General features: G+C 35.2%; 4 protein-coding genes across 6 annotated transcripts; 1 reads left to right on the forward strand and 3 right to left on the reverse strand.

Moving 5' to 3' along the window:
• Window positions 1-12,629: 12,629 nt before the first annotated feature.
• On the forward strand, window positions 12,630-15,035 carry LOC113706640 (subtilisin-like protease). Its single transcript, XM_027228572.2, has one exon. It carries the CDS (start codon window positions 12,695-12,697, stop codon window positions 14,969-14,971), a length of 2,277 nt encoding a protein of 758 aa, XP_027084373.1. The 5' UTR covers window positions 12,630-12,694; the 3' UTR covers window positions 14,972-15,035.
• A 4,900-nt stretch (window positions 15,036-19,935) lies between these two features.
• LOC113705230 (probable protein phosphatase 2C 59) lies at window positions 19,936-27,480 on the reverse strand. Its single transcript, XM_027227014.2, has 9 exons — window positions 27,302-27,480; window positions 26,829-27,128; window positions 24,628-24,755; window positions 23,886-23,984; window positions 23,645-23,803; window positions 21,343-21,429; window positions 21,168-21,259; window positions 20,610-20,684; window positions 19,936-20,383 (listed from the first exon to the last, which is right to left on the reverse strand). The coding sequence occupies exons 2-9, from the start codon at window positions 26,909-26,911 to the stop codon at window positions 20,210-20,212; spliced, it is 897 nt and encodes a 298-aa protein (XP_027082815.1). The 5' UTR covers window positions 26,912-27,128; window positions 27,302-27,480; the 3' UTR covers window positions 19,936-20,209.
• An 11,811-nt stretch (window positions 27,481-39,291) lies between these two features.
• On the reverse strand, window positions 39,292-53,085 carry LOC113706838 (uncharacterized). 3 transcript variants are annotated; one of them, XM_072064054.1, is made up of 15 exons: window positions 52,762-53,085; window positions 52,538-52,649; window positions 52,178-52,421; window positions 50,824-50,865; window positions 48,224-48,295; window positions 47,929-48,064; window positions 47,072-47,229; window positions 46,226-46,310; window positions 45,301-45,497; window positions 44,956-45,117; window positions 42,732-42,881; window positions 41,590-41,850; window positions 40,599-40,664; window positions 40,188-40,463; window positions 39,292-39,560 (listed from the first exon to the last, which is right to left on the reverse strand). In XM_072064054.1, the coding sequence occupies exons 1-15, from the start codon at window positions 52,814-52,816 to the stop codon at window positions 39,312-39,314; spliced, it is 2,265 nt and encodes a 754-aa protein (XP_071920155.1). In that variant the 5' UTR covers window positions 52,817-53,085; the 3' UTR covers window positions 39,292-39,311. The 3 variants fall into 3 exon arrangements, with proteins under 3 accessions (XP_071920155.1, XP_027084664.2, XP_071920156.1); XM_027228863.2 differs by lacking the exon at window positions 40,599-40,664 and having other exon boundaries at window positions 52,762-53,082; XM_072064055.1 differs by lacking the exons at window positions 40,599-40,664; window positions 41,590-41,850.
• Window positions 53,086-70,414: 17,329 nt separating this feature from the next.
• LOC113705960 (tabersonine 16-hydroxylase 1-like) lies at window positions 70,415-71,503 on the reverse strand. The gene is made up of 2 exons (XM_027227861.2): window positions 71,009-71,503; window positions 70,415-70,822 (listed from the first exon to the last, which is right to left on the reverse strand). The coding sequence occupies exons 1-2, from the start codon at window positions 71,501-71,503 to the stop codon at window positions 70,415-70,417; spliced, it is 903 nt and encodes a 300-aa protein (XP_027083662.1).
• Between the last annotated feature and the right edge of the window lie 586 nt (window positions 71,504-72,089).

Here is a 72,089-nt window from a genome sequence, read left to right on the forward strand (position 1 = left end):
GTTTTTGAGCTTTTTAGATAATATTGGTACACGTAATGTCATTACATAAAATCATAATATTACGGTTTGTTACAAACAAAACAATATAATTAAGCAAGGACCATACTTCTAGACATTAAAAGCTGGAGCAGCCAACAGAGCTTATAAATATCTGTAAAATAAATATTTCAACAATAGTTTCAATTTCAAAAAAGGCATTAGAGTAAATAAATTGGCTTATTTTTTTTCTACCATTCTAGGATACTTTTTATGGTGTGCATTCATCTCTTAACTTCAATCTCCTGATAAAATCATTTTCCAGTCAAAGTTTAGATATGTCTTTGTTGAATTAACGTCAATGAAGGAAATTCCAATGAAATCATTTAATTTTAACAATTGAAAAGATGAGATTTGACCAAAATACTCAATTTTTTGACATAATTTCAATAAATTATGATTACGTCTCGTACTTTTTTCTTAAAAAACTTTAGCAGTATAATTATAATAGGTTTATTATTTATAACTCTAATGTAGGACCAGTTTTTTTTTTTTTTCAAAAATTTGAGTGACCTAAATTTTCATACCAAATAAAACTTAAGTTTTTGTATTGATTTTGTTCTCATACTTTACTATGCCAATTTTACATGTTATATGAGTTGAATTTGCTAGTCATAATTGTTCAAAATGAAATGAGACGCCCTATTATTTAAGAGTAAATTTTATATACACTGTCAGTTTTTACACTATCACGATTAAATGAATAACACATGAGAAAATTTTGGATTTCAAATTCAAATTTTGCACATGTAACATACATCTAATGGTGATAGTGTATACACTAATAATGTATATAAGATTAATCCATTATTTAATTAAGTGGATATGGATTCTTTGAACATGAACTTTTTCTATTCTTTTAAGTGCTATGTTTGTTAATTTTGGGATGTAAATATTGCACCATAATTATTCCTAGTTTGTTGTTGATTTTATAGACTAATTAGAATTTTGTTAGCAAAGGCGACGAGTTTATCCTTTTTTATTCTTTTCTTTTATTCTTGTTTGTAGTTTTTATTTTTTTCCTTTTCTTTTAATATGATTAGTAATTTTTATTCTTTTATTTTGATGTGTATTTTCCTGACATTAGTAAATATAAACCTGTTTCAATAATTTTAATATTATTGACTAACCATGAGTAGGTGAAGAGTTTTGGTTAGGAAGTTTTTCATATGTATTACCGTTGTAATATAAATATGATGGAATGTGGTCTTATATTGATAATTGCCACTATAAATGAAAGCATAATAAATTACATAATATTTGTTGGAAGGTGACAGGCGTCAAACATGTGCAATAATAAATACCTACTCGAGAAAAATACAGATTTTGTATATAGCGGTGAGTAGGGTCGAATCCACAGGGACTGGGGATAATTCGTTTCTTCTAGAGTCCAAAGTATGGGGGGTTTTGGATTAAATGCTAACTAAATAAATTAACTGCAGAAAATAATTGATTAAGAGAAATAATTAAGGGAAAACTCTAGCCAAGGGTATACTTCAGAAATGGTTCATGCACCGATCATTGATGCAAAAATAATCCCAACATTTATTAATAAATTGGTTATAGTTGTCATGCACGCGATAAACAACCAACCCTTCCTTAATTTATCGATAGCTAAGGTACGACCGTTAGCTATTTCTGTAACCCAAAAACAACCCTAGGTACGACCGTAAGATTTAATTTCTAGATTGCATTAATAATTAGAAAGGCCCAATCCTAACCAACAAACACGCTACGAGGGTTTGTTTAAACTAGATCATATGCTCCCCTGACATAAACCCAATTACGCCAGTTGCTACTGAGGTAGAGATAATGAACAATTACGGATTCAATTACCCCTATTTAGCAAAAATAGCCTATATGAACAATTAATTATTGCGCACTAATCAATCATACACAAAGCCATAGCAATTAAAATCAAGGAACATATAAATACCAATAAATGAAGAATATAATTAAAACAGATTCGATCTCACAGTAGTTGTCGAACCAAATCGTCAGTTGTCCCCTTGACTAGAAAAGCTTAACCACGCCTCATGAGAAAATCTCCCCGTTGGGGAATATTGTCGAACACCTGGCGTGTTTCAGAGGCCAGTCCAAAGAAAGGAAACTAGAACTAAACTAAAAAACTAAAACTAAAGCCCTAGATGTCCTTTGCTTCTGTACGTTGTCCCCTTTTAAAGCAACAAAAGAAAGATGACTAAAAACTATCTAGGTGGTCCCCACACATGTGGACAAAGCCTCCAAAGTACTTCTTTCTCCAAGTCTCTCTACGTAACTTCTTTTGAAGAGCCCAAATGACTAAATGCCTTTCACTAGCTTGTGGTCCCTACCAATTCAAGGGCCCAAGAATTGAAGCCCTTAGAAGTTTCCATATTTTCCATAAAATCCCTCCTTTTTGGTAGTTTTCTACTTCATTCCTGAAATTAAGTCCAGATACCAAATATGAGTAAATATTAACAATTAAGCAATATTTGGCAAGGATAAAAAGGGAGATTAATAATAAAATAACCAATAATTAACACCCTATCAATTCCCCCCACACCTAAATCATGCTTGCCCTCAAGCATGGGAACAACAATTGAACACCAAAAGTTGACCATGGCTGTTACTCCAACTACCGTATTGCCAAGACACCAAGAAAATCATATATCAAGCGACACAGGTCAAGGTCCAAGAAAAATCACCCCGGTTAGCATCTAAACTACCAACTCCTCCAATTTAAAGCAAACTAATCTAAGAAAAAGGAATGGTTGCTCACATTTATCAGTAAATGGTCCAGCTATTAACCAAAATCTCGACATTCAGAGTACAAACCGGCAAGCTGACTTATTCACATACTAACACAATCTTTACTTCACTTCTTTTTCCTTTTTCCTTTCACTAAATGCCCCTTTTTTTTTTGTTTTTTGTTTTTTGTTTTTTGAATAGCAAAAGACTTAGTCTATAGCCCTTAGAACCTTTTGACGCGAACTCCAACATTTGACAGATGGAGGAGCCCGGTTACTCAACTCTAATCGCTACAGGACCACGCACTCATAGCAATTACTACCTTTTGACGCGAGAATCGACACTTTAGGTGAAGATCCCCGGTTACTCAGTAGTGATAACTAGAGGAGTACAGTCACCTCTTATTTACAATCATATAGCACAATAACTAAAAATAACAGCAGCCAGCCTCAAATTTCAAACATGGAGAACTAAAATTAATAATTGGACCAATTTACATGAAGAATGCCAACAATTATTCCCTATGCCTAGAAAAGTTAACCAAAAATTGGAAAAGTTAAGCAAGTATTGATATTCACCAAAGAGATGTTCCTGAGTTCAACCACATTAACTTAATACCCTTTTATTAATAAAACTTGGCAATAGCAGAATTAGAGACAACAATCCGGCATCAAAACTTGGTATTCAGATAAGGACTGACCACTAGAAAGAAAAAGAAAAGAAAATAAATGAAAGATAGGCAAAAACTAACTAAAAATAAAGGAAAAGCCCCAAGAAACTAAAAACAAAAATACTAGCACCACAACGATCCCCCCCCACACCTAGTTCACACATTGCCCTCAATGTGATAATATAAAAGCAAAAGGAAGGAGAGGGGCGACGGTACTTCCCTGAAGTTGTCAAAACAAAGGTGGGTCAGGCGGAGTGCTGCCAAATTCTGCGCCATGTTATGCAACTCAACGTCAATGTGGGTCACTCGAGTCTCCAGTCTCTCAACTTGCATTCGGAGTTGGACCCAGTCGTTAGCCCCTGGGTGATCCCCTGCTTAGCCAAATGCAATAACAATGCATCCCAAAACCGCAACAAGTGCTCCAATGAATTTAGCAATTGAAATGAAAAGGACAAAATACTCCCACACAAGGCAAATAGAGGCAACCTACTTCAATAAGCAACGGAAATGGCACAGGAGCCGTCCAATGCACCAATTAAATGCAATATACCCCAACCAAAGGCAGCTCAATAGACTCCAGACAGAAAGTGCCAAATGATACTCGATTGACACAAAAAACGATCCCAACAAAACAGCAAGATCGAAGGATACTCAGTCACAGATGCTCAATCATATTGAAATAAGAAATTATAAACAAATTAGCACAACCAGTACCACTGGTACATGCACAGGAAAGAAGGGAACCACATGGCCAATTCAGTTAAAATAAGATCAAGGGGCACGATACCGAAACTAACAAAGCAGAACTCGAAGTGATACCAACAGGGACCCCAACAGAGCAATGAATTCAACCAATTGGATCAAGCGAAACTCAACAAATGTCACCAATTGGACAGTCAAATACCCAAGTCAAACGCTCAAAATAGCACTTGGGCCAAGGAACCAGCAATTCCAGCAATAACCAAATAGAAATTGAGAAAGCTTAAGAATTTTAAGCAACACTGCAACCAGTACCACTGGTGCACAGACAAGAAAGTATTAAATTCAACGGTAGCAACTCAACCACAAGAACTTAAACTTTAAAATAAGCAAGTATCCTCAAATAGCCGCAACAACGATAGGCACAAGATCTCAACCAGTACCACTGGTGAGTCACAGGTAAAAATTAATTAACCGGCCAACAATGCAATAAATATCAGAAAATAACCCCACTATGGCAGCAATTCACCGTAATATCACCCTTAAAATGAAACCCAGAAAAATGCCTAAAGCACCCACTGCTTTATCCAAACACTCAATCACAGGATGGACTCAATCACAAATGCCCAGTAGTCACAACTCGTTTAATTAGGCAATCCAGAACACAGATTATCAGATGTTAAACAACTACCATCACCAGTACCACTGGTGAGTGTATAGGGAGAAATTAAAGCAAATAACCAACCTAGTGAACGAAATAGATTCGAACACCCAAGTAGTGCCAAAAATGAGCGGAAATTAAAGCCAGAAGCAATTGGCAACTTACTCCCAAAGTACCCCCAAATATCGCAGCAGTTTAACTCAACTCTACCTAAAATTAGCCCCAGAAAATGTCTAAAATCACTGCCTGCTGTTTTCCAACAAGAAGCCTAAGAAACAAAAACGCAAATTCCAGCAATTTAAGGACTAGAGAAATACTAATCAAGGTGGAAATTCGAATACCTCCACCTGCCAATTTTGGGCAGGTGGTGACGCGCGGCAATGGAGGAGATGTGCGCGGTTGCAGGAGAGGCCGGCAAAGGCAGGAGTCCTGTGCGGCTCAGGTGGTGGTGCTGATGGAGGTCGACAGCAGCGGGGGCGGACGATTGACGTGGGCCGAGCTGCAAGCTGGCGCGGCGCTCCTGGCCGCGAGGTGAAGCTGCTCGTGGTGGAGGGTAGCGGTGCAGCGTGCGCAGGAAAGCTGGTAGTGGTCCGTCAGGTGGAGCTTGCGCAAGGAGAAGGTCGCGCGATGGAACTCCTGGCGGCATGTGACCTTGGGAGAGCTGGAGCTGGAGGGAAGCTCGGCAAGGTGGTGGTGGCTCTGGCCGATGCTGGAGGAGCGTGGCGGCGGCGTGCGAAAGGAAAGAAGGAAAAGGGAAATAGGGGCAGCGGGGAAGAAGGATGAAAGAAAGAAAGAAAAAGAAGAAAGAAAGAAAAAAAAAGAAAAAAAAATTTTTTTTTTGGGAATTTTTTTTTTTTTTTGAATTGAATTGAGATTGGAAAATTCGATTTTTGAATACCAAAACTGAAAATTAAAGAGGAAAGGAAAACAAAAAAATTTTTTCTGAAAGTGAAAAATTATTTCCTTTGTTTTTGGGTCGTCAAATACCGCGTGGGCACGCCAAGATTGGTCTTCGTCCTCTGACCTCAGGAAACGCGAACACCGCGTGGGCACGCCAAGATTTCACTTCCTGATAACAGTGGAGGAAATATGAAGACCGATTACTACTCAACCAAGAAACGAAAATCGAAAGAAATCAATAACGAAAATTTATAAAATCAATATTTGGGTTGCCTCCCAAAAAGCGCCTTTCTTTAATGTCTTTGGCTAGACATTGTTATGTCTTGTTCATGGAAGATAAAATCTTGTGGCTTGCTTCAATGCTTCATCTTCAATATGATCCTGGTAGCCCTCATAGATGGAGTAATCTTTTAGCACACGAGCTACAGTCTTCCATGGACTAGTTGATGGCGCCAAACCGGTCAACATTAATCTGGATTCTTCACTCACTCCTCCACCATGCGCATTTATTGGTTCAAGATATTTCACCATCTCCACTCTTAACCCATTCCTGCCATGAGACTCAAGAACTTCCGGTATAACAAAATCAATCTCATTAACAGAAATCATAGAGTAAGAGTTAAGAAAATGCGGGTTAGGGGGTGGAGGTGGTGTCACCACATTTGATGATTCTTCACTGGATTCTTTCACTTGAATGGGTTGCGGTTGGGGTTCCATTTCTTCCTTTTCGGCTTCTTTTTCAACTGCATCTGTAGATTTCTCATTTTGACACTCTTGCATCTCCTCATCACTAGTCAAGCAAATTGCACTATCATTTTCTTCAAAATCAACAATGGTTTTCGAGGGCAATTCTTCAATTTGAGAAGCCACCAATCGATTTATTCTGGATGTCAATAGACATATTTGATCTTCCAGATTACTCATTGCATCCTTCATCATCTCATTTCTCATTCGTGTCTCCTGTTGGAATTGATATGTATTAGTAGCTAATGATTCAACTATTTCTTCAAGAGACATACCTGACATAGATGATGATTCATGAGACTCATACTGCTGAAAATTCATTGGCCCTGTTGTATAATTATAACTGGAGTTATCCCACCATCCTTGATCATACCCGTTTGGGTTAGGATTATACCACGTTTGAGACCATGGTGAAAAATCTCCATAATTATTGAGTGGGACACTCAGATTATCTTGATATTTGGGGTACATACCGGTTGAATGATCCCTGGCATAACAAATTTTACAGGTTGCAGCAGCCATTCTTTCTCTAATAGAGTTTACTGCCTCTGAATATGCAAACTTAGAAAAAAAATCAGTCTCATTGCCTTCCCAGGAAACAAAATCCAGTCTATCACCAAAATACGGAGTGTTAGAAGCCATAAACTATAATAAAAAAAATAAGAGAAAAATAAATAAAAAAAAATAAAAACAAGATGAACTCAAAAAGAAACAAATTAATCTGGCACCACTCCCCGGCAACGGCGCCAAAAATTGACAAGCGTCAAACCTGTGTAATAATAAATACCTACTCGAGAAAAATACAGATTTTGTATATAGCGGTAAGTAGGGTCGAATCCACAGGGATTGGGGATAATTCGTTTCTTCTAGAGTCCAAAGTATGAGGGGTTTTGGATTAAATGCTAACTAAATAAATTAACTGCAGAAAATAATTGATTAAGAGAAATAATTAAGGGAAAACTCTAGCCAAGGGTATACTTCAGAAATGGTTCATGCACCGATCATTGATGCAAAAATAATCCCAACATTTATTAATAGATTGGTTATAGTTGTCATGCACGCAATAAACAACCAACCCTTCCTTAATTTATCGATAGCTAAGGTACGACCGTTAGCTATTTCTCTAACCCAAAAATAACCCTAGGTACGACCGTAAGATTTAATTTCTAGATTGCATTAATAATTAGAAAGGCCCAATCCTAACCAACAAACAAGCTACGAGGGTTTGTTTAAGCTAGATCATATGCTCCCCTGACATAAACCCAATTACGCCAGTTGCTACTGAGGTAGAGATAATGAACAATTACGGATTCAATTACCCCTATTTAGCAAAAATAGCCTATATGAATAATTAATTATTGCGCACTAATCAATCATACACAAAGCCATAGCAATTAAAATCAAGGAACATATAAATACCAGTAAATGAAGAATATAATTAAAACAGATTCGATCTCACAGTAGTTGTCGAACCAAATCGTCAGTTGTCCCCTTGACTAGAAAAGCTTAACCACGCCTCATGAGAAAATCTCCCCGTTGGGGAATATTGTCGAACACCTGGCGTGTGTCAGAGGCCAGTCCAAAGAAAGGAAACTAGAACTAAACTAAAAAACTAAAACTAAAGCCCTAGATGTCCTTTGCTTCTGTACGTTGTCCCCTTTTAAAGCAACAAAAGAAAGATGACTAAAAACTATCTAGGTGGTCCCCACACATGTGGACAAAGCCTCCAAAGTACTTCTTTCTCCAAGTCTCTCTACGTAACTTCTTTTGAAGAGCCCAAATGACTAAATGTCTTTCACTAGCTTGTGGTCCCCACCAATTCAAGGGCCCAAGAATTGAAGCCCTTAGAAGTTTCCATATTTTCCATAAAATCCCTCCTTTTTGGTAGTTTTCTACTTCATTCCTGAAATTAAGTCCAGATACCAAATATGAGTAAATATTAACAATTAAGCAATATTTGGCAAGGATAAAAAGGGAGATTAATAATAAAATAACCAATAATTAACACCCTATCAGAAGGTTTGCTGATTTGTCAAGAAAGGAAGTTTAAGAACTGTGTGGCGGAGGTGGATTCCAGTGTGCTGGTTAGTATGGTGTCCTCTAATGCTCCCTCGCATTGGCCATTATGTAACTCTATTCGGCATATAAAAGCAGTGGTAGCGGACTTGGGACCGTCTGTGGCCCATATTTTTCGAGAGGCAAACTCAGTGGCAGATGCTCTGGCTTCGTTGAACCTCCTATCAGATGCTGTTTTCTCTTCTGAAGTGTCCCTGCCGTCTAGGGTCCAGTCCGCCCTTCATTTGGACAGACTCCAAACCCCTTATGTCCAGTTTCGCCATATACGACAGTAGTATGTTTGTAGGGTGTTCTCTTGCTTTTGTCCCAAACTCATTTGGATAAGAGTTTATTTGGATGATTTATTTGAGATATTTACTGTAGCACTTTTTGTGATGTGATGTATGTGAGATAAAAAGGTGATTGGGATTTGTGAGAATAAATTTTGCAATCCAAATTATCTTTGTCCAAACAAACTCAATATCTCTTTCTTAAAAATAATAATAATAATAATAATAAATTACATAATAAAATAAGGAGGGCAAAGTGGGAAGTACAAAAATTAAGACAATATTGTGCTTACACTCCAAAACACCAAGACTCACCATACACCATAATCATTGTTCTAGTATATATATTTGTTGTACTAATACATACATTGCAGTGTACAATCGCCATTGATAGTTATAGAGCCCCTTAATCCTTAGAGAAAGAAGGATGTGAGATAGGAGAGACCAAACACAATGATGGCAGTGCATTTTTGTCCAAAAAAAAGGGAAAAAAGAGTCAGTGAAGCTCAATAGGATAATCTTCGAGTGCATTTCCCATCATAAATCAATTATTTCAAGTACACACAACCAATTTCATAGAATCCTTCACGTAGTCTACGAAATGATTCAGGAACTGCAAGTTAACTTCTTTGAAGTAACGCCGCAAAAAAAAAAAAATTTTCTTTGAAGTAACCATTTTCCCATCAAATGACAGCCCTGTTTGGTAAATAAGTTTTTGCCAAAATTTGTTTTCCTAAAATTTTTTTAACAATTTTAATTATAATAATTTCAAAACACACCTCTCCTTTATTTTCTCCCTCCACCTCAACTAACCACCACCCCCGCCATTGGTCGGTGCCTCCTTTTTTCTTTTTTTTTCTCAAACTCTCTCACTCCTCCTCCCCTCTCCCCCCCTCTACTGCCCCGCCACCCTCCCTTCCGCCTTGCATGATCTGGTCGCTCAATTAAATCACACGAGGGAAAGGATGAGAGAGAGAGAGGAAAAAAATAGCATTGTTAGCGGCGACAATGGGGAGGGAGGGATGCGGAAGAGCAATCGGGTGGGAGAAGAAGAGGAGAGGGAAGAAAAGGAGAAAAAAAGAAAAGAAAAAAAAAAGAGAAAAACAAAGGAGAATTTTTATATACATCTCAAAAGTTTTTTCATAATTTTTATAATAAATTATAGTAAAATTTTACATAAGGACCCGAAAAATTCATTTGCCATTGACTTTTCCAACATCTACAGGTTGGCCGTTTGACAGGGTCAAGAAATCAATGCTTTTGTAGACGGCATTTCAGTAATTGATGGTAGATTAGACAAGTCTCGCGGGTACTGAATAAGCACAAGAAACGCTAGTCTCCAAGCTCAAGGACAAAGGGCGTCGGCAATCCCTTTCCTTTTCTGCGTAATGAACGCACCGTAATAGTTGTGAGTGCTACAAAATTGTGACAGATGATCGATCATTACCCGGCTATTGCTCACGATTAGCAAAAGGAAAACGAATGGTAGCGTGAGGGCAATAGAGCAGTTAGTGATCTGTTTTTCGAGGCTATCCTTTTCAGCCACGACGGAGCGTTTAATTCAGATATCCTTTTCAGTAGCGTGAGTTAGGTATCCTTTTCAGCCCCACTTATTTGTGACGAATTTGATATTACCTCACTCACGGAGCGTTTAATGATCTGTTTTGCGAGGAGCAGTTAGTTAATTATCCAAGGACCAATGACGAATGTGATATTTCTTAAAAATTGCGTCATTGCAGCACTATAAAGTCCTACTCACGTAATACGGAAATTCAGTATGCAGCTCCACTTATAGCGTGTGTTAGCTTTCCCTAATATTTCTTGATTCACCCGAAAACCATTTAATAAAAAAAAAAAAAAGAGAAAAAACTTGCCAATAAGTTTCTCTAATATTTCTGGGATAATTTTTTTTATACGTTGTTAGTGTATAATTTTTTTTTTACACTAATAGATTTAAATTATGTCAAATAATATGAATTCAAATTTAAATTATATCACATACATAAATTCAAATTTGAATTTCAAATCATAGACACGTAGCATATATTAAAAATTGCTAGTATAAAAAAATCACTACAGTTTTAGTAGATAAAAAGTTGATCCATATTTCTGTACAGTCTAGGATCCTTCACAGTATACCTCATCTCAAATTCCCTCAATGCACTCCTAAACCCAGATTACTTTATCATTTTCCTAAACCCAGTAACAATTATCAATTATTCCATTCAAACTTCTCTCTCTCTCTCTCTCTCTCTCTCTCTCTCTCTCTCTCTCTCTCTCTCTCTCTCTCTCTCTCTCTCTCTCTCTCTCTCTCTCTCTCTAACAAACTAAACAGAGAAATTAAGATTTAGTGAGCTTTCTTTCATTATAACGTAACTGCATAACAACTTCAACTCAATTTGTTTATTTTTTTTAAATATTATATGTCTATGTTACTATAAGAATAATTCTAACCATTTCTTTGATAAAATAATCTACCATCACGAAGTTACTTTGTGTTGCTAAATCACAAAATAGTTCTGTAATTTAATATGAAAGGACAACAATTGGAAAAAAAACATCTTTTTCTACTCCAGATTGACAGCTTTAATTATTTGAACCTATAAATTGAAGGAATTTTTGCCACTATGAAGGCTCTTCAGAAACCAACGTTTACTATTACAATTATTTTGAATTTCTGAGTTGCCACTGATAAATCTTTTTTTTCAATGTCAACATTCCATATTAAATGATTACTATCGATATTATCACTATCATCAATAGAAAAATCATTAGACTTGTGTCTAAGAACTCTATTTTCCCGTTCAAAAGTTCTTTTTTTTTTTTAATGGTACATTTTACTTTACTAAAAAAATTTAGTATGAAATATTATAGTTCTCTTTTTAAGACGGATGGTTAGTGAAAAACTTTTGAAACAATGAAACACTCCCTTATTTTACAATTATAATTAAAATTACTAGGTTGGTTAGTGCAAAAATATTTCTTCAATGTAATACCTTTATTTTAAATATTTTTTTTAGCAAGGGAAGGGTAAGATCTAATAAAACGGGGAGGAGGAAGGGGGATTTAAATATAGAATCTCTAAGTTTTGAACCCTTAATTTTAGCCATGAGACTAAGGCCTCCTCGGCCAATGTAGTATGTTTTCACTATTTAATTTTGTTATTTAGTTGTATAAACCAATTTCTCGACGCTGCATTTTTTTTTAGGAAAAATGTGAGTAATAATTAAGTTTATATTATTTCTTTTAACGTTTTTGGCTTGTGAAAAGTGAAACTAGAATCATTGAGAGATTTCCTAATTTTAGAGGTACATTTTCTCTAAGTTGTTCAATGAGAATTAATTTCCTAGTATTGTACCTTTTATATTAAACGATGGCATTGAATTTTGTTGTTTCTTATGACGGTACAGTTTCTTTTTCCAAGATCAATTGATACAAAGTACTTTAATATATCCTCTATAAAAGGTTTGTTAGCCAAAAAATTTTACAGCTAAAGAACAATTTTATAAGAACAATTAAGTATATCTATTAAGCCAGCAAAATAGACAAGAAAGTCTTCCGTGACTACGTACTTCTCCTTATTACTGGCAATGGCCGAAAAGGATAGCATGCATGCCCCTTAAAAGTCTGGCAATCAACTACTTCGCTCATGGAGCATTTAATGATCTGTTTTTTTTCTCAGGGAAGGCAGCTTATCATCCAACGACCAACGACGAATATGATATTTCTTAAAAATTGCATAATTGCAGCACTATAAATCCTACTTACTCAAGACCGAAATTTAGTATCAGTTGCAGCTCCACTTTAGCGTATCTTAGCTTTCTACAATAGCTGAAATACAAAACCAAGCTGCACAGTTATTTGCTCCATTTTGGGGGCTCAGACAGATTACTTACAGTTAACTAAAAAATGAAATTAGAAAGCAGAAGCTTCAATCAGTCCTTTTTCAAGATAGCTTTGATGGCTATTTCCACTCTCATTTGGACGTTCAGCTTCCATTTTTTAGCAACGATTGCCAGTGATTTGCCTCCAATGAGCAGCTTAGAAACGTATATTGTTCATGTTGAGGCACCTGATGCTGAAATGGTTAGAGAGTCATCAGAAGACTTAGAAAGCTGGTATTCTTCTTTTCTATCAACAACCACAGCAAGCTCAAATGATGAGGGCTTGCCGTCTCGGCTTGTTTATTCCTACTACAATGTGTTCACAGGATTTGCTGCGAGATTATCTGAGGGAGAAGTGAAACAAATGGAGAAGAAGAAAGGCTTCATATCTGCGCAGCCCCAACAAAAATTGTCTCTACACACGACTCATTCTCCTGCTTTTCTTGGGTTACAACAGAATATGGGATTCTGGGAAGAATCCAATTACGGCAAAGGTGTGATCATTGGAGTCATAGACACTGGAATCACTCCGGACCATCCATCATTCAGCGATGAAGGAATGCCTCCACCACCTGCTAAATGGAAGGGAAAGTGTGAATTCAGCTTTGCATCCCAATGTAACAATAAACTTATTGGAGCAAGATACTTCGGCGTCGGAAACGGCACACCACTGGATGAGAACGGCCATGGTACTCATACTGCAAGCACTGCTGCGGGAAACTATGTCAAAGGTGCCAATGTCTATGGAAATGCTAATGGGACTGCTGTTGGCGTAGCTCCTCTTGCTCACTTGGCAATTTATAAAGTATGTCGTACTGATGGAAAATGCAATGAGTGCGACATTTTGGCCGCAATGGATGCTGCTATTACAGACGGAGTAGATGTGATGTCCCTTTCCATTGGTAACAAATCTAAACCTTTCTACGTTGATAATATTGCTATTGGTGCATACGGTGCAATGGAGAAAGGCATCTTCGTTAGTTGCTCTGCTGGAAATAATGGTCCTTCGACTGAGTCTCTGACTAACGAGGCCCCGTGGGTTCTCACTGTTGGTGCAAGCACCATAGACAGAAAGATAAGGGCCAGTGCTTTGCTTGGAAATCATGAGGTTTTAGAGGGAGAATCAGCTTTCCAGCCTGTGGACTTCCCTTCAACCTTGTTACCTCTAGTTTATCCTGGATCTGAGGCTGCATACTGTAGCTCCGAATCATTAAACAGCGTTGATGTCAAAGGAAAAGTAGTGTTATGTCAGACAGGTAAGATATCAGCAATTACCAAAGGGCAAATTGTGAAAGCTGCTGGTGGTGCTGCAATGATCATCATGAACCAGGAGCATGAGGGCTATACAACATCAGCCGACGCTCATGTTCTACCTGCAACAGATGTGAGTTATGCTGATGCAGTCAAGATAATGACTTGCACGAGCTCTACAAACTCGCCCACAGCAACAATATTCTTCAACGGAACCGCCATTGGAGATTTTCATGCTCCAGTGGTTGCTTCATTTTCTTCTAGAGGTCCAAATCAGGCAAGCCCTGGCATTCTCAAACCAGACATCATAGGTCCTGGAGTAAACATCCTTGCAGCATGGCATAAATCTGTGGATAACAACACAAATACAAAAGCCACGTTCAACATAATCTCTGGCACTTCAATGTCCTGTCCTCATCTTAGCGGTGTGGCAGCTTTGCTCAAGAGTGCACACCCTGATTGGTCTCCTGCTGCCATTAAATCTGCAATTGTGACAACGGCTGATAGCCTGAACCTTGAAACCCAGCCTATTGAGGATCAGACGCTCCAACCTGCGAATGTCTTCGCCACTGGCGCAGGCCATGTGAACCCATCGGCGGCAAACAATCCAGGACTAGTCTACGACATTGAACCTAATGACTACATACCGTATTTATGCGGGCTATATAACAATGACATGGCTGTTAGGCTCATTCTGCAACGTCCAGTGAGTTGCTCAGCGGAATCAAGTATCCCGGAAGCACAACTAAATTATCCTTCTTTTTCAATCATTCTGGGATCAAATTTGGTGAGATATACAAGGACAGTGACCAATGTTGGCGAGGCTAATTCATCTTACACAGTCCATATGGCCCCACCAGCTGGTGTAGACGTGACTGTGGAACCAAGCACGCTCAACTTCTCAGGGTTGAACCAGAGAATCACGTACACAGTTACATTCGCCCGATTGGCAAATTCTGGTAGTGCTGGCTATTCTCAAGGACTTCTTACATGGAATTCAGACAAGCACTCTGTTAGGAGTCCAATTTCAGTGATTCTAAATTCTATGTAAAAGGTTGTGGCAAAACTCAGTAACCTAGGTGGAATCTATACCATCTAAGTCAAGTTAGAAATCTCGCCGGACTTGTTTTCTGAAGTTACCTTTTCGTTATTAGTGACTGTAAGCACCTCGGGCACCCTACGAGGCCTACTAAATTCACATTAAAGGTAAAAAACAAAAAATCCCGTGATATAGTTATTCTATAGAAAAGCCCCTTGTGTTTCAAATCATATGTATCAGTACCTCATGATTTAAAGTAATTTGAATTATTGACGGAAATCGTTAAAAAAAATGTTATGAATGAAATGACAGAAATACCTTAATAATATAAGCAAAAAAAATAGCTGAAAAGATTCGTGAATTTCATTCACTAATAATATAAGCAAAAATAGTTGATTTCCACAAGTTTGGGGCGAAGTTGAAGAAGAGTCACGGCAATTTTATGAAGATCTGAGGGGCAAAATAGGTATATTAGGTCAAAATTTGTCTTAACAAATTGTTTTTTGGAAGAACGACTCGCAGGTCCAGCGCATTTACATCAAACACGTTAAATTTAACGATTTCCGTCGATTTTTCACTTTATTTTAAATCATAAGGTACCGACGTGTATGATTTGAAATCACAGGGACCTTTTCTGTAAAATAACTTTACCACAGAGGGGCTTTTTTATTTTTAACCATATATTAAAACACACTGTTAATAATGAATTTGTTTAACTAACATGATAGGATATGACGATACGTTAGTTTCTGGGCCACCAGCTTGAGTTCATTTCATTGGGATTCTTGTCTAGTTTCATATGGCTTTAAATGTTATTCAAGAACCGATGGAAATTCTTCCAAGGATTGATAGTTTCATATGGCTCCAATGCCAACAATGCTCCCCACAGTACATGAAACAAACAATCATCTGCCATTTCAAGATTTCTTTGGAATTTATTAATCCCAATTCCTTCGATTATGGTATCAAATGGGCTTTCTAACTTCCCCTTTCTCGTATACATTACTCATCCGGTTGCCTTGCTGATCAAACCAGAACCAGAACCAGGCGGGTGTATGAGAAAACACCAAATATTGGCCTTCTTTTCATGTCAAATCTAATAATTAGGTAACATTTGCTGTCCCAAAAAACAAACGAATAAATGAAGCAGCATACCTATGCCTCGCTCCATCTTTTTTTTTTTTCCTTTTATTTGACAGAATCTTGTTCAGATTGCTGCATCTAGGTTTCATTAGCTGTAAGAAGTTACTCATCCTTTGGTGGTTTCTTCAAAATTCGTGTACGTCAATTACAAAAAGATAAGACATTAAAAATTATAGAATGTGCATAAAGGTTTTTACAGTTAAGAATTACTGATGTTTAAGTCCATTGTTTGCATGCATCCTAGTAAATATCAGAAGTTTAGTGTGAGGATCACAGGGGGAGTCAACAATTTCAGAGATGACGTCTGACTTTTGAAGAAGATTCATGCTAGACTTTTATATCATTTTAAATTAAGAAAGAACCACAAGCAATTATATACTTGTGAATTCAAGCGGAATCCATATGCGTATAATTTAGATCACTTAATTATTTTTGAGATAATTTAGATCACTTAAGAAAGAATTTTATGAAATATACTAGTGCATTAAAGTTTTTCTTTTACATAATATTTATTTTCTTTTAGAAGATATTAAGTAGTTCTATCAACTCGTCAGGTACAGGCCAAAATTAAAAATTTCAGATTTGGATCCGTTATAATGTACCAATTCTAGACCCGACCCATCTATCCAATGGGTTTTGTGCTTACAATCTTGGAATAGGGTCCAACGGGTCCTAAGTCGAGTCCGGATCTACCCAGAAAAAAATAAGGCCCGACAAAATTTGTGTATGAATTGGGTTATAGAGCCATCAAGAATGACAATGCATCAATTTAACAACACCTCAAGCAGTTCTCTATGATATGAATTGGCTTACACAGACGTATTTATTGTAAAAGAATTATTATTGTATTTAGAAGTATTTATATTTTTTAATTATTAAACAAGTACAGGAAGGATACGGATTGGAATCCTATATTCTGTATCCAACCCGTTTTTTTGTTAGAGTAATTGGGTACAGGCCCGGGTTTTGGTAACAGGATTATTTCTCAACCTATACTCGAAAAAAACTAACGAATCCGAGTCGGGTCTAGGTCCAAATCCTAACTATTGGCAGCCCTAATATTAAGTGCATAGTCAAATAAATTATGATGATCATGTCTAGGGGAGGACTCTTATAATTCTCCTCATTATCAAGTTCAGGGTTTCGAATCTGAGTCTAACAATTGGAGGTGGAAAGCGTTGTGAGGATGGGTGGGAGGTAACCAAAAAAGAAAGAAAAAGATTATGATGATCATGCTTTCTAAATTTTGGTAAATCAAACGTTGAACAATCTAGAAGCTTAGCTACTTTATTTATAGGGTCTGTCCAACGGGTGCAATACGCGTAAAGATATATTTCAAGTATCATATTTTTAGAAATATAAGATTAATTAGGAAAAGTAAATAAATACAAAGGAGTGCAGATAAGAGTAAGCAGGAAAAATACAGAAATGTAAGGAAAGGTAATAACTGTTAGTATGTATATATACATGATAGGTTAGGTGAATTTTTATTGTGTTAGTGAGTGCCCAAAAGACACCCTTATCAAACCTCCCCCCCCCCCCCCCCCCCTATTTATAATCTAAAAACACAGTCAACTTTAGAGTGACTGACTAACGTTACCTAATAAGAAATTGGGTTCTTTTATTTGGCCCTTTTACGAACACACAATATGCAGCGAGCCCAAAAGATTTTTTTTTTTCCACAAAAGGTAAATCTTTTTCACGAAATTGTATGTGATACATGTTTTGATTGGTAATTTAGAGTAATAATAACAGATTCATCCCTTTGGTACACGTGCTTATTGTATAACCTTAGAGCACAAAATTTAAAATTAAAAAATAAAAATTTAACAAAACACATTGGGAGAAAATGCTTGTTGGAAACCTTTCATGATCACATAAATGAGGATGACATAAATTTAACATAATTGGACAATCTCTTGGTATTTGGATTCTACTTCTTTCATGAATTACATTTCTTAATTTTCTTATTTCAAAGTAGATTGTAAATTGTAAAATCTGCCAATTATATAATTATTCATAACTACCTTAACAACTAAAAAGGGAATAGAAAACTATGTATTCCCTTACTTGATCGATGTTCTTATGGGATTCAATTTTGCACTATAGATAACTAGATCTACTAAAGATTTGTTGAAATTTATTTACTTGACATTTTTACCTGTTCTTGTCTTTTTTTCTGCAGAAAAGGCTTTGCCAGAAAGAGCTCAAAAAAAAAAAAAAGTTTTGTCGGAAAGAAAGGTCAATTTAGACTTTGACAAAAATGTTAGACATTTAGTTTGAATGGACTATAACTTACTTCAACATTTTAGGTCAATGATTTCAGTGTAAAAGTCAACCGCAACTTTCTGCCTTCAAACTTAGCACATTCTAACATAGTACCCTAACAATTGTTTTTTCCTTTTCTAAATTTATTTTTTGACTTTTTTTTATCTCTTTTTGTCAAATTGCATAATTACAAAATAGTACCAGCTAAATTCTAGCAAAAAATAAAAATTTGAATTAATCTAATATTTAAAAAAAAAAGAAAAAAAGAAATGTGAGATGTGATAATTGAATGAAGGAGGCTGGAGATATGTCCAAATTTCCATATGCATGATTACTAAATACCAAATAACCTCAAAATATGTTAATAAAAACAGGTAAAGTGTTGACAATTTTATATGGAAGAGAACTAGAAAAAAATCGTAGTATAAAAATAAGTCTCCTAAATCACTTGGTTACTCCACCATCAATTTTGTAAGTATATTTCACTTTTCAACCCTTGAACTCTCTGCCTTCCACTTTGCACCCCAAAATTTGATTTTATGTATTTTTCATGCTAAAATCTTAATTTGTCCTGATTTGGTCTGATTGTTCACGAAATTCACAAAAATAACGAAATAGGCAGAATGTTGTATCATTGAAATCATCAGGCAGTATGCTCACAACTAGATCAAAGTGGAATGAGTTAAAGAATTTAGAATGCAAAAATTCTAAATTTAAGTTTGAGTTGTATGGTGACAATTGGTGTAAACTTAAAGGGTAGAAAACAAAACTTACCCTTCTAAAACCTGAGGGCAGACAACAAACTAATATTCAGCCATGTATAAGGTATGGTAATTTTGAATTTTGAATTTTGAATTTACCCTATATCCTATAATGATTTTAAAGTCGCCTCCAAAAAAGAACTTAGTCCCTTTTTAGGCTGTAGGTCGGAGGCTCGAATCCCTATCTCTTTTGAAAAAAATTTAAAAGAGGTTCCAAAATATCCCTTTAATCTAAATCAAATTTATACACCTACTAGTCCCTTTTACAGCCCGAAAAAAAAAATATATATATATATAATGATTTTAAATGCTGAAATTATGCTTTCATTTAGGATTTAAATTTAAACACTAATAAGCTGCTCTTGCAAGTCAAGATCTCAAAGGATATATTCTGACAAAATGAGTTTATAGGCCCTCAAATCCGTTGCAAGGGTTAGAATCTCTGTCCAACTAAAAATTATAGGTCCTAATAATGGTTTGACGAGAAGTTTCGCGAACAAAAAAGGGATTTTTTTTTATTTGTTTGGGGGTACATAGATAGTTTTTAGAAACCCGCAAGGAGGAGGCCGAAGGAAAAAACTATATATAAAAAAAAAAAAGTAGTTTGAAGTTTTATATTTTCCAATTGGAGCAAGGTGTAACGATTTTACACCTTGTTCAAGAAAAAATGCATAAACTATTTTACAAGAAACATGTTCCCAACCAAACAGAATATTCAGTCACACTTTCCATGTTTTCAGAAGAAGCTGCAAAGCAATTTTCTACTAGAATTACACCAACTTTGCATCATTGAACAGTGCGAAAAACATAAAAATCCACCAATCTTTCCCAATATATACAGTATACAAAACAATACGGAAGTTTAAAAAAAAAAAATGGAACAAATAGAAATGAAAGCTAAAGTATGTAAACCAACAAAGCTGAATATTACACTGAGTCATGTCTAAAGGCCAACAGCTTCACTAATGACAGTTCAAGTCTATGTTTCTATGGTTGTACTTCAAGTAAACGTCTATCGCTAAGTCATAATTTCCATCAACCAGAAGCAAATAAATACGCTAGGGATACAAAACAGTTCTTAGCCAGAGCCACCATGAGAAGAAGATCCTTCTTGGTCACCTTCTTGGTCACCGGGAAAACGAACGACGACAACAGTAATGTTGTCTGCACTACCTCGCTGATATGCTTCATGCATCAGCCTTTTAGCCGCATCCTCAGGATCTTTAATGGGCTTAACCATAGAGACAGCTTCCTGTGTGATTTGAAAAATTATTTCCACAAAAATAATATGCAGTACAACACGCTGTGAGCTGAAAGTTTCATGAATGCAACTTTTCGTTTTGATTCCTATTTAGCTAGACATCCATCTAAAGTTGAAGTTCTGATAAGCAGGATGTCACTTTAATAGGGCGGAAAATGATCAAAGGATAATCTGTTATAGAAAGTCTGGGAATGGCAAAACAAAACAAGTGTCAAACCTCATTTGTCACGACATCCCAAAGCCCATCACTTGCGAGGATAAGGAACTCAAGTGAGCTATCAACCTTTTCCTCCTGCGGTTATTCAAATAAATGTTATCCGTCAGCATGCTTCAATACTGTCAAGTTCCAATCAAACATGAAGAGATGCAATCCTTTACGGCACAGATCAGAACACATATATGAAGATCATTATGATATGCAAGCACACAAGTGTTAATTGTATGTTCACCAGTCTATGGGATCTTTTTCACGCAATGTATAGACAAATTTACATATAAAGACACCAAAGGCATAAACACATTACGTAGATATAAAATATTGGCTGTGGCTGTGCACATACAAACAACATAACAAAGAGAGAGAGAGAGAGAGAGAGAGAGGTGAAGAGGGGATATCAGTAGGCATTTACCAAACCACTGAATTATGTAACAAATTTGTTTTTCTAATTTTGATAAAGAAAATATTCTATCATGTTTATCACTTGCGGTGTGTACATTCAGGTAAACAAAGAGTACACTACTTTCAATTCTATTAAAGTAGATCTCTCAGTCATACCTGGATTTCAGGATCAGCGACTACATACTGCTTCAAAAGTCTATCACCAAATGCACGAGAAACAGCAAGTACACCTCCAACTCTCCAAGTTCCTGAGACAATGGAAACAAAAAAAAATTTTAATAAATTTAAAATGAAATATAAACCTTGCAAACAAAAAAAGCCTGTCTATTACCTGCCCACATCACAAAACCACCAGCATCCTCAATCCGTTGGCGTTCATCAGTCTGGTCTGGCTTGTGATCCCGCGAAACGGCAATAGCTACAAAAAAGATAGCAACATTAATTAAAGGCAAACAGAAAATAATGTTTTAAGTAGAAGTCTACAAGTAAAACCCAACATTTAGAATAATCATTAATTTCTTTTAGTCAATAATCTTGTTCTTAATTCATGAGTTAATAATTTAGCATACAAAATTTAAGAGGACCCAGCATCACTCCATGGCCCAGAATAAAGACTTCTAATATGTAATCCACAATATTTTATAGGTAAAAACAACTATGATATTATCCAAGAGATGCTTCTGTTCTCTTTGTGCACATAACCAGATATCATTAAAACATGTTTCTCATGGGGGTATTCACTAGGGAAAATTGCTTTATTTATTAGACAATGACTAATCACAATGCAACTCTCTCAAAAAAGTATGATACTTTAGTTTTATGTGTCCATCAATCTCAATTTGAACAGAGCAAATACAAGAGGGGAAAACAAGGAGCTTTTTCCAAACTTTTAGCTTAATATGTAGTGACAAAAAAAAAAGGAACATGTTATCTTGTGAAAATTCTTGAAAGTGCTTTATAGACAAAGAAGCAGCTTTTATATTCTAGATTACACTTCCTTAATGCTTTAGCTGTGCTACTGCCTTGCCTGCTCAAAAATTATCATGGGCTCAGAGTCGTGATAATTCATCAAATGTGGATATTATGGAAAATTAATAATTACTTTCAAACGGTTTACTAAGTCGAAAAAAAATTAGTAATGTTGAAGTGCTTTATTAAGTAGAAGAGCAGTTTAGGATACCGAAGTTCAAGACTTCAGAATAATTAAGTAGCAAAGAGATGAAATTCAATATTAGGATCATTCAGCATGGTTCACAAGTTCTATAGCACTTATGTCCTTATAATTCTGAAAGCTAAAGAACACAAGGTCACAGTGTGACAATCTTAAATGGATTAGAAGATTGTATAACCTCTATAGTACCCTAAACCATAGGCCAATTTTTATCCACCCAAGAAGCATGCAACCGATAAGAAGCTCAATCACATTTTGCCATAATTATTTTCGCCGTAATCATCAAATAAATCTTAAAAGTTGCATCAAACTCAACACAACTGCTTCAAAGCTCTTTGTTGTAGTCATGTTACTTCTTACATCAATGCTTAATTTGCCCTTTTTCATCTTAGTGGACGAGGGTATTTTAGCAACTTTGAAAGACAAAAAAGTTCCAAAACTATATGGATCAGTAAAATCGTGAAGGTGGTTTAGGTGATGTAGAATTGGTCATATGCGAAATCATTCTGGTTTCTGGTTGTCCTCTACTGGGAGTATGATATAATGTCAGAAGTCTTGGCGTCTATCACTGTCAATCTGATCTTTCAATTCCACAGAAAAAAAATTCACGATTTTAACTTTTGGACCTTCATGATCTTTTTGGAACTTAAATCTATTATTAAAAGCTAATGTTAGGAAGAAAATCCCAGGGCAGTCTAGATATCCCAGCCACTCTTTGAACCCAAAAATTGTCTCTATTCTACCCAAATCAACACGTAACACTTACATTTAGCCTTGAATCCAACAAAAAGGTGCCACAGAGCAACCTTAGGAAGTAAATCCCAAGGCAATCAAGTATCCCAGCAACTTTTTGAACCCAAAAATTGTTCCTATTCTACCCAAATCAGCACTTATCACTTAAACCTTTTAGCCTTGATTCCAACACAAATAGGGACCAAAAATTAACCATGGGAAACTAGAGTTAAAAATGTTTCCTAAAACCATCAGGCTTTATGCAATAATGTGTTAAAGGATTAATGCTATAATAAGAAAACAGCATGTAACAAAAGAATCCCTTGTTTACAGGGAAAGCCACTTTCAATCATAAACAACATCGAGGCGAACAAGGACGTCTGATTTTAGCAACATAGGAAACATGACAAAACTGCCTTTCCACTGTACAGAGCCAATCATATATTTCTAGTCTTACAAAAGAATAAAACCAGCACGGAGTATTAAATGTGAACCATCATTTATAGCAAGTACTAATGTACTGCTTAAAAGTAGTCCATGGTGGCAGGTTCAATAATTATTGACAGCTTCAGTAGTAAAAAGTGCAGTTAACAAACACAAAAGAGAGAGGTTACAAACTGCAATGGAAGGCAGATCTTACAAAAGACAACATAGTTGGACAAAATAAATAGTGAATGTAATCTGAAATAAAGAGCTGAAGCTTTGATGAGAACTTTGACTTGAGGCTTACCATTACCACCTCTGCAAATAACAGCTCTAGAATCCCCAACATTGGCAACCAACAGGCGGTCGCCCACAAGGATAGCAGTAGAAGCTGTAGATCCAGCATCTCGATTTTGAGTATTTTCTGATTTCAGAAACTCTGAGTCTGTATGGCTGTATGCATCAGCTGAGCAGAAGGAGAGAACATTACCGGTGCAGTCACTAAAAAGTTCATATACCATACAAAGAACTGGATAAAGAATACATACCTATAGCTGACTTGGTATCAGAAATGAATTTAGGATGCCTGATCAGATTACTAAAAAGGTTCTGTTTGACATATTCAGCAGCTCTTGCACCTCCATGGCCTGTTATAATTGCAGAAAATATTAAGCACAAAGTAAACAAAGAAAATTAAACAAGTGCAGTAAAACGTGACTTTCAGCTACACTTAAATGCATGTGGTATTGGCATCCAGTTTTCCATGTAAAGTATCTGGAAAGTTGCTCATGACTATCAGTCAACAGAAACGCCTCTGAACCATTTTATCGAAACATCCAAAACCTAACATTTTAGGTCAAAAAAGTAAATATGATAAGGACTTCATAAAATAGTTGAAAGAACAGGTTCAACCGTATCAGCTTCTGAACAGGAAAAGTATTAAATATGTAAACATTAAACCATTTAATAAACTGTAATCTAATATCAATGCAATATCTATTATGATTGAGAAAATGCACACTTTTCAGAGAATCTTAAAGCACTATTAGGACATAAACTTGGATACACAGCAGGTTGAATTCAACAAAGATCATTCACACTCATACCAATGCATTTCTTGAAATAGCCACTAAAAGTTATGACTTCTATGTGCTCTTTTTTGCAAACACCACATCAGGAAAACTCAGCAAGAGGTAGCACACAGAAAGAACGGACTGAAACTTGATACTGAGCTTTTCTATTTGAGCTTTACTCTATTCATAAAACAGTGACAGAGAGTTAGAACAATACCGTCAAATACTCCAAACAGACCAACTACCTCCCCATCCACACCATCAATCCTTGTCTCGTAGAAATCTTCCATTGAGGACCTTTTCCCAGGAGAACTTGCATATCCATAGCTGAACTTCCCATTTTGGCTGTCAAAAGGAACATGTTAATTGAAGTGTTAGAAACCATTCTAAAATGTATTAAAATCCTCAGACCACTTGGTTAAGTTTTGCCCAAAATTAATGCTACACACCTCCTGGATTCCAGCAGCATTTATAATTCCATCAGAAACAGCAACATATTAAATCAAGGCTGGCAGTAAAAAAGCTCATTACCATACATCTAAAGATGTAATGACTACTGGATAAGCAAACCCTCGAATATGTTATAACAAAACCAATAAGCTATTTTGTATTACTTCAGGTACAGCTCTAGGTTTTTATTTAAGACAAAAGGCATATCAAGAGTAAACAGTAATTATTTGCAAAAGGAAACCCCATATAAGATCCACAGAGCAACTAAATCCCAAAAACATGTCCAGTGTTCAACTGCTTTCTGCTGTTAATCAACAGTAGCAACAAATGTAACTACTTTCAATCTTTGGATACGAAAAAGGATTTGGCGCCATGTATTACTTGTCGTTCAAAACAAAAAACTGTTGAGTTGCTGTAAAGCATATAACAGTCATTTTAATCTGGTATGTTGCATTTCCTATCCTAGCTTAAAAGTATGCAAATACTAAATTTATGGTCTCACTGATAATTGAGGTCTAAACCCTAAAAATCTCAGTCATGCCAAGAGCACGTCCAAGCAACAATGACAAACCAAGTCAACTTGACATGCAAATGGAATAACATCCAGCAAAGCCATTACCTGAAACCGTTTTTTCCTAGCGCATACAGGAAAGTCAAATGACACGAACAATTAAACATAATAAAGTATTCTTCCCCCAAAGCCGCAGCAGTGCATGCCGACATAATAACATGTTGTTTATTGAACATAGGAAGTCAAATTTCATACGTAGATTATACTTATAACAATTTTTTTACTCTGAATTGGCAGCACGGCATGCCTGACACGACAAAAACAAAGTTCTGTGGCTTTACATGTCATGTAGATTATGCAGTTAAATCCGTTTCAAGTTGCATGATATCATAAATCTAGTTTGTACAGAATTCACACCATGAAGATTCAAATAACACTATCTGATTTTCCAAGAAGAACTCTCATGCATGCAGAAAGACCAGAACAGGATTCTCAAATAACTTAAAACGGCATGACAACCAGTTATCAAGAGAATATGCATAAAAACCAATCAAATTATAATGTGACAAATATAAATCTTCCATGATCCATGTTGCATTAATGATAAGCACACAAGTTGAATTAAATTGCAGCATGATGTCTTGCACAATGTAAACTTATAACTAATTCAGACTCCATTACAAAATCAGAAGTTAACAACAACGAAGCAAAAAAGTCAAAAAAAAATTAAAAATCAAATATATATATATATACATATACACATACATATATATATTAATGGAAAAGAAAAAATTGACAGCACATCAATAATTGGAAAAATTAAGAAATATAATCTAAAACCCTGTACAAATGATGAAAATTAAAAAATAAAAAAACTCTTGTAAATGAACTACTTCATGCCACTAATTCCAAAATTGACCACTTATTTGAGACATAAATGGCGAACATGCAAATATTTATTCAAGAAGTGATCTCTTTCCTATGCAGATTATCTGACAGATCAACTCAAGGATAACATGTTTCCACAAAGAAATATGCCAAAGTCAGCAATAATTTCAATCAAAAAAATCCACTGATTATTTTCCTAAACCAACATAACATAAAAGAAAAAGTAATCTCATAATCCCAACCAAATTCTCCTTTTTCAATCCCCCTAAATCTTTTTTTTTCTTTTTTGTCCTTTCACATAAAAATACCCAAAAAATTACCAATTTTCAAGTGATATATCTGAATAACAGAGTTCCAGTATAAACTCCAACATGCATCCACATATGCATATTGAAACAACCAGAAAATAAAAAAAACTCATGAAAGAAAAGCAGGAACGCCAACATTTGCATGCAATTGAAGGGAATAAATTACCAAATACCTATAACGAATTAAACCCATTATAGGATCTCAAATTCTACATAGAAAAACATATTAAGAGAGAATAAGAGAAAGAGAGGAACATATACCTAAGGCCGCCGCCGCTAACAGGGGCATCATCAGCATGAACTTGATTGGAGGATGATGATAACACTGAATTTAGATACCCCATTTTGTCAACTTCCCTTAACTCAAATTTTCTTGAATTTTCTCGGTGATCCCACAAAACCAAAATTACAAACTACTGAGAAATTTGTCTTTTCTTCTTAAACTATTATAAAAATAATTGTTAATTTCACACAAAACGTTGATCCAATACAACTAAATTCGTCAATATAGGACCAATGTCACAATTTTGTCAATAGCAATCATGCAACATCATAACCAACCTGCACAAAGGAAGAAAAAGTAAGTCAAATTAGACAAAACCCACATCAAAAAATTGAAGAACTGAGCAAAATTCATGTGTTTTGAGAAAAAAGATTGGTTTTTTTTTTTGGGTTTGGGTATGACAAGTATATTGAACAAGTCTTGTATAAGTGGGTGGGAAAAGAGGAAGAACCTTAAGGAGAGAGAATGGAGAAGGGAAAGCCATGATAGAGAAGGTAAGATAGGGAAGGAAATTTGTTTATATAAAGAGAACAGAAGAAAATCATTCAAGAAAATGACAAATAAGATGAGATTGTTGAGGGAAGAAAAGGGAAAAAGGAAGAGAAGAAGGGGCAGTTTTTGGACGAAAGTGCAAGAAATGGTAATACAAAATGTTAAATTACTTTAGTCTTACTTGAGCAACTTGCTTTTTTATTTCTTTTTTCTCTTTTGGTAATAAGGCAACATGCTTTATATTCTTGATTTTCTTTCTTTCCCGTTTTGTGCTTTCTTTTTTTTTTTTTTTGTTATTCTTTTGAAAAGCATTAGCATTCTAATTTTATGCAAATGATTTTGTCTAACTTTCATTTCTCAAAACTATTGTTCATTTTATGAGCTTGAAATATTTGAGAAGAAAATATTCCTTGTTTTGTCACAACAAAAAAGAAAGAAAGATGTTTTGTAAACTCATAAACCTTGAAAAAAATAAATTTTACAGCCAAAATGAGAAAAAAAAATGTAAACTGCACTAGGGTTGTGGTTTTGTAATTCAATAATAAGTCTTTCGGTCTTTTATTAATATCTATCTATATATAAAGCATCTGTCTATATGTATAAAATAAAGGGTGTTTTTAAAAAAATATATCATTTTTTTACTTGCCAATGTTATCTTTATCATTAAGGGCAAAATGATCATGATATAGTTACAAATAAAAACTTAAAACCATGTTTTTCTCTTCAAGTTGCTCTGATTTGATTTCTACATATTTATCTAAACCTCTATATCGATACAGTTATTTACATTATTTATCTTTTCCCTAAAATATACACACATATAGAATGTGCCCACTCATTAGTTGATATTAACGTACGTTTAGTTAAGAATTGCATGGCTCACAGTAAGATACTTTGTATTGTTGTTGTAATCAAATAGAAAAAAAAATCTAGCATAAAACTTTCTTTAATTACATTTAACAAATTAAAAGAAATTCCGAAAAATAAAATAACAAGTTACCCATTTTTACTAGGGTTAATTTCAAAAACCTCTCCCAAGATTCATCCTAATAACACATGGCACTCCCAAAGTTTAAAAAATCTCACTTACCTCCCTTTTCAATATGATATGACTAGATGTCCCGATCAAAGACATTGAAATGACATAGTTACCCACAATGTCTTCCTACTTTTTTTAAGTAGCAAAAGGTTGGGAAAATGTTAAAAAAATATGAGCTAAAATATCTAAAAACAAATAACAAGAATGCTATCTAAATATTTTTCTTCTTCCTTGTTGCAAAAATCTTTGCTTTTATTGTTCGTCTTTGCCAAACAATTCAAAAATTTGTACTTTTAATGTTCGTCATTGCCATAACCAATCTCCTATAATTTTCATTCTAATTTCCCTCTTTGCAGCAAAACTTTTGTGTTTCTTTGCTCTTAATTTCTTTCTTGTTGCGACCAATCTCTTGAAACTTTTGCCTTTTTATAATATTTAATTTCGTCCTTGTTCCTACTTTTGCAACCTTCTTTTATTCTAGGTTTAATATTCCACCTTATATGTCTTTTTTTCATATTTCAAAAGTCACAAATCAAATTGCACAAGGATAATATAATCTCTCTCCTCCAATGCATTTTTTCAGTATTATTTTTATACGTAAGGGGTGATAATGTTACACAAATTATCATTCAAGGGGAGGTATATGAGATTTCTGAAACTTCAAGAGTGCTAGGTAATATTACAATAAATCTCAGGGGAGGTTTCTGATATTAACCCTTTTACTATTATGTTATGATTGATATCCATCAATTAACTCAAATTTAATTTGAAGATGGGCAGCAAACAGGAGTCCTAGGACACCTGCCTGCTTAACAAAACTTCCTTCTTCTTCTTCTTTTTTTTTTTTTTTTTTTTTTTTGATAAACAACTAAACTTCTTTTCCTTATGGGATTAACTGTTTCCATACAGTACTAACAAAAAGTAACTTCTTTTATTATGGGATAAACTGTTTTTGCAACAGAAGCGGTTGTCTTGAAACAATTTCAAGTATTTGTTTGTCTTCAAGACAATTTTGCTATTTTATTAAAACTCTTTTTCCTTATTGCCAGCTAACCTAAAAGTTTACTAGTACAGTATAACATGTTAACTGTATAACGTATCTACGTGTGTCATTTTTTGTGATTAAAGTTTCAGTTTCCACCGACCACACTTCCAACCTCATGTTTCCTATTCTTTTGAAATATTAAAAAAAGAAACGAATAAAGAAAAGCCTCCTTGTATAATGCTAATGGAGTATTCAACTGAGATGCAAAAATAATCATTGAACAATATGGGTAAACTGCTACATCCTTTACTAAGAAAAAAAAAAAAGGGAGAATGATGTCAATGGATAAACTACATTCACAAGATACTTGTCTATGGTCTCTTAATAATTAATATTAAAGAAAAGATTAATAATTTACAAAATTCAAATCATATGCACCCTCAACTTAAAATAGATGTATTTCCCATATACGAAATATTTCCTTAAACTCTCAATGTAATATATGGAAGAAATTTAGGGAGCTTTTATATATTAGCATTTACCGTAATTATGCGGATAAACTGTATCGGGTTTGCCTTAAATAAAACCCTTAATTATGTGCATGAAATGTGTTTATTTTTCAAAAAAAATTTTAATACTAAACGACGTATAACTTAAGCAACATAAACAAATTAATGGATAATCCACATTTTTTTTTTCATTTTATGAATTCTCACGTTGAGAATCGCTTTTTTGCAGATGGAGTCTTTTGAAAAACCTACTGTATACCAATTTGCCTTATTGCTTCTTGGAATGTAAATGGTATATGGTAGATGACCCTAGTGCATATGTTTTAAATCATATTAATATGGTAATAATACGTTTCTTTTTTGGACCTTCAAAGCTTTCACCCAAAAAATATATATATAGAACAATAAAACATATCATGAATCTAATGATTCTGACCTGATGATAAAGTATCCATCACCTTGCTTGTGTGCTGTGTGTGCATGGTGACCTAAACACGGTACTGAAATCTAGTGAAGCATTTTATTTTACATAAATTAAGTAATTCTTTCACGTAATAATTTGTTTACCGTCCTTTGTGAGTTTTTCTTACTGATATTTATTGCACCGGATGAGGTGGCAGGAGCTATTATGCACATTTGGCAAAGGATGAGTTAAGATGGAGAAGAGAAGGAGGGCTTGGTCAAAGAAGAGTACAAGTGCACAGGTGAATGAAGGAACAAAGATGACAAAACGGGCAATCTTTTAAGTTTTGTGTAACAGAAATTGCGGTGGCCAAACACTTGTCACTCATGCCGCTAAAGGGTTCGGTTGTAATTGTATTTGACTATTTTCTTTGTCTTTTTTTTTTTTTTTTTTTTAAAAGGGTCTATCATTTGTGATCCTGCTTGGATATACATTGACTTGGATGGAACCTTGTGAGGTTGTGTTTCTTGACATATATGACAACATTTCTGTTTTTTCTTTTACATTATTAAAGTTCAAAAATAATAAAGAATTCAACAACTAGAGATTTATTTTATTGTTTCTTTATGAACAGCTGGAGATTTACATCATCCACAGGGGATTGTCTATGCGTGCGTGTGCATAAAAGTCACATGGTCGTTGCCAGATATTTAAGTGCATTCGTTACAGTTTTGCTTAAAGTGGGTACGGTACTTTTGATGGAAGATCATCTAGAAAACATTTTTTATTTTTGCTGTATTTGTAATGTAATGTATATCTGATAAAATTGTAATTCAAAAAAATACTTAAGAAATAATAAAATTTTTTTAATAATTCATTATCTGAAGACACATATTTTCTAAAAATACTAATACACAGATCATGGATAGTTTTCGTTTCAGAGGAGATAAATGAACACCCCTCTATTCTAAAATCATGTTTTATAGACATTGATAATATCTAATAATATTATGGGTAAAAAAACAAAATGCCCCTTGTTGTAAATCTAATATACAAAAAAGCCTTACGTGGTTTCAAAATGTACAAAACGACACCTCATGCTTTGAACTAAATTGTAAAAGTGATGGAATCCATTAAAATCAATGCAAATGACTTATTGAAACCTAAAAACAAATTTTTTATATCTAAGTTTTAGGAAATATACATATTCTATCCCTTCTCTCTCTAGAGAATGAAACAAATGACTCTGTTGATCGAGCTGCCTTTTGCTTAGTTATATGAGGACATTTTTGTCATTTCGTCCGTCCCCGTTAACTTTAACGGATTCCGTTGCCTTTACAATTTAGTTCAAAACATGAAGTGTCGTATTATACGTTTTAAAATTATGAAAGACTTTTATGTATATTAAATTTACCATAGGAGACTCTTTTGTTTTCAATTTATGATAGAGAAAATGTAATGCCTAATTTCTGGTGTTTCAGTCAAACTTTTAATGTGAATTATCGTTTCGATTAAAAAAAAAAAAAGAAGTCAAACTTTCAATGACTCTTTTACGTGTGATGACTATAGTAACTTGTAAGACTTGTATGGGCAAAGGTGTTGAAAAAGAAACTTTACAAACAAAATTTTCATGGTCCAATGTCAAATACCTCACATCAAAAGTTGGGTTTTGCACCGTTAACTAAACTCATTAGCTCAACATGAAATTTCTATCACCATTGCTACTCAATTTAATCAACATTTTGTCCCTCATCAGAACTCGAAAAACTCTACTAACTAGTACAACTAATTGTTCTAGCAAGTGTATAGAGACCACACTTTCATTAATTTGCAAAGTTTATCATATAAAATGCATCCTTTCACATTTGTTGTTGCATTCTCAAATATCAGCCACATAGAGCCCCGGTAACAAGTTGGAGACTTGGAGTTAGACACCCACTAAATATACCTGTAGTCAGCAAAGAAAGCCAATATATGATTTAAGGTTGAATATTTAATTTCACAAAACTTATATGTAAATATCACTTTTCTCTTGAATGTATCAATAGACGTCCTAAAAAAAAGTATTAATAGGCAGTATTATAAGCTGCCAAGTAATGCAACTGTTCAAGTAGATTGCAAATGTTTAATTACCATCTATATTCTCTCCTTTAATTCTATTTTGACTTCTGACCACTGTTTTGGTAACCGCAAACAAATATATGAAATGATTTCTACGACTAGAATCTAGAATATCTTATGTTTAATGTACATATTGCTTCGACAGACATGACACAGTAGTTGTAGGGGCTAGTGGGTATACAGACCCAACTAGACCAAAGGAGTGCTATGGCACAACCCTTAGATTTTTTTCGCTGCTGGTAAGGTTTGACACCTCACCAACAGCCCAATGAGGGACTTAAGTCCTTTCCTGGTGGCCACTGAGCCATTGGTCCAGTGATTTCCTAATTAGTTAATTACATAAGCCAATCTTCCATCTATATACATAATAACCCTCCTTTTAAGCACAGTAGTGTACCTGATGAATTGCTAGTCTTACATAATAAATTTAATTAATATAAATAAAGGACTCTAGAGACTAGAGAGGCTAATAAATAAGCTGTACCATTGATCAAATGATTTGGTTAATTACAAAATACTCCACCGACAAGTGCATTTTTCTCGGTTTGTCCTTCTCACTATTCGATTGGATCACTCTGCATCTTGAATTTTTAAATTTCTTACCTAGTATTACAATTAGAGGTGTCAAAATAGGTAATTTGGGTAGAGTTTGGACGGGTTGAAACGGGTAATGAGTATAAGTGAATCAAACCATTTATACCCATAATTTGGATTTTTCTTCAAAAATTCCACGAGCAAGGTATGCAACTAGCAGGCCTACCTCTACAGAAATCCAAGATCGATCTTCTAATGACGCGAATCTGGAAGAACTTCCTAGGTCTCTTACATATTCTTCCATAACGGATAGTCGTTCCCAACTTGATGAGTTGAGGGTACTTACAATGGAGTATAAATCGACAAACAAAACATCAGGACAGAATTTTATGCAAAATACAACTATGACAAGAGGATATGGTTCTTCAACAAATACAGGTGACAATCTCGGCAAAAAATATAAGAAGAATTCTACATCTTCTTGACAAGAACAATACAACACATCCAATTTTTTGACTGGTTTGAAGTATATTCTCAGAAAAATAATATTGATTATCCTTTCTGCCAAACAACAAATATGATAAAAAAAAGTGGTAGACAACTGAAGGAGAAATCTAAGCAGAACTTCCACCACCAAAATCAATCACCTTCTCATACAAATCAATAGAAATCAATGTCAAACCATTCAAGCTCAAAACTACCTAGGATGGAGGAACATTCAATGCTAAAGACATCCAGGGAATCTACGAACAGAACAACTACACCGACAAGTATCTACAAACACCCGGAGAATATCTCCTTACCCGACCTATTCCCAAACCCTTTCCACAAATATCTCTTCATCAAATCCACTTTTCAAACCTCATGAAATATCAACCAAGTTTCATAAAAAATTCCAAAATAAACCTCTAAACCAATTAGAAAAATGAATAGCCAAAATAGAACAATCCTTTTCTACCCCAATATCCAAACAACGATCAAATAATCAAGGATCTGCAAGTATTAGCCAATCAGCCTGCACAATAACCAAAGAAGAATTCCAAGAGTTCTTGACCTTAAACAAGTTACATCAAGCCTCTTCTTCACAAAACCAAATTTCTAATTGGAAAATTTCCCAAAAATTATACTATTCTTGAGTTACCTATCCAGATGTCCTTCTTCAGAAAAAATCCAACGTCTTCCAACATTCATATAATGCAAAATAACATCTATGAATGGAGCATAGATGGAGTTTTCGAATACAATATTCTTACAATTCTTCAACAAATGACAATGGTGGCCACAGCTTATCAGACATCACATGGCTATACTGACCAATTAACTGTCCATATCCTAATAACAGGATTTACCGTACAACTCAAAAGTTGGTGGGATGAACACCTCACTACAGAAGACAAAGACATCATTCTCAATACAATCAAAGTTGATATCAATGGCGAACCAATTATTCAAGATAGAGACACTATCTCAGATGCGGTAGCAACATTAATATTCACTATCGCAAAGACATTCGTCGATGACTCAGGAATATTCAGAGAAAAATCATTAGGGCTGTTAAACAATCTCAAATGCAAAAATCTCTCAGACTTCAGATGGTACAAAGGCACATTTTAACTAGGATATATGCAAGATTAGACGGCAAAAAAGCCTATTGGAAAGAAAATTTTCTTGATGGCCTTTCTAAATCACTAAGAGACCTAGTTCGAAAAGAACTCAGGACTCAATACAACGAGACTATACCATGGGAAACAATAACCTATGGATAGTTAACCAACTAAATCCAACAAGTTGCACTCAAAGTATGTCGACAAGACAAGATACTCAAACAACTTGCAAAAGATCGAGCCCAAAGAAGAAAGGATCTTAGATCCTTCTACGAACAGTTTGGGCTACCTAACTGTTACAAGAAACCTCATAAATGACCCAAACCCACAAAACATCTTGAAAAATCCTTTTTTAACAAAAAGAAATACCAGTCCAACAAACAACTACCTCCCACACAACCATCACAAATCACAAGACCAGCCCTACCTACAATCATCTGCCACAAATGCCATAAATCTGGACATATAGCCCGATATTGCAAACTCAATCAAAAAATCAACACCTTAAGTCTAGAAGACCAAATCAAAACCCAAATATCAAATCTTCTAATCGAATCAGAGACTACTGATTCTGAATGAGAAGAAGACTATGTCAATCAATTGGATGATGGTATTTTTCATCTTCTTCCCAAACCACCAGCGATGAAGATAAAAAAAAGAAGGTCCTATAGTCAATGTATTGACTAAGGACCAAAACCTTCTCCTCGACATCATTGAAGATATTTCTGAAACAGAAAAAAGACAACTATACCTGAACAAATTCAAAGAATCCCTGAACCAAATTTCAACCTCTTTAAACCCGTTAACCAAAGGCTCAAAATTCCTCAAAACCTATAATCTCATAGACATTCTTGATAAGTTTCCTTCTAAACCTACTTAACCCTTCAAAATCTTCAAACAGAAATTGATCTTCTCAAAGAAGATATTAGAGTTATCAAAATTAAACAAGAACTTGATAGTCTTGTTCTTCAAAACCTAGCCAAAGAACCCACAAATTCAAATATTCAACATGATACTGAATTCTTAAACCAATTATCCAAGAAAATCTAGAAGGATAAAGATCATTTGGTCCAAATTCAATTACTAATTAGCAATAATTATGTAATCGAAACCGAAGCCTTATTTGATACTGGAGTAGACCAAAGCTGTATTTTTGAAAACCTTATTCCAACCCAATTCTTTGAAAAACCAAAGAAGAATTCAGGGGAGCCAATGGTTCTAAACTTGAGTCAGTTTTAGACTATCAGATGTTCAAATCCAATTTACCTCCTTATCCATCCCAGATACTTTTTTTCTAGCCAAGATATTGACCAATAATGTTATACTAAGAATATCCTTTATTCGCCAACTAATTCTCCACTTAACCACCAATGGGGGCATAATACCCTAACTCCTTGATTCTAATGTCCTCCTACCCTTCTCCAAATCATTAAAACTAACAGATTCTGTTTTGCAGGAAGATGGTAAACTTAGCAATCAGAAAAATAAATAATTGGATTCCAACTAAACTTGCTAATGATACAATTTCACATATTTCCAAAGACTATTATTCTTACAAACAGGAATGCAGGGAAGACAGAATCAGGTACTTCGATGTTATATTCTACAACACGGAAACTGGTGATCGAATTCCTCCACACCTCAGACATAAACATGACAACATTGCTGCAAAACCAACAAACTATACGGCCCGAAGCCTAAAAGATCAAAGCTTCATGAAACGAATGAAAATTTAGAGGTTAATCCTCAATAGACATTGGCTTAAGGAATGGGGAATACAAACACCTGAATATGACGAAATGATTCAGGAAACAAAACAAGAATTATCAACAATCATTTGCTAAATACACAAACAGATGCTTCTAAGGACATTCAAACTAGCTCAACCGAAACAAGAAAATCAAAAAATTACTCTCACTGTAGCACCGGAAGTCACTGTAGCAGTCCGGCAAGTTACTGTGCAAACACGACAACAAAAAGATAAAATATGCACTGTAGCGGTACTGTACACTGTAGCAAACAGTAAAAATTATTGTAGCGGGTATTGTAGCAATGTGAAAATTTTGCTATAAATACCCCTCAATAGCACAAATACACACAACTTCTCAACACCATTTCTTCAACTTAACTTCTCTCTCTAGTTGAAGAATTCTCTCCTCATTCTCTCTAGAATACAAATTAGTTTTTAGGTTTTAAATTTAAGAACAAGATCAAACAAATTTATTCTCAAACTTTGTAAGTCTTCTTGCAAACTTTATATTTAATCTTATTCTGTTAAATGGTTGGTTAAGCCGCCATATATTCATATTCATTTATTTATTTTATTTATTCTGTTTATACTAACAATCCATGGTCGGTTATACCGCCTAAACTAACAATCTAGCTAGTGGTAGTCCTACTGCAACTCACTTCTTAACTCTTATGCTCTTTATTTTCCTTATTTTCTTTATTTTCCTGATTTAAGGGGCTAACCCCTCATCCCGTCTAGTATCAAAGTCAGACGGGACGAGGGGTATAAATGAATATAAATGGGTAAGTCAAAAAATGAATTAGGTAATCTAATTACCCATTTATAATCCATTTATTTTAACTTTTTGTAAACTCATTTAAATTCATTTTTATAAACTAAATTATCAATTTATACCACCCTTTGCATCCATCATTAGTTTTAAATATTTACTTATAATAGTCAATAAACCTAATTACCAATTTTTTATCATTCGTGCTCTATGTCGCAAGATTACATACTATTTAATAATTGAACAATAAGAATATAAAAATTCGAACTAAGCCCTATGAAAGTTAACATAAAAACTGAATTCAAAAACTTTGAATTCCTAGCATTTTTTCCATGTGTAAATTTTAATTTTCATTTTGGGTAAGTAGAAAAGGAAACTAAAACTTTTCATAAATTGATAATGCTGAAAAATGAACAAGTTAACAAGCTACGAAAAATAAAATGATAAAATAAACTAACAAATAATAATAATAATAATAATAATAATAACAATGAAATAAAAGTAGTTAACATCATGACAAAATGAAAAATTTGAAAAAACATTAAGGAGGATGTCTATCTACATAAAAAATGCATCAAATGTTTGTTAAGCCTAAAAAATAAAACATTTCACTATATACAAGGTTTCAACAATATTAATGGATGGAAGTCTCCAACAATGAGTTCAACAATCAAATGCAGGCCTCAAATTTCTTCTAATTGGGTGGGGGAAGAGAGAAGGTATGGGGAAGATAATTTTAAATGGATTAATTGAGTTTGATGGGTTACCCAACAATATCCATTTAATAAATTGGTATTATTGGATATGCCATTTATTCTCATATGCAAAAACTTAAGATATCCATATCCGTCCATAAATATAAAAACTTCCCCCTATGACTCTGAATAGATAGATATGGATAAATTTAATTAAATGAATTTGTTTGCCACCTATAATTACAATCAAGCTAGCAACCCAAATCTAATTTTGTCATGTAAGGTGCAATAGTGCAAGGATAGGAAAAGTATGCCTTTGCTAAATCAATAATTTGTTGAGTTTCGTGAAACATGTTTGGAGGCACTTTGTACGCAAATCATGATTCTTTTTTGGAGGGTATATGGGTCTTTGCATTTTGATACATGCATGGGAGCCAATCACTTTTTTCCACAAAATATTGCCTTTATTGACAGCGTATATGTTGTTTCCAAATAATGTGTATTCATCTAAAATGATAAAATAAGTTTTGTCTAATTTTTTTTTTTTTTAAAAGGGACGAAATAAGCTTCTATTTCGATGTTTATGGGTTCATTTTTCTCAACAGTGGAAAAACTTTAAAACATTAGGATGTTAGTTGATCCAATTCGACGATAACAAGAGCAAAGCAAGAATTATGGATTTTGAGGGTGCATTTGTAAGAGATCCAAATGATCATGTTACAATAACAAATGCGGTAACTTTGTGCTCATGCTTCTTATTTTGGGGTTCTCATATGAGCTTTGGTGCATTTTGGTATCTTATTTTATGCTTCTTAATTATGAGAAAATTTCTTTTATTGCGTTTATCCTTAAGGAACATATTATCTAAGTTGTTGCCGCCATTGACTTTGTTGTCTGAGAAGCTTTACTGTTGCTCTCTTGAGCGAAGTGTTGATTCGGTCATATTTGGCACATCATTTTTAGGATGTCGGTTCATTTTGTGCATGAATATTTAATAATCAAAGCATTGACTAGGCCATAATTGGCACATCATTTCTAGGATGGACGTTCATTTTGTGCATGAATATTTGATAATCAGCTACTAAAGGTGGGGCTGTCGTAGAGCAATGTGGATCCATCAGTTGAATATGCATTCTAAAACTGCATCTTGGAGAACGAATACATCCAATAGACAAGTCACCATTTTACTTTTTCTGGACTTTAAGATTATCCCTTTTTTCTGTAATTATCCTCTCACAAAAGCCACTGTTTTAAGTTTTTTTTTTTTTTTTTTTTTTGTATTTAAGATTATTTGAATATTTTTGCATTTATCCTCTCAATTTTGTGAGGTGACATATGTAAACTGAAAAGGATGATTAGAAAGGTACAAATGAGGCAAGAGAAGGTGTTTACAAAATCTCGCAAACGTTTTCTCCAAATAATTCCTTTCAAAACAAATGTTATCCTGAATCAGCTTCACGCTTTTTTTTTTGGTTCCAGTAACTGAGCAGGCCAAGAAACTAGATTGGAGAACTTTGGTATAAACAAATGCAAAACTGAATTATGAAAATCAAATACATACTATGAAGCTTTAGGGCTGTCATTGTTGGTAAACTTATGGAGTAATCTAGATAAACAAACCCATATATGATCTGGAATTCTGTTGCTAGAATGAGTGATTATAGCTGAAATAACATCGAAAGAAAACTTCTGAAACTCAGGCTTAACTGCTAAGCGAATGAACATAGCTGCCCATACATCTGGAGCCAACTTCATTGCATATCGCAAAGATTTTAATCCATTGAACACCCGCACCAGCATTGCATGTTCCTGTAGAATAACGAAAACAACATTAAGTTTTTTTTTCTTTTTTTGGTCCAATTCACCGGGGAACTATGCCGAGTGGCTACTTTTTTTTTGGGGGGGGGGGGGGGGGGGGGGGGGGGGGTAGGCTATTTTACAGCTGTAGAGGATAAATAAGGAACATGAACTGACAGTCAAATAAGAAGCAATAACCCTGACATTGGGTTGCTTTTCACTATGAAAATCATTCAAAAGTTGATGACTAGAAAGAACAGACAGAAACTCCGAGTAAAATGAACCATGACCTTACAGCTGTAGATACAGTGACCTAAGACCCAATTAAGGACTCTTGTCTATCGTTAGCTACAAGCAAGAAGAACTCGTGAAGAGCTCATTAACCAGAGTCATAAGATAACTCGATTATCAGTTGGTAAAGTGAAAAGAAGTCAAAATTCAATGCCTAGTGCAATTGGATAAGTTCATGTGTCCGACATACATAGAGGCAATGCACTACAAAGTGAATTTTAAAACCTTTGTGAAGCCCTGTATTTCATGTTCAAAACCCTCCCCAAGATAAAAGCTCCAAGTTACAAATATAATCCCAGAGCAAAATAAGTGCAAAAAGACCTGATGAGATAAGGAAAAAAGACAAACCTGAGCAGGTGCTTGCTCCTTTGCCTGTGGATTTCCGCAAAGACAACCAAAAACTTCATCCTGCAAGAAAACATCATATGCTTGTAAAAGGTCCCTCACAAGAAAAACACGCACCCTGGAGCCCTTATCAGACAGGATAAACTGGAAAAGATCTTCAGTGGCAGCCACAACAGCACGCATGTCAAATGACTTCCATCCCATTGGATGTCCAGATTTGTCATCAAGTGCAGGGGCAAGTCCATCTGCCTCAGCCGCTTGTTCAGATATTGCCACTATCTGATACACAAATGGAATTCCTTAGTCGGGCATCGTAAAGAACTATGCAAGATAACTAGCTAATTTATGAACTTTGACAACCTATTAGATATAAAAGAGTACAACAAATGCAGCGGAAGCTTTAAGATGAATTACAAAGGGTGCATAACAACATAAGAGCACAAATTCTTCGAAATATCCCTTCACTCTTTCCTTATCCACCTATCAATCCAATGACAAATAATATTAAATCAATCAATTTAAGTACGAATTATAACATCTCAACTACAAGCAACTGCCAGGAACGGTAGAAAGTTGAAAGTGCGAAAAGCAATCAAGTCACCACCAATGATTGTGTTAACAAGTTCAACTTGAAATTAACAAAACTGTCTAAAAATACAGATATAAGATAATTCTGTAGCCAAGCAAAATTAAGTTTTGAATAAATTATCTCAAACCAAAGGAAATTACATAATCAGCAGTCTTATTTTGACAATTAAGACCCCTTGACTTTGAATTAGCACTAATTGATCAAAATGCAAAACAACATTACTTTGAACAGAAATAACATGTTCAATCCATTGGCATCTTGAATTAACACTCATTTACAAATTATCCATATGAGCCCTTAAGTCTTAACCCTCCTTCACCCATCAGTGATCACCACATCTTCTCAGCCCCACCTTCCTCCTCCTCATACTGTTGCAAAGAACCATCTTTTGTCTTTCCCACAATCATCAAATTACCCTTCTCCATATAACCCCAGCAATCACAAAATTAACCCCAAGATTCGAGCTCAAAAGTGTCATTTCCTCCTGAAGCTGCATCTATAGCTTTTCATCAGTTTGCTATGCCCGACCCATGAAGCATATGATGCTAACTTGAAAACAATGCTAGCAAACAGCTTCACCTCGTATCGCCTAATATTAAGTGCTATTTCAATCTCAGAAATATCAGTGATCAGATCTGAAGATGGTGTAAAACAAAGAGCAATTTTAAAAACTGATGTGGTCAACAACTGAAGGTAATAGGATCGTTTAAAACTTCATTCACTCCATCAAGCAGCCTGTATATGCCACAAAATTTTGTGGAGGAAGTTGGTCAACGACTTCATATTTATTGTAGACATCTGACAAGAGATATGTACCAGTTTCTCTAGTCGATTCCACCTGATTGAGCCATCATTCCGAATGAGAAGTTCCCTCAATATCCTCCTCATATCTGGATTGGGGTCTGCCAAAAGCCTCCCAATAACAAAAGGATAAGCACTTTCAACCACTTTAAAATCAGGATCCAGCACTTTTGCAGTCCCTTCAAGTGATCCCAGGGCTCTTATCACCAGCGCATAATCCGGAGGAAGAGAGAAGTTGAAATCATACATAACATCATATAATTGCTCCATTATGCTCTAAATCAACAGAAATAAAAATTGAAATATGTTCAGAAACATGATCATCTTAATCCAATATGTTAAGAATGCACACAAAGTAAATCAAACAGCTGTTTTAGTGTCATCCAAAATTGTTAAGGAACTTATCTACTGGGTACGATAGGTGTGTTTTGACAAATAATATTACCAGTTACCACTGGAGTTAGACTAAACAAAGGGCTGAAGGACCAATATTTGGCTTCTTAAATTCTTTCAGGGAATCATATGAAGATCTGGTCATGATATGTGCTAAATTCTGACCATCTAATTCTCGTAAAATGTACAGTTAGCTAAGAAAAATATCCAGCAAGAACAATATTCTCCTCCTAGAACAATAGGCTGATAAAATTTAACATTAGAGTGAAACCTGTTCTCACATCCGGCAAGATTGGTTCAAAGAGGTGTGATAGATGGAAGTGCAAAAGCAGTAAGCTCAAGCTGCATTTGATATAACCACACCATCATGGGAAAGTCGTAGTTAGCCATTAGATGGTCAAGTAAATACATGTCCAATGTTACTAAATGATTAGCTCCTAAAAAGGGAGGAAAAATGCTGTGATGAAGCAAAACGAAACCAAGCATGGCATAAATGAAAACCATGATATATTTTGAAACAAAAGACATGGAAAAGAAAGCGAAGTACAGGTCAGCAAATAATAAGACCCAATATAAACAATTTTCCTGTGGTCCCTGATGACAGACTTGCAGGAGAAAGTTGGCATCTTATTTATCCAACCTAACTTGTTAGGATGAGTTACACACAATCTCCAAATCAGATAGTGAAACACAAAATTACACTTCACACCAATGAACAGGTACAGTACGCCACAAAGAGACCTACAAAAAACTTTATTAATTACCTGGAAATCTTGGGATTGTCTGCTACCATCACCAAAGGATGCTTTTAAGGCATCTGAGACAGACTGGATATCAACCCCTTCAGGAATGAAGCCCAGAGAAAGAAAGTCACTTGCCAAACCCAGGGAGTCACGATTAACAAAGTGCACAAGCTGAATGACACAAACCTCATTTTCAGATATAGATATGCAAAGTCTCTTAGAAAGAAAGTCACCTAAAAAAAAAAGACTAAAAGCATCGAAACACATAACTTTCGGAAATGACAAAACACAGCCTTACAAGCCCCCTGTATAGCCCCGCCAATCCCCAATTAATGAAGGCCCCCAAATCAGGAAAAGCAATCCCCAAGAACCGCAAGATGAAATCAAACTGTCCTTGCAAAAAAGTCAACATTCATCAAAGACCCACTTCTCTCTTATTGACAGGCAACATCCCTAACCATGACCTTCCAATAAAACTTTCTTCTTGCAGCAGCAATCTCCATGTTTGTACTATCTGCATCATGTTATGCCAGATATGCAGATGGCCAAATATTTCCAAGTGAGACACTGTACCATGTTGTGCATAAACATGTTAATTTGAGTGCCATTATTGCTGGTTTCATGTGTTTTGGTATTAGTGCAGTTAGCCTGCAATTGTGTCCGTTATCTGATGAGACAGATTGTTTCTGTCATCTCTCTACATCTCTGCATCCATACTGTTTGAGTGTGTTTCTGTCATCTCTCTACATCTCTGCATCCATACTGTTTGAGTGTGGTTCTGTAGCATCTTTGGCAGTATCTGTAATTTGAGGTGCGTGAGAGGAGGATGGTGTAGGTGGCTGCAGAAGAAGAAAGAGCGGGCAAAGGCCAAGGTCCGTATCCTCAATAGAATTCCTCAAATAGAGCAACTTTGGAATTATAGTGATATTGCATGTATTCCAGACGCAAGAAATTATCTTGCAAACTGCAAGGATTATCATTTTCTGACCAAAAAGTCCAAGGCATGTTTTGTAAAACTCAGCGTGCAATGGTAATTTCAGTAAAACACAGTGGGCAAACACAATTAACTCTTATTGATTATGGTCAAGGGGACGAATGTCAGGACAAAGAAAAAGGAATCGCTAAGATCTAGAAGACTGGTGGTGTCCTATACCTCGCTCCTCAGACTACTTCATAGGGCCAGAATATATACAAAATGAGCAACAAAATATTCAGCCATGACAAGAAAACAAATTTAGATTCACAGCTTGCAAGGGATCCAAATAGCCTAAAACTACACATGAAGGAAACAGCAATAGTGCAGAAGGCCTAAGATTAATAAAGCCACAAAGACTTGACCATTCATTTGTTGCACCAAAAAATATGCAGAATATGCTCTCTTCAGGTTTCTCTTCTTGTGGAAAATGTTCCCCCGTTTCGGAATTTCACAAGCCTCCCCCCAACCCAATGATTGGATAGTGTCAAACACTTTCCATGACCAATATGACCTTAACAAAGTGCAGAACTTTTCCTTAACAAACCTGACATTTTAACGTGAGAAATTCCCTTATGGTGCATTATCCTATGCCTATTTAGTTAAAGGACAGGTTACCTTTGGTCTGTTTCATTTTATATTCATTTTTATCACAAGAGTAAATAAAATTTTCCATTCCTCTCCTTTTTCCTTTTACCTTCATCCTTATCTGCTTTAGCCAACACCACCAGAACCCACAAAAACACTGTCAGCTGCAGATCCAGCTAGTGTTCATCTGCCAGAAGATGCTGCAAACCACCACGTTTACCAGTTCTAGCCCTAAATTTTAATCAACTCCCAGAGCTACAAATCGAACTAGAAGTGGTTTTAAAGAGTTTAACTAAAGGCTGAGCACCTCCAGTGATTTGCTAAGAGGCATGTTATTCATTTCAAGACTTTGAAGGCAGACATTGTATATAGTTTACATCTTTTAGGTAATATCATCACAATTGTGTTCAACTCTTAACAAATTTAGATGGCCAACTAACCATACTGCCTTTTCAAAGCTAAACAGATGTGTATATTTAGGGGTTGCAAGAAAACAGCAATTTCCACGAAACAACAAAAAGTTTAAGACTAATCATTGAAATAGTCTATACCACTTCAATTGATACTGAAATTAGTAATTAGATTTAAGGAAAGAGAGATTGAAAACACAAAATTAGCTCAATGCCAAACATTCAAGCAAATGCATAGAATGCTTAGTCATGCAAACTGTTAGAGAGTTCTCACCACCCTAATTAGTCCAACTCGATAGTGGCGTGGAATATCCCCCATCATCCCGAAGTCAAAGTAAGCAAGAGATCCGTCCTCCATGGCAACAAGGTTTCCTGGATGAGGATCCGCATGGAAAAAACCTACCTGCAACAACTGCCTCAAAGAGCAGTACAATCCCTGAGAAAGCAAAGAAGAAGAAAATGACAAAATGAAATAACAAATTATATAAATCATTTCATAAAAAAGAGAAAAGGACAAAATGCAAAATGTAACAGCCAAGAATGATATTCACATTATGGAAGCAGATAAAGCTGAATAAAATCACAAGTTCAGGTTCTTATGTCTCAAATAGCTTGATACCTGGTCAATTAGATCTTTTCTGTTGAGGCAGGCCTTCCTCAGGCGATCTTCATTGGTGAGTTTAATGCCATCAATCCATTCCATAGTTAGCACTGCCTTACGAGTATACCTCCAATATATTTTTGGAACCTTAATATGGCTAGCTTTCTGACGCCAAATGGTAGTACCAGCTGAGCCTTTCGAACTAGTTTCATCATCTGAAATTGAATTATAAGAGAAACCATGAATGTCAGAAAGGTCAAATTGTGGAGTAGGAAAATCAGTTGAAGGGCATACATAAAGCCAAGGTATCCACGCATAGAGGGAAGTCAATGCAAATATCTACAAGGGTATTAAAAGTTCGTCAGTTTGCCACCCTTCAGTTTGTAAGAGAAATATATCAATGGAAAGGAAATCCTGCAAGTAGTCTGTGGTTGACATACCCAAAGAACCACAACCTACCGTACTAGCAATGATCAAGATGAAAGATGCAATATTGGTCTACTGTTTCCAAGCAGCTACTGTTACTTTACATGTCTGTATTTTAAACTACCAAGGACAATAATTACATCATGTTCAAGAAGGCAGAGATTAATCAAGCTATACTGCACTATGGATACTACTCAGGATTGTCAACCACATTACAAACATTGCAGGATTAGCTTCCTCTGATATTCCATGGTACAAAAGCAGCCATAGCGCAGTCCACATGCAGAATATGGGTTCAACAGGCAACATATTTCCAAAACAAATTGGAGGTCTAACCAAAAAAATGATACATGGTCCGAATCATGAAAGAAGAATTGAGGTCAGAGGACTGGTAAAGTAAGATGTCCCATGACATGAAACTAATCTACAACAAAATGCAATAAATCCTAAGTCATCCAGAATAATTTGTGATAGGATAAGTAATTTAAGGCAATAATCATAATTTGAAAGCACTTACTATAGTTGTCAGCATAGAGAGAAGCGAAGCGCTCGGCATTTTGACCCTCCAGAATGTAGTCAATTTCCTCAAACATATGCCTCACCTATCCATTCAAGCAAAACCTAAGGATATTGGAAAAAGAAACATGCATACATAAAGGAATTAAAGATATGTGCCATAAACAGGAAAGCAACTAACTACTTGCAGTGTCAAAGAAACATCATGTAAATTCATCGAAAAAGAAAAATTAGAAAAATCATGCAGATGCAGAGCTTCTACCCTTCTGCATGGAAAATCAAACCCTCAAACCAAAATGAATTGGAAGGCCCACAGAATACATTTTATTGCAGTGGTTTTCTTCTAGTGAGCACCTTGTTCTCTCCTGTTTCTTCCTTGAACGTTTCTTCCGGGGAGCATGGATCATCAAACAAGGCGAAAGAAAGAGTGTAACCAGATCAAGGAATAATATTAGACAACTGACTAACTCGTAACACCCATTACAAGGATCTAACTATATGCCATAGAAATTTTGCTGGGATTACAGTTTGTATTTAATATTCAGCTTTTCATGACTATCTGAGATAATGCAATTTGAAAAGATGCACAAAAACTTCCTAGAGAACCATCTCACCATAAGTGACAAAATGTACTGCTTAAAAAAGCCAATTTCAAGGGTGGTCCTTGCCTATAAAAAGGCCTTCATTGGTGCACCTAAAAACAGAAAATGATCCCAATGCTCTTCATCATATAACACGTTTGCCAAAATAAGCATTTCAGAGACCACAAATATGATTTTAAGAGTTAAAACTAAATACATCAAGCATAAACTAGTAATAAGAGAACATAAACATTTTGCAGACTCACCATCTCATTCACTGCCACCAACAGATCCTTGCGAGCTTTGGCAAACCGCTTTAATTGGCCCCCAATCATGTGAAACAATAAGGCGTCAAGTGTCAACTGATGTGTCATACCAGGCCTTTGAACTTTGACAGCTACAAGCTCTCCGGAATGCAGATGAGCTGCAAAACTTGAACAAATAACAAAACATTTATCTTATGAGTGAAAGAGAAAACCTGGTTTTATCCTTTTGGTGCCCCTTTATATTTTTCTAACTAGCTCAAAAGTGAAAAAGTACAAAGGTACCTACTTAACATGGCTACTCAGTAGCTGGAACTAAAAGCAACCTCTATAACATACGAAAACACCAAACCAAACTTTTACACAATTAGAAGCAGATCAAAGAAACAACATACTGAAACAGCGATAGGACCCTTTTATTTTTAATGAAAGGGGGACTGATAAATCATTGACCTGCAGCAACCTTCAACTATAACTAACACGCATTACTAAACAAAATAGTTTTACAAAACACATTTTTATATGCTAGCAACCCCCCCCGGGGGGAGAGAACAGACAAAGTTCCTTCTTAGTAACTAGCTTGTAATGGACAATCATGTAACTGTCTATTTAATCCTAAAGTCCAGCGAAACCTCAATGGAAAGTACCATTCACATAGTAACCAAATACAAAAAGACGTCCATAAACTAAAAAGGTAAACAAAGAGGATGGGGGAAAATTCCATACAATCAGAGCAAGCAACATTCACCGTGAACTCTGATATCCAAGTAAAATATGACATGCTTACCCAAAGAGGAAAAACAGAAGAATAAAATGTCATAAATAACCAAAGATCCCAAAGAGTATTAATATTTCCTAACCTTTATATACTTGTCCCAATGAAGCTGCTGCTATAGGTTCCTTAGTGATGTCAGCAAAAACTTGTGAGACAGGAACTCCCAACTCAGATTCAATGGATCTTAAGGCAATGTTAGTTGGAAATGGTGGAATTTGATCCTGGCAAACAAAACAATTCCTAGTAAAATTGGAAATAGCACAAAACTAGTACAATCCCTGTTTACATATACATGGCACAAGCTGCAAGCAACGCATTCACATAAACATATACCAGAATTTGTCAGAAGTACCTAATCACAAAAAGCCATGACAGCGTACCTGTAGTTTTGCAAGTTCTTGGCAGTACACAGTTGGTAATATATCATGTCTTGTGCTCAATGCTTGTCCAAGCTGTAGATATAATGAAACCAAATTACCTATATTAGGACAACATAAATAATAAGGATTTAGAATTGAAAGTAAATACAACTACTGAAACAAAACAGATGAAATAATTTATCCTACTTGTCCCACACTAGTTCTATAGGAATCGCATTATTCAGGAGTCAATTGGAAATTTCAGTTATTGCATGATGGGATATACCTGTGCTCTATGGAGTCTTCTGTTTCAAGTACAGTTAGTTTTCTAGTTTAAATCTAAAACACAGATTCCCCTGAGTTTGCTTTGTACCTAGAGTTGCTTGTCTCCAAGTTCATCAAGTTTTTCAAATCTTTTGTGCCATTGTTATGTTTTAATATAAAGCTCATCCTTTGTTTAGCCTCATAAGCTTGAGGTTAAGCCAACCTCACTTTAACTGCTCATTTCACAAAAATTTTATTTGGCACTCCTAAAGATTCTCTTTAAAATCCGCTACCCCAAATTTAGCATTATCTTTCATTGTTCAAAACAAATCTCTTGTTTACCAACCGATTCTTGACAATGCATCCGAGCAAAAACAACATAACACCGGCCCACTATGCTTGTTTGGTACTGCATCGCTTCTTTATTTCCCTACTAATGCGGCCGCTATCATGTATATAGCAGAGGTACAACCCCTTCAGACATTTGACATATCTCATTATAGGGAAGCTTTTGGCTGAAAGGAACTTGTCCATGCTAACTCATTTTTCATTTTAGTGGCGTTTTAGTGATTTTAGGATATCAAGGGTATTCTGTAAGTTATGCAGTTGCGGAATAAGCCAGAGCTGAACGTCTTTAGGGCGTTTTCAGATATCAAGAAGCAGCTGTCAAAATTCAAGTGTTAACTCAAAATCAAAAGCTGCCTGTCAAGGTAGCCAAAGCCAACCAACTTGACTTCTTACAGTTAACCAGCTTTTACCTTTCTTCATTTTCAGTTTTCTTAGCTACTAAGTTTGCTTAATGTTGATGAAGAAGTCTTGTGTCCAATATATATGTATCATTTGTATTAACATTAAGTAATTGAAGAAAATTAGTTTGTGTTTGAGTTGAAATTTGCAAGAGAATTGCAGAATTCTCTTTCTTCTTTCATTTCTTTCTATTTCTGCCTCATAAGTGTTCTGATTCTTAAAACTTTGAAGCAGATCAAGCTTCAAGGAGACTCAGGAAACTTCTAGAACTAAATTCGCTGGAATCTTATCTATCCCCTAAATATCAAAACCAATTGGTTTTTAGCAGTATCCTAAAATGCAAAGTGACAATTAAAAGCTGGTTTCAATAGAGAAGGCTCTGGAGTAAAGTACTTTCTGAAATATTCAAGTTATGGTGTATTATAGTTAATCTAGACTTCATAGACAATACGCAAAGCTTTCATCCTTCACTTGATGATATTAGAAAAGGCTCATCAAGAAGAAAACAGCGTTGTGGTGCTTATCATGTAATCAAGAACCACAGCCTAACTTTCTCTAAACTCCATAGTTACCTTGGGATAGGAATACAGGAAAATGCAACAGCCTAACTTCGTTTTAACGTGAAGCCACCAACAAGAAGCACTGAATATGTAGTTAAAGGAAAAGTTCACACAGCAAGAATATTCATAACTTGTCAGCAACTAATAAACACCAGAGACAACTCCTAAGAGGTATCCAAAGAAGGGTCTGCAGTCCTTCAAGCATTGAGAAAGACACAGTTTAAGTAAATAGACTCGATCTTGTCATATCTCGTAAAGGAATAGTCCCACATCAGTTTCTTAAAGAGTTTCAAAGTGATTGATAAGAAACTTGGGATGGTACCTCATTTGTAATTAGTTTCAAGTTGGATGCCCTAATCCTTTATCATGGTAATTGGTAACAGAGATGGGTGTCAGTTTTGAATACATATACGTTATCCATATTACCTGCACCTCAAGTCCTCTGAAACCCCTTAGAACTCCATAGGCTCTCTGCCACTCCCAAGCTCTCTACAAGCCTGGGTCATATATGAATGAGGCATCCAGGACTTTCAAGCTTGTTAATAAAGATCATAGGGCTCTGTAGTATTTGCAAATTGAGTTCGAGTTGGATGTGTACATTTTTCATCAGCAGTTCAAGGTGGTGCATAGTTTTCTAATTGATAGTTACCCTCACTATATTTCTGTTGAAGTGTCATTTTCACAGTCTCTAAGTATTTTGAATCACTTTTTGAATACTATCACTTTTTGCTTAGCATATTTCAAAGAACAGCAGAGTGAATCAGCTATGTAACATACTGTGAACTTTAACTAAACCTCAGGTAACTGCAACTTCAGAGGCTAACATGACAGTTCAAAGCCTTCAGAAACAGTTTGGATTATTCTAACAGACCCAGGAGTACTAATCCAACAGAGCAAAGCAGAATATGAGCCAAAAAGTTACAAAGGAGGAAATTATCCATCAGGAAATCACAGATGTTTCAAACTAACCTTAAGCATCAGCCAATAAACGTGCAAGAAGCGTTCTCACAAACATAAAATTCAAGACATTATACAGGAATGGTTACTTGCCTTGATATAAAAGGGCCCCAAGCGGATTAGAGTTTCACGAAACTGCAATCAGACATACTGTTAAAGGCTCGTCAAGAAAAAAACCAGTTCAGAAATTATTACAGTATGATTCATCTGTCATTCATTAGACGTCACTTAGCACCAATATACGGGGAAACACACTTGACAGTTTAAGCATGTCTCTTTCACAACATAACTCCACACTGCCAAAATAAGTTTAATGACACCGTGGATTCATAGGCATGACCCTAATGAGTAATAAAGACATGTTACTAGATTGAGGGTAGGTTCGTAAATGACATTTCCAAAGACATTAAATCTGGGAAGACAAAAGAAGAATGATGGACAATCCATTCTGTAAAACATGCAAAGTTAAATAACAGCGCAATCAAAGCTTACATTTCCAGCTTTATATTCTTCTTTTCTTCCAGGGGTTGAAGGGGTGGTTTTCTATCAGTTAAAGATCTTCCATCAAAGAATTTTGAATTTCAAATATAAGCTGATCCCACAATAATCTAGAAGAATTAGTCATAAGAAACAACTACTATCCATGAGCTAGTTCCCATGGTCTAGACCACAGTTCACCATTCACATGGTAGCATGAATTAATAACAAAAAATAGTTTATTACTGTTTTGCTTCCTTACTTGTTCATAGAAGTAAAACTGTTCACATGATACAGCACATGTCTGCTGCCAGAAACAATGAAATATCCACTTATTGCATATGGGAGAAAAACAAAAATCCAATTCTTTCAGAAAACATGATGATAATATCTCAGACTATACCTATCCATACCAAGCAATAAACACATTTGTAGAATGTGGTCACAAGTTATATGAGTAAGAGTGATAAACAGCGTAAACATAAGTCTACTTGCACTCTGCTGATAGCTCAGGCAATGGGCCTTCTTCAATCAGTCCTTTTCTTCCCTTGGGGGCTGGGGAAAAGGAGTGTTGAGTTTGAAATCACAGCAATGGAACTTCTTCTCATACAAAGCATGCCCAAATTGTTAGGCTGACAGATGTAGATGCTACTCCTCACCATTAAGCATCTACTGTAGTCCATACCAGAGATAAAAAGATGCCTTCCTCTGGCTCCACTCAACTGCCACTTCTTAGGATCTCTAGAGTACAACCTCAACTTCTTTTCCCCACCTTTTCTCTTCTTTTCTTGTTTAAATTACCCAAAAAAAGGAAATTTCTCACCGTACTTGTACTTCATGCTTATGGTATTCATTCAATGAGTAGAAGCAAAAAATACCCAGAAAACAACACATATGGAGCTTTAAACAAACAATGCAGCTGCCCCAATGAGAAAAAAAAGATATCAGGACTCAGAAGAGGATAAATTACCTTAACTGAACGCTTTTTCATGTCATGAACAAACAGTCGCCAAATGGCAAGCTTCAACACATGATATGAAATAATAGCTGCTCTATATAACGCAAAAAATGGGCCAAAATGATATATAGTAGAAACATTTTTCGATCTAGTCCCGAGTAAATGTCCAAATTTACTTTCCAGTGACTCTTTTCTCAACTTTGCATACTCTGCAGATGGCCTTTCACCATGCACACTGGCATATCCCGTGGAAAAACTACACCAGAAAAACCAGCGCTAATAAACTGATGCAAAATGCCCTCACCAAAAGTATATGTATACATACATATATTAAACAAAAGATATGGTCCAATTAAACCCATTTTTACTTACCATTTATGGTGGAAATACTTTGTCAAAACATAATTATCATGCTTTAAACCCCCGTCTTTAAGTAAGAAATTCCTGCATATAATTTTCTCAGCCGAGCAAATGTAATGTAAAGCTGCAAAAACCCAAATCAAAATTGTTAACCCAACAGCAATCCCGTAACATCAGAAAGCAAAATTCATAATCAAAGGCAAGGCGGAAAAAGAAAAAAAGGGTTATCGAAATACATGTTCCGTGATGATTGAAACGCTGCCGTTTGAGGCATGCAACGATTCCCCTCATTGACGAAGAATTTCGGGTATATAAATGGAGATTTGCATAGAGCTCATAATCCTACTTTCACACGTAGACCAAGTGTTTGATAAAATGCGGGAACGAAATCATACTGAGATTTGAAACAGCTTCACGGAGGAGCGGTGCATTTGGGGTTTTAGTCATACGAAGAGCATGAAGGCGAAGAGGGGGACACGTGGCTCGTACGTGGCCAAGGCACCAAAAAGGAAAAGGAAAACAAATGGAAAAGGGCAACTGCTGAAGTAGTCCTCACACTGTTTAGTATTTACCGTGTCCTAAGTCCTCAGTGTGGCTCGTGCGCCGATCTAATAATACCCAACACTATTTGACCCGACATCCTAAGGGCAAAATTGGAGGTTTATCCTACTTTCTTGAGACTATCATTTCATCTCATTTTTGTAATTATTTTTTTGCATTTTCCTTTTGTGAATTATCATTTTCGCTTTTTGTGTTTAAAAACATTCTCAACATTATTGTGTTCATTTTAATATGAAAATAAAAATTATTGTATATCCCTACTAACTAATTTAGAAGAGTAAGGTGTAAGTTAGAATTGTAAATTTCTACTAGTTTGGTTGAAAATATTAGGGGAGTTCATTAGTAGGCAATGCACAATTCAATTAAAAACTTTTCATCTTCTTTGAATTTTTTTAATAAGCTCAAAATTCAATTATTGTTTAAACTTTAATCTGGTAAATTAGATATCGATAACTAGATTCCAACTGAATAATAACATGTAATTTGGTAATGTTTAAAGTTTTAAAAGCAAGCCAAAAATATTGATTTTCTCTTCAAATTAAACATAGAATAAGTTTATAGTAGCATAAGTTAAAAGTTATAACTTATAATAATATTCGTTACTAGATTAGTATATAATATAGTATATAGTGCGTATATAACATCTATGTTATTAACATACAAATTTCAGGAATTCAGTTGATAATTGAGATTTTGAAAAATCTCAATATCCATTCCTAAAGTATTTTACCAAACTTTTAATATTGGATATAAATCAGTTGTACTTATATCCATTTTACTAATATCGAATATCTAATTTAGGTTAGATCCTCTAGTTTTTTGTTTTTTCCAAACTTCAACACCCCTAGTAATTGTGGCAAAGTCTTGGGATAGTTCAGACTTTTTCTTGGCTTGGTCAAGTTTTGGTCTCTATTGGTTCTTTTACATGTGATATTGGTGCAAAATTCTCTAAACAATATGTTTTTGAAGGAATTTGCATACATGTTTTAGGAAGATTTTGCTTAACCGAAATGCTTTTGGTTCATGGTGATATTTTTCTTGATAGAGTCTGAAAGTATATATGCCCTAAAATCAATCAACTCTCAGGGCCTGAAAGTTGTGATGGTGAGGTTCATTCTATTTTATATAAGGTTTATTTTTAAATATTTCCAGTTAAAGTAATAACAAGTTAGAGCATTATTAATGCAATTAGACTAGCATATATTATGCCACTTCTATATTAGTAATAGTAAAGCTCATCTACTAGGATATGTGATATCTAAGTTAGTATATGGGTGATTGATAAGATAATCAAGTTTTGATCTGCATAGAGATATCCTTAAAAATGCCAAAGAATTAATCTCTAAGTAATGTTTATGTAAGTGATACTTGGACTTAAAATTATCATGGTTAGGAGTATTCATGGACCGAGTAACCAGTCCATTTGTAATTTCGCTAACCCTAATCACAAATAGCAGTTTAGAAAAATTGTATTCCATATCCTGACCCTATTCAATTGGTTAACCACTAATTGGTTAACCTATAAGATAGGATCGAGTATATAGGTAACCTAACCCTTATAATTTGTAGGTGAAAATGAAAAAACAAATTAGATTAACAAAGAAAACAATACAACAGTTGTCTAAATTAATAAGAGTATTTAATCCTACAATTCTAAAAAAAATCAACAAAATAGAAAACCAAAGAGCAATAGACAATTAAAAAGATAAAATATATTGAACATTTGTTTCCATTTCTCTATTTCTTGAGAACTATTAATTTATTTTCTATTAATAATGATAGACTGCTTCTCCACCAAACATGTAAGCACTAAAAAATTAAACATAAAATTGTAGAGTGGTGATGTGAATAGAATTTATGAGAAAGAAAAAGAAATTTTGGAGAAAGACAAAAAAAATAGAGTAGTAGAATAAATGAAATTAGTGACAACAAATGTAGGAAATGAAAAAGGTAAACGGGAGATACAATTAAATATACAAATTTATAAATTGTGAAAAATAAAATATATAATGGTATGGGCCTCATAATTTAAATTATTAGTAAATGACTAAATAATTATGGTTGAGGTTTGAAAACTAGTTAACCTAACCAACCTTATACTATTATACATATACAAGTAGGTTCGGATGATCACAATTTTTGAAAATTGAAAAAAATACCCTAATCTGGTTTTTCAAGTAGGCTCGGGTAACCTAACTATTTTAAAAATTATGGGTTGGTTACTCTATTTTTCAATTCGGAACAATTTAGTTTTTTTTAGTTGTCCACTTTTTTCAATTTTTTTGAACACCCCTAATCATAGTATCTTAGAGTGTGAATTACTGTGTTTTGATTCTATTTGTTTGCTTCTCATAATTGAGTAGCTCAAATCGTTAGTAATTGGGTATTGTATGAAGCATAGAAAGATAGTGAATAATCTATAAGAATTTACTATTTCTTATGTAAGAGGAGTAATTGGCCACTGATAGAAGGATAACTTGAAATTCTTAGTGCTAAGTGGAATGGTCTTAAAAAGTGTTTCCAAATACTTCTTCATTACAGTTATATTTTGGTGTAAGAAAATAACATTACTCTAAATGTGTAATCACATATGCTAAATCTAATATGAGATAAGTGTGGTAAAAAGATATTAATTACACGACAAATGCGGTGAAGTCATCCACTTGACTTTTCTAATTACTTTGATGGTCATAATGCATTGCGAGATGCCAATTTTGATTTATAAGAATAAGTTAATTGATTAATTAAATTAATGATAAATTAAAGGTGTTTAATTTATCTAGTTCTTATTAGTGAATAATTATAACCTAATGTCACTATGTGTAAAGTCTAATGGGTCACAAACATTAAGAACTTCTTTAACTAGATAAAAGACTAGGGGAGGAGTGCCCACGCATCGCGTAGGTGTTTGGTGTCTGTGGTTGAAGAAAGTTTTTTGGTTGGACAAATAATGATACATTGCGAGAATAGTACGTTGCGATAAATAATTAGAAACATGTATGATTATAAGACAAACAACATAAGAGTCTTCCAATATTAGAATCAGGAAATTCTCGAAGACAAATAATTAGATGCAGCAAGTTTCCAAAGGTGTATGGACAAATATTTATGAAATTGTTTTAGGTAAAAACTACGAGATAGATAGCAGAGTAGTTGAATAAGACATCATGTATTCCTACTTATTTAGTGAAACAAATAGTAGTAAACTCATATAGATGCTGTAATAGACAGCAGTCAGATGCGTTGTCTCTTGGTGGTTTCTTTATTTTGGTCCCAACTTCAGCATCTACATGATGAGTGTAGAACATACTTGATCGAGGGCCCTCCGCAACTTCCTGCTTCAACTACTCTGACTGCTGAAGTTGAAAGTGGAGGCAACGCAGGGATGTTGGTGCCTTTCTTGTCGAAGTAGCTACTCTTGGTGCTTTTGGCTTAAGGAAGCAAGCAAGCTGAGGGAGTTCTGTGGTGAAGGACTACGCGCTCCTAATGTCCATATTCGGTCGGTCTTCAAGTGAGTGAGTCATTAATTTACCAATAGAAGGTGATTAAGGACAAACAGTAGCAGAATGAAGAAAACATGGGACCAAAATGAAGTAGAGGCCAAGTGAAAGCCTCATCAAATCCCAAATTAAGTTAATGACCCTTTAAAGATTGTCGGTCAGACCCTCCGCAACTTCGTGCTTCAGTGGGCGGTGATTGTTTCCATGCCTAGGATTTATGCAGTACAAGGGTATAAAAAAAATATCTCAATCCCAAAATATGAAAAGGTTGAAACTGAAGAAGGTGAAGAGGAGGCATGGAAAACCGACGCAGCCATTGGGCATTAACTTACCAACATCTGGCTATTTAATTAAGGCTATAATGAGAAAGAAATGGAGTGTTTCGGCAATAAACTCGAGTGAGAGGGGAAACGACGTGGCATTCTGTTTCAGACAAAGGTTGCAAGAAAAAATCCAATTCCCGAAACTCAGGAGCTATTAGTAAGCCCACGTTTCTGGCCATTAAATTCAGGTATAAATAATAGAGAAGGAGGTCTAAAAGAAGGTGCTTCCACACCTGAGCTCTAATCACGGTGACGGTTGAGCAAGGTTGGCCTTTTTTATTCCCTTTCACTTGTGGGCTCCCTATACAAGTGATTTCCAAGTTCGGTGATCATTAGTCAAACAGCGCACTTATGATGTGTAAAGGCCATTTAAGTAATTTCACAAACCCACAAGCTTATGTGTGTTGTACCAAAAGCAACAAATGGTTACAGATTAATTGCACATACCATAAATACCCAAATGTTTCAATAACATAGAGTTTTAAATGTCTATAAATAAGGGTATTTCGGTTAATATACCTAACCACAAGTTTCCCTTATTTGTACCTATAGCTTGTAAAACACTATAGAATATTTTACATTCCCAAAAAGTCCCTGCCTATGCGGTTGAAATGCAACCCCTTCTTTCATCAAAACTCTGAACCAGGGGAAACGTCTGGCTATTTAATTGAGGCTATAATGAGAAAGAAATGGAGTGTTTCAGCAATAAGCTCAGGTGAGAGGGGAAACGACGTGGCATTTCGTTTCAGACAAAGGTTGCAAGAGAAAATCCAATCCCCGAAACTCAGGAGCTATTAGTAAGCCCACGTTTCTGGCCATTAAATTCAGGTATAAATGATAGAGAAGGAGGTCTGAAAGAAGGTGCTTCCACACCTGAACTCTAATCACGGTGACGGTTGGACAAGGTTGGCCTTTCTTATTCCCTTTCACTTGTGAGCTCCTTATACAAGTGATTTCCAAGTTCGGTAATCATTAGTCAAACAGCGCACTTATGATGTGTGAAGGCCATTTAAGTAATTTCACAAACCCACTGGCTTATGTGTGTTGTACCAAAAGCAACAAATGGTTGCAGATTAATTGCACATACCATAAATACCCAGATGTTTCAATAACATAGAGTTTTAAATGTCTATAAATAAGGGTATTTTGGTTAATATACCTAACCACAAGCTTCCCTTTGTACCTATAGCTTGTAAAACACTATAGAATATTTTACATTCCCAAAAAGTCCCTGCTTATGCGGTTGAAATGCAACCCCTTCTTTCATCAAAACTCAATCTTATATAATATAAGGAATTTCAAATTGGAACTTGAAATATAAGTTTTTTATAACTTATAACTTATAATTTAATTATAAGACAATCAAACTTGAGGTACTTATGATACCAATAAGGTTAAATCTTACAATATAAGAGTTATATTTAAGGAAGTTAAATCTTATTCAAAAGTAATTTCAAATTTTTCATAACGATTTGGATAACCTATTTGTCTATAAATATTCCCCGAACTTATGCTAGTAAGAATAATCAACACACATATTGAGTTGAGAAAATTTCAAAAAAATCCAAGAAAAATAAAAAGCAAAAATCGGCCCAAAAAGAAGAAAGAAAACTTCCATCCTCTTTCTTTATCTTGCGCAATTTTCCTACTCAGTTGAGTTAGGGTATTTCTACCATATAGTGTATTGTTGCTTTGATAATAGCTAGCACTAATTTAGCAAAGCTAATTCAATCTAAGAGATTTTAGTTAAGAAGGTTTATGTGAATCACCAATAAAGTCTGGACATGCATGCAACTACATGAATCTTTTTGCCATCCTATATGGCAAATCTCCAATAAGTTTAAAAAGATCTTCGCAGTTTGCAGTATTCTTGTTAAATCAACTTTTTGTCACATGGAAATAGTTAAAAGATGATCTACTAAAGAAATCAAAATTTTTAAGTTTTTTGTTGTGCATACTCGTGTGATTCCTTACAATGGCATCAGAGCCAAATTTAATTAAACTATGTGATCAATTCATTTAATTGTCATGGATGGTGATAAGATCATAATTGTATGCTGTTCTTGAAATTGGATTAAGGTTTTTCATGAATAATGTTGATTGAAAATTTTTCTAGAAGTGTTCTTGAATTTTTTCAATGTTTGTAATATGCAAATTTCAATCAAAACAAAATGGTTTCGTGGCTTATTTTATATGATGAGATCACGAAAAGAAAAGAAAGAAATAAGGATTAGAACAGCACAACGAATGAAGAAGAAATCAGCAGGATAGTCATATATATGAATTAAGACATACCAAATTATTTGTTCACATCATGTGATCTTGTAGGCTAAAGAATCTTAGCTTAACTTTTGTCATAAATTAATCTATTAGTCTTGTTTTCTTCTTTATCCATACGTAAGAGTGTTTCATGCATGTAATCTTTTGTTTGATAATTGACTAATCGACAAGAGGATAGAATGTGCCATAAGTATTTGTTGTTGGAAGCTACGTTATCTTAATGCAGTATGTAACAAATATTTTGCTGCAGTTTTTGTTGTTTGTTGCTTCAAATTCCAGCCATTAAATGGTCATGAAGATGAAGGCTTTTAATTATTAATTGTAGCCGAAAAGTTTTTGGGAAAAGAAAAGTTAAGGAACAAGTTAGTTTCCAATGACAAAAGGTTTAATCATTAATTTCTTTTAGCATTTGGGTTTCTAGATTAACATGAAAAGTTCCTAAATTTCTAATATTATTAGAATAATTTTTTTTAAATTCTAGAAATCCAAATTGGACAAGAAGTTGTCCAATTAAGTTTTGAAACTTTCTAAATTTTAATGAAACTAAATATTAAGAAAGTTAACGAACTTTGAAAACTTTCCAATTTTGATGAGGTTAAATTGGAAGGTATTCGAATACTTTTAGAAACATCCTACTTTAATGAGATCAAATTTAGAAACTAGGGGCTTCTAGTTGGATTAAAAAAATCCTAATTTAACTTGGGTTCACAATCGGATTGTGAAAACTTTTTGTTCATGATTTTAACTATTGAAAATTATTCTAATGAGATTAGAAGATATTTTCCAAAAGTTTTAAAACACTTTTTTAAAAAAATCAGCCAAATATTTTTGCAACGAATCTGTGAACAGATTCTCATTGATCATCTGCGAATCCAACTTGCGAATCTGAATCTGGCACCTAATTATGTTATATGGGCAGATTCAAGACACAGATTGTGGATAGAAAGGGTGCCTTAAACACCCGATGTCAATTGATAGGTCACAATTTTGTCATTTACTTTATAATTAATTCCTTCCTATTATCTTAACAAATGTGCATCAATTGGCGGATTCTATTCACTTTCAGCATTTGTGCTGATTGTAGGGAGTTGGAACAAAATGTCGTAAAAAGGTGCAAATTCTTACTATAATTGCTGTTTGGCGTGGTCGCATCAACTCAGGCTTTAATGTGTCCAAGAAATTCAAAAAAGACGCACGATACCTAACTGCCAGTTGAAAGTGCAACGTGGGGCCATAAATATCCTAGTAGTTGATCATTTGATTTGAATTGGAATTAGTAGTTTAGCAAGAATAGGAAACTTCCCAATTAGCAGATTTCCTTTCTTTTTGGTTGTAGCTGAGTAGGGTAGTTAGAAGTCAACGGAGACTAGGATTCTAATTTTTTGGGAAACTTAGCTTTTGGGGGAAAAAGGGAAGGTAGCCGCCACAAGCAAGACAGAGAGGACAACTAGCCTTTGGCTTGTTCTTTTGCTTATTCCATTGTATGCCTGAGGCAAGTAAAGAGACAAGAGTCATTCTTTTGACTTTTTCATTTTTCTTATTCTTATTCCATCGGACTTAATTATCTCAATTGAAGAGATGATGTATGCGACAATAATTTTTGCCATATTACGTGGATTTTCTCAATAGAGATGAACTAAGCTTTTGTTTCTAGTCAAGAAACAACGGAGGTTTTGGTTCAACTAAAATTGTGAGATCAAACTGATTTTACTTTTTCCTATTATTTTTTGATATTCGTATATTTCCTGTTTTATATTATTATGGCTGTTGTATTATTCAATTATCTTGGACCCAGATTTTAGATTAATTCAATAACCTAAAACCAATTAGAGTAATTAAATCTGTTATTATTTAATTATTCTAAATTAGTGGTAACTGGCATAATTGAATTTGTGTCAGGAAAATATACGGGCTAATTTGAAACAACCCTCGTAGCGTGTTGTTTGGTTAGAGTAGAGTGTCTCTAATTCGTAAGGCAATTGGGAAATTAAACTCTACGGTCGTACTTAGGGTTATTTCGTAATTAGGGTAATAGCTAATGGTTGTACCTTGGTTATTGATAATTAAGGAAAAATTGACTGTTATCGCTTGTTTGGCAGTTATAAATTATTTATCAGTTTATAAGTGGAATTATTTTTGCATCAATGATCAATTAGGAGAACCATTTCCAAAGTTGTTTCTTGACTAGAGCTTGTCTAATATTATTTGAGTTTTTATAATTTGCCATTTAATTTTATTTAATTGCAATATTCGAGTAGCATAGTTTATTGTTGATTTTTATAAAATCCTCCATATTTTGAACTCTAGAAGAAGCGAATTACCTCCAATCCCTGTGGATTCGATCCTACTCACCGCTATATACAAATTTGTATTTTTCTTGAGTAGGAAATTATTATTGCCAATCTCGATAATCTGTCAATTTTTGGCACCATTGCCGAGGACTGGTGTTAGGTAATTAATTTTCTTTTTGAGTGCATTTTATTGTTAATTTTCTGACATTCTTCTGGTTTATATCTCACTCTTCACATACAGGCGAATTGATTTTTGAGCCTGAAGTAGAGAAGATCGCACGTAGAACAAGGAAAAATACCAGACAACACAGAGAGGGGCAATTAGTTGCTCAAAGATTTAATCCAGAAGTCAATCCGACAAACTCTTTCATTGATACCTCGAGTGACTCCGATCAAGAGAACGCTACCATGGCTAATGCATGGTTTTTAAGGGAACTGGCTGCCCCTGATCTAAATCAGCAACCACTATGCATTACTTTTTCAAATTTAGATAATAATACACCTTTTGAGCTAAAATTGGGACTAATTCATCTTTTACCCTCTTTTCATGATCTTCCAGGTAAGGAGCCCCACAAGCACTTGCACAAGTCTGACATATTGTGCATAAGTATGAAACCACCAGGGATTACTGAGCAACAGATAAAGATGAAAGTATTCCCCTTTTTTTATCAAGGATGCAGCAAAGAACTGGCTGTACTCTCTGCTATCGGGTAGTATCACCACTTGGGAGCAGTTGCAAAAGAAATTTTATAAAAAATATTTTTCTACTTCTAAAGCTGCCAGTCCGCGAAAGGAGATATGCGGTATTAAACAGCACTCTGGGGAGTCACTTTATGACTATTAGGAACGATTCAAAAAATTGTGCATTAAATACCCTGAACACCAGGTAAGTGAGCAGTTGTTGATTCAATACTTCTATGAGGGTTTACTTTTTCGAGATAGAAGTATTATTGATACTGCAAGTGAAGGGGCATTAGTCAATAAAATCCCCAGAGAAGCATGGGAACTAATAGAGGGGATGACCGAGAACTTACAGTAGTTTGGCACACGAGAAGATATCTCGACGCATAGAGTGAATAAAGTGGAGATCTTATCTATCCAGCAGCAGTTGTCTAAGTTAACATCTTTCGTCAGGCAATTTGCTGTACGACACGTACCACAAGTCAGGGCATTTGGGATTTGTACTAATGGAGGACACCCCTTGGACATGTGCCCAATGCTTCAAGATGAGGACGTTCAGTAGGTAAACTTACCTGGTCACGCGCCCATGCCAAGAAGGCAATATGATCCATAAGTTAACACCTACAATCCAGGTTGGAGGGATCATCCGAACTTTAGTTATAGAGGAAATAGACAGCAAAATTTCATGCCAAATAGATAGCAGGGATACCAACAATAGTACCAATCTCGACCACAATCTTCCTCGTCCGATTTGGGACCTTTATTGGAGGAGCTGGTAAAACAATTAGCTATGAACACTGCTTAACATCAACAGAAGGCGGACTCTGCCATACAGGAGCTCCGAAATCAAATAATTCAGCTGGCAATATCGATTAACCGTTCAAAATCATAAGGACAAGAAAAGTTGCCATCTCAACCTGAAGTAAACCCGAAGAATGTGAGCGCCATGACTTTAAGGAGTGGAAGAGAACTGGAGGGACTTGAACTCATGATCCCCAAGGATAAAAATGAAGATCAGATTGAGAAGGAGCTTGAGGAGGAAGGAATGAGAAGCGTAACTCCAAAGGTAATATCTGATTTAATGATTAAAGTTCAATCTAATCCACCACCTTTTCCTAACAGGTTGGAGAAGTCGAAAAGCAAGACAAGGAAAAGGAGATTTTAAAAATATTTCGTAAGGTGGAGATAAACATCCCCTTATTGGACGCAATTAAACAAGTACCGTGATATGCAAAATTTCTCAAGGACTTGTGCATCAACAGAAGAAAGCTAGGGGAGATGAAAGAGTTGTAGTGGGGGAGAACATGTGTGTCAGTAGTTCTTCAAAAGAAACTCTCACCCAAATGCCGGGACTCAGGTATGTTCACTATCTCCTGTAAGATAGGAAGTACTTTTATTAGAAATGTCATATTAGATTTGAGAGTATCAATTAATGTCATGCCAAAATTTATATATGTTTCTCTAAATTTAGGACTATTGAAAGAAACAGGCATTATAATTCAATTGACTGATCGAACAAATGCATACCCTGATGGACTAATAGAAGATGTTTTAGTCAGGGTCAATGAATTGGTTTTCCCTGCTGATTTTTATGTCTTAGATATGAATGATGATTATTCCTCAGATCCATCATCTTTTTTTTTTTTTTTTTTTAGGTGTGTCCCGCAGGGAGTGGACCCCGCAGACTATTCACCACCCTCAACAACTTGCTGACAGCAAGGTTCGAACCAGGGACCTGAGGCTCCATCTTCAGCAACCTCAACCACCAGACCAAGCCCCTGAGGGCCTCAGATCCATCATCTTTGCTGCTAAGTAGACCCTTTTTAAGTACACCTCAAATGAAAATTGATGTTAATAAGGATACTCTATCTATGGAGTTCGATGGAAAAATTGTTCATTTTAATATATTTGAAACTATGAAGAACCCCTCTACTTCTAGTTCTAATTCGATTTTTGCTATAAGTGTCATTGATCCTGTGGTACAAGAAATTTTTTAAATTGATAGCAGGGATGAGTTGGAAGTGGCTTTAACCAAGTACATTGAGTTATCAATAACTTATGGTAGGGAATTAGGCGATGAATTGTAAAATATGATCGGGCATTACAATCCTTGGCGACTACAACAATAATGTATAGGTTTGCACCTATTTTTATACTTGAATCTCACAAAAAACTATTATTCTCTGTTATGCAGGCACCGGTCGTAGAATTAAAATCCTTACCAGACCACTTGAAGTATGCATACCTTGGTGACCATGAGATTCTCCCGGTGATCATCTCTGCTAAGTTATCGCCAACCCAAGAGGATAAGTTGATTCGAGTTCTTAAAAATCACAAACAGGTGATAGGGTGGATCATTGCGGATATGAAGGGGATCAGCCCGTCTGTGTGTATGCTCAAAATTAGACTCAAAAAAGACGCTAAACCCATCCGACAAACTCAAAGAAGGTTGAACCCTCTTATGATGGAGATAGTGAAGAAAGAAATACTGAAATTGCTGGACGTAGAAATTATTTATGCTATATCAGATAGCCCATGGGAAAATCCAGTACAGGTAGTGCCAAAGAAAGCGAGGGTGACAGTAGAAGCTAATCAAGATGGTAAGTTGGTTTCAGTACGAAAATGCACCAGGTGGTGACAGTGCATAGACTATCGCAAGCTCAACGCCGTCACGAAAAAGGATCACTTCCCTCTCCCTTTTATTGATCAAATGATTGAACATTTAGTATGTAGAGCTTACTATTATTTTTTGAATGGTTTCTCAGGTTACTTCCAGATCGCGATTGTACTAGAAGATCAGGAGAAAATCACCTTTACATGCCCGTTCGGAACCTTTGCATACAGACGAATGCCATTCGGATTGTGTAACACCCCTGCCATGTTTCAGAGATGTATGGTAAGTATCTTTTCTGAATATGTAAAAAAAAAATAATAATAGAGGTGTTTATGGACGACTTTAGCGTATATGGTGATAGTTTCGATAATTATCTTGATAATTTGAAATTAATTTAAGAATGTGTATGAAACTAACTAGTGCTTAATTGAAAAAAATGTCATTTTATGGTTGAATTGAGCAAGGGGTAGTTTTAGAATATTTAGTGTCATCTAGGGGTATAGAAGTTGATAAAGCTAAAATAGATATTGTTTCTGCTTTACCTTACCGTGCAAGTGTTCGGGAAGTGCACTCTTTTCTTGGTCATACAGGCTTCTATTGTAGGTTCATCAAAGATTTCTTAAAGAGTGGAGCACCTCTATTTAGATTGTTGTAAAAGGACGTGACGTTTGAGTTTAATGAAGATTGCAAGGAGGCGTTCGACAAATTGAAAGAAATCTTGACTTCATTCCCGATTATTTAATCTTCAGCTTGGAATCTCTCATTCAAAATCATGTGTGACGCTAGTGATCATGTAGTGGGAGTAGTGTTGGGACAAAGAGTAGGAAAAGCAACCCACTCCATCTACTATGCATCAAGGGTTTTGAATGGAACTCAATTGAATTACTCCACCACACAAAAGGAGCTTTTAGCAGTTGTTTTTGCTTTAAAGAAATTTAGGTTGTATTTATTAAGGGCTAAAGTCGTTGTATTCTCTGATCATGCAGCTCTGATATACCTAATAACGAAAAAAATATGAAGCCGAGGCTAATAAGATGAATATTACTCTTACAAGAATTCGACCTGGAAATCAAGGATAAAAGAGGATCAGAGCTAACCATTTGAGCCGCATACCAGTTGAAGAGGAGAATGTTCCATTGAGAGATACCTTCCCCAATGAATAATTATTTTTCCTAAATTTTAAATTGCCTTGGTATGTTGATTTAATCAATTACCTAGTAATTGGCAAACTACCTACAGGTTGGCCTAAAGCGACGCGGGACAAGCTAAGAAGCGACGCCAAATACTTCATATGGGATGACCCGTACCTGTGAAAGTATTGTGCGGATCAAATAATGCTAAGGTGCGTATGTGAAAATGAATGTCATTCAATCCTAACTTTTTGCCACTCTTTTGCTTGTGGAGGTCACTTTGAACCAAAGAGAACAACTCGTAAGGTGCTAGAGAGCAGATTCTATTGGTCTTTACTGTTCAAAAATGCCTACATGTTCTATAAGTTGTATGAAAGATGTCAAAAAGTGGGTAACATTTCTCGTCGAGATCAGATGACTCAAACTCCCATGTTCTTTGTTGAAATTTTTTAGATTGGGGGATCGACTTTATAGGTCCTTTCCCCATGTCGTTTGGCTTCCTTTATATAATATTGGCAGTTGATTATGTTTCCAAATGGGTGGAAATTAAAGCCACCCGTACTAAAGATTCAAGAGTGGTTTCAGATTTTGTCAAATCCAATATTTTTGTGTATTTTCGAATACCAAAGGCTATTGTTAGTGACAGGGGGACACACTTCTGCAACAAAATGATAGCGGCATTATTTAGGAAGTATGGTGTCCTTCATAAGGTCTCTACGTTATATCATCCGCAAACTAATGGCCAAATCGAGGTTTCAAATAGAGAAATAAAGTCTATCTTGAAGAAAATGGCGCGATCCGATAGGAAGGATTGGAGTTAGAGGTTGAAAGACGTACTTTAGGCCTATCGGACAGCGTATAAGACACATATAGGGATGTCTCCCTATAGATTGGTGTTTGGGAAGCCACGCCACCTGCCAGTGAAATTCGAACACAGGGCGTTTTGGGCAATAAAGCAATGCAATCTGGATCTAATAGAGGCTGGTGTTCATTGGAAGTTGGAGTTACAGAAGCTAGAAGAAATTAGGAACGAAGTCTATGAGAACGCGACGATCTATAAGGAGAAAAATAAACCTTTTCATGATCAGTAAATTTCTAGAAAGACTTTTGTCATTGGTCAAAAAGTTCTTCTCTACCAATCGCAGCTTAAGTTATTTCCAAGTAAATTGCGTTTTCGGTAAATTGGTCCTTTTATAGTTACTAATATTTTTCATTATAGTGTAGTAGAAATATAAAGTTTAAAGACTGAGAAGAAGTTCGCTTTCAATAGACACTGTCTTAAACACTACTATGAAGGATTGCCAGTGGAAGAGGTAGAGATGCTGCACCTCGAAGATCCGTCTCACAAACGTTAAGGGTGATTAACTATGTCTGGCCAAAAACGTTAAAGAAAGATACTTATTAGGAGGCAACCCAATTTATTTTTAGTTGTTTGTTAAATTTTATTTGATAGTTTCAATATGTTTTCTTAGAGTTTTCGCAAATTTTTGGTTTAATTTTTTTGTTTTTGATGATTGGTAGATGTCTTTTCGACATGACGCGCCCGCATCAATAGGGCGCGTGGTAATGTGCAATTCCCAAACTCTTCATTAAAAGGGTAATCACCCTCATGACGTGCCCATGTCAAGTTGTCTGAAGAGCTCTTTCTTCGATCCTGGAGCAGATTAACCGATATGACGCGCCCGCTTCAACAGGGCGTGTGGTAATGAGTAATTCTCAAATTCCCCATCAAAAGGGTTTCTGCCCTTTTGTCGCACTCGCGTCAATGGGGCACGTAGTAACTTTTAATTCAATAGCTCTTCATTAGAAGAGTTCTTGCTCTTATGACGTGCCCACGTCATGTTCAAGGGAGAGGTATATACATATATAAAAAAATCAAAAAATAAATTTTTGTTTAAAATTTTAAAACTAAAATTTAAAAAAAAAATAACGAAACCCATTTCTTTTTTCTTCTTTCTTTCCTTTTCTTTCTTTCTTCCTTCCTTTCTTTTTCTTTCTTTCTCTTTTCTTCCTTTTTCCCCCCTGTTTCCTTTGGTTCCCTTTTGGCCGAAACTTCAATTGCTACCGCATCTCCCTCGAGTCGAGCCGCCTTAACGTTCGCCACCGCCGCCATCACCTTGACCATCTCTCTCTTTCCTTCGCACTCCGCCAAAACACCGCCGTTGTTGTCGCGCATCACGCGACTCACGTCGCCAGCGCCGCCCATCTCTCTTCCCTCCCAACCTCCGTCGCACGCTGCCATCCACTGCTGTCGGTTGCCACACGTGCCACATCGACCTCCTACGTCGCACACCACCTTCGCCATCCCTCTTTTCCCTTTGCACACTCCATCCCGCCGTTCTTGCCACTCTTCGCCGCCACTGCTTCCACCAAAGAAGCCACCACAGCCGTGCGCCTCTCTCTCTCTCACACTCTCTCTCTCCGCTGTAACTTGCCGTCGTTGTCACTTGGACTGAGACGCATGTCGGTGCCCCAATTCCTCTTCCGGTCCGTCACTGCCGTTCGTTGCCGTTGTAGTTGCAACCTACCATCCATAGGCTTCTACTCGCTATCGCTAATCGTTGCCTGTGTCCAACAGAGGTATTTGACTTCCCCAATTGCTTGGCTGATTTTTCCGAGTAAATTACTCATTTTTGGAGTGCGAATGTGGAACCTTTTAAGTCAAAGTCCTTCCCTACTTAACTAAAATCAATGATTTAATTAATTAATTAATTAATTTTGCATAACTCTCCAACAACACACACTTTAGTGAATTAGTGATACCTCTCTGACCAGAAATTCCCTTACAAGCATTTTTTGTGCACAATGGTACATATATTATAAGAGTTGTTTGGTTCTATGTGAACATGGTGCTTAGGCCCAAGTTCACGGACTGGTTTTTTTTTTTTTTTTTCCAAAAGAAGTGACGGGTCAAAATATTTAAATGCAAGATTTGATTTCTTTTCCTATTGTGTTAGAATTGTGGCTGATTGGAGTAGAATTGACTAAATTGGCAAAAATATTGAAAACATAGTGAAGGATCTCAAGCTCGATCCCACCATGATGCATGACGAGTTGAAGACGAGCTCCAATTTTAAATATTCTATTGAGCTTAATCTTGATACAATCTTCATTTTTACCAACAATCAAGGTCAAGTTCTAAAGTATCACACGTGGGATGATAATCATTAACTAGGCATTCCTGTTGTTTAATTATCCTTTCTCTTTTTTGTTTCTTATTTTTGGGATAAATTCATATACCTCTCATGAGTTATTGACAATTGCAAAAAACTCCCCTCAAATTCTAAAAATTACACCTACCTCCCCTATTTTTATTGTTTAAGTAACATTCTAGGCCCAAAAGTCTTGACTTTTTCTCAAAAATCCTATAATGCCCTTGAGTTATAATTCACAATAAAAATAAAAAGGCAAAAAATGGTTTACAATCTCTATTATATTCATCTTTACTTACTATCACTATTATCTACCCATCAACATTCAAATCACCACTAAATTAACACTTATCTTTGTTCTAATGTTCCTCTTTTACTTAAAAATTTTTTATGCAGACCATTGTATCAACTATAAAATACTGTATTAGATACCCAAAAGTTAACATACAATCTTATATTAATATCAGATTTTGCATAATATATAACAATATTCATCAATATCGTTGAATTTCAATTTCATGGCTGCCACATTTTTTATATAAAATAATCTAAGCCATCACTACTAATATCAATATCCAGTATACTTCAATGGCACAGAGTTCAAAATCAATCAAATTCTCTCTATAGGAATAACATCAATAATTGTAAATCAAAATAGAAATACAATGCAGTTATAAATATACTATGAACACTTTTTTTTCATAACAACAATAACAGTATAATCTATATTTAGTCCTTATTCCACTTCCTATCCTTAATTTTTTATTTTTTTATCACTACCATTATCTTCATCTCCATTTATTTTTATAATGAAATTATCACTCAATTTTTCATTTGGCAATTTCAATTTGCTAATGTCTATCAAAAATTGGAAACAAAAATGGGCATAAGGAAATTATTTAATAGTAATGAAAAGAGAGAATTGGGAATAGACAGCAAGATAGGTAAGCATTGGTGGTTTGGTGAGTGGCGACAGTACATATTTGGTTGATAAGAATAAACAAATGAGTTTGGAAGGAAAACAAATGTAGGAGGAAGAGGATGGAGAATTAAATGGAAAATACTGTAGTTTAAATTATTGGTTGACAATAGATGAGAGAGTTTTCAATAAGTTGACAATTAATGAAGGGCATTGTTATCTGTTTATCATACTAAGGGAGGTTTCCATAATTATGTAAACCTCAAGGGAGCTGAGAGAAATTATTGGAAACCTTAGGGGAGGTTTTTGAAATTATCCCCTTTTTTGTGTAATAAAAAGCAAGTTTCATTAACAAATTGTTAAAAATCATTCAACATAATTTGATTTACATCACTGTTATAACGATAGATTAAAGACGTACTAGAAATGACAGTTTAGTTATCCTTTTATCAAACAAGATCCACCGTAAGCAATTGGAATCAACTGGATATCATTTCTTGGTCTGATTGTCACACCAAGGTTCTCAGTCATGTCAAATTCTTCTGGCTTAACTTCACCAAGGAGCTTCCAATCAAAATGGAACAACAACTGTGCAAGTGCCAACTCAATCACTGCTTGAGAAAATGATATGCCGGGACAAATCCTTCTTCCAGCACCACATGGGATGTACTCAAAATTATTCCCTCTGTAATCAATTTCCGAATCAAGAAATCGCGAAGGATTAAATTTCTCTGCTTCAATCCAATATTTGGGATCTCTTCCGATTGCCCATGCATTAACGATTATGTCTGCCTTGGCTGGTATGTCATAACCATTGATTTCGCATTGCTGGTATGTCTGCCTTGGCTGGCATGTCATAACCATTGATTTCGCATTGCTGACCACATTCTCTTGGCAACAATAGTGGAGCACTTGGGTGAAGCCTCAGAGTTTCTTTAATGATTGCATGCAAGTATTTGAGCTCATGAAGGCGTGATTCATCAACATTCCCACGTTGCAAAGCTTAAAAGAATAGTAGTGAGTTTTACTTACAAGGATAACTGCTCTGACGTTTGTATCAGTTAGCTGAGGTTCAAAGTCCCCACGTTTCTGCATTTTGAGAAGAACATCAACAAGATCATCCTCCTTGCCTTCTCCGCCTTCCTGTTTTGCCGACTCTTGCATTTTCCCTTTATGCTCATTGATAATACTTTCAAGTATTCCATTAATTTGCCTGTGTACTTTCTCAATCCTAAATCTAGATACGCTCATCAACTCAAGCAACTTGACTGAAGGAAACATGTCAGCTAAACTGAACTCTGATGACAGTTTATTGAGTTCATCCTGAGTTTCTTTGAATCTTTCTGTGTCTTTGTTCCTTTTCCCAAATGCTGCGCGGCTCGTGATGCTGTAACTGAGAGAGGCAACGCTTCTGCTTAGATTGATCGTCGACCCCTTCTGAGAAGAAATCGATTTAATGAGACTGAAGACTTCATCTTCTCTAATTGCTTTGAAAGTTTGCACGCGTTTTGGACTGAGAAGTTCCATGGTGCAGATTTTGCGTAATTCTCTCCAATATTTTCCGTAGGGAGAAAAGATCAAATCAGCAATTAAGGATCTGTTTGGTTGGAAGTAAAATGTTTTCCTTGGGAAAATATTTTCCGTGGAAGTAATTTTCCATGAAAACCATTTTCCTTTCATCATTTTCAGGTGTTTGGTTAGCTTATTGAAAATATTTTCTTACTTCATTTTTCTAGTGTTTGTTTAACTTTTGAAATATTTTCACTTTTATTTCTATCTTTACTTTCTACACATTATAACTACATACTTCTTCCCATGCAAAATAAGAAAATTTATCTCATTGTTTAACTTTAAAAAATCTTGGAGAAATGTATATATGAATAAAAAATACCTCCTTAAACAATAAACAAATTGCTGGCCATTTAGTGTCAAATATCAATCACATGCAATGCTTATTGTGATATATATCTTGCACTCTCACTGCTGAAAGTTTCTCTAGAAAAAAATGTCCTTATTATACATAATTAATTACTAGCATAGGATGAGCAGGATGAGGTTTTTTTTTTTTTTTTTTAATATACTAGGGGGAGGGTTGGGTTGGGTTGGGTGGTAT

This window comes from Coffea arabica, chromosome 8c, assembly GCF_036785885.1.
Source record: "Coffea arabica cultivar ET-39 chromosome 8c, Coffea Arabica ET-39 HiFi, whole genome shotgun sequence".
NCBI classification, from domain to species: domain Eukaryota; kingdom Viridiplantae; phylum Streptophyta; class Magnoliopsida; order Gentianales; family Rubiaceae; genus Coffea; species Coffea arabica.

Bases quoted from the DNA above. Each gene is read 5' to 3' on its own strand.
- LOC113706640 (XM_027228572.2), top strand. From the start codon at position 12,695: ATGAAATTAGAAAGCAGAAGCTTCAATCAGTCCTTTTTCAAGATAGCT.
- LOC113705230 (XM_027227014.2), bottom strand. From the start codon at position 26,911: ATGGGGTATCTAAATTCAGTGTTATCATCATCCTCCAATCAAGTTCAT. The intron at 24,756-26,828 runs GTATATGTTCCT...TCCTTTTGACAG, and splicing joins GTTAGCGGCGGCGGCCTTAG to CCAAAATGGGAAGTTCAGCT. The intron at 21,260-21,342 runs GTAATAGACAGG...CCATTGTCTCAG, and splicing joins TGGTTTTGTGATGTGGGCAG to GAACTTGGAGAGTTGGAGGT.
- LOC113706838 (XM_072064054.1), bottom strand. From the start codon at position 52,816: ATGAGGGGAATCGTTGCATGCCTCAAACGGCAGCGTTTCAATCATCAC. The intron at 52,650-52,761 runs GTATTTCGATAA...GGGTTTTTGCAG, and splicing joins TTTCAATCATCACGGAACAT to CTTTACATTACATTTGCTCG. The intron at 39,561-40,187 runs GTTTGTCTTTTT...GTTATTCTACAG, and splicing joins AGGAGCAAGCACCTGCTCAG to GAACATGCAATGCTGGTGCG.
- LOC113705960 (XM_027227861.2), bottom strand. From the start codon at position 71,503: ATGGAACTTCTCAGTCCAAAACGCGTGCAAACTTTCAAAGCAATTAGA. The intron at 70,823-71,008 runs GTAAGTAAAACT...ATGACATGCCAG, and splicing joins ACGTCAGAGCAGTTATCCTT to CCAAGGCAGACATACCAGCA.